Genomic DNA, 72089 nt, shown 5'->3' with positions numbered 1-72089 from the left:
AGAACTTTTGGAAGCAGCAAGCAAATGAAACATTCTGTCCTGAGTGTAAGATGTTATGTCAATACAGCAACTGTACATTTAATCTCGTACTGGAGAAGCTGGTAGAGAAGATTAAGAAGCTACCCCTGCTCAAGGGCCATCCACGGTGCCCAGAGCATGGAGAGAACCTGAAACTGTTCAGTAAGCCAGATGGGAGACTAATATGCTTTCAATGCAAAGATGCTCGGTTGTCTGTAGGGCAGTCTAAAGAATTCCTGCAGATCTCTGATGCTGTCCGTTTCTTCACGGTGGGTGAGCCCTGGGTCTTGAACAGTCTTGAGCAATTCCTTAGGAAGGCTGGGAAAAACAGTTTGTCGGACTTCTTCTTTCAATACCACCCCTTCATTCAAGTGATTATTAGAAAGCTCAGAGTGTTCAAAAAATACAACGTATCTTGCAAAGTTCTTTCTCTGTAGTTGTCAATTATAGGGAAGCAGTAAAGGAGCTTTGGCCTACTTCCTCAATCAACCAAACATTTACCTAAACCTTGCCTTGACAGCATTCTGCTAGACACTGTACAGAACATGGACATGTAAAATATTGCTTTTGTTATTAAAGTCTTGAAATTTAGTCAAGTTTAAAGTGAACAAAACAACAGAAGGAATATAAGACAGTCTACTGTTGAGAGCTAAATTTTTGTCACATTTGTAATTCACAAATGTTTAGAATTTCAGAGATTAGAGAAAACTGAAATAGTCAGGGGAGGCATGGTGAAAGAAAGCTTGAAGGGGGGACAATTATTTGAATTTGGGTGGACAGAAGGAAGAAACGAGTGTTCTGAGAACAATGTAAGTAAAAGTAGAGATAGCAAGAACAGTGTAAATATAGCAGAAAATGTAGAGAGTTCTGTTATCTTCCTCAAAGCCCCGCAGTTAGCTAAGAAAAAGATAAAACTTAGTTTTTCTGCAGTTTGTAATTTTCTTCACAATTTTTGGAAGAGACAGGAATTATAAAACAAGGGAAAAGGAAACTTTTGTAGCAGGAGCTTGCTTTCTTTCCCCCTGACACCCTGGGGCTTTGGGGTAGATGTTCTTCATGGCCCTTTATCTCCCAATTAGCATGGGTTAATTCTTTATGGTATCCCCAGGAGGAGCTTACCATCCATCAGGGTCAACTGGAAGCAACCCTGAAGGAGCTTCAGTCCCTGAAGAATATGCAGAAAGATGCTATTGCTGCTCACAAGGTGAGGAGCAGGGTAGAGGGATCATGAGACAGAACTGGAATTGTACCCTCCTTGTAACTTCAGCTATGTGGCTGGAAAGGTACCTTTACATATACAACAAAATGCTAAATGGCATCTGGGCTATAGAAGTAGAAAACAGACACTGTAGAGTGGAAAGAAATATGGCAGTGGAGTAGGTTCCCAATAGCTGATCAACAGAGGGAGCAGACTGACCTTTCCCCTAGATAAGCAGATCCTTTTCATGGTGCAGTCACTGGGTGATTGCTCTGGGGCTGTGATCTGTCTGATCTTTCCTATTATCTATGGTAAAATAAGGAATTTATTTAAAAAAAATCCACTAAAGATTGTTATGTTCAAAGAAATACCTTTCTTTCCTTTGGGCTTAAAACGAGGCCTCTCTGAACCAAGGTCTCTTAGACTGCTGGCTTTTCTCTCTGATCTAATCCTTTTTAGCTTTTCCCAAACTAAACAAAACTACTGCTTACCCTTTCAACTTCACAGGAGCTCTAGGACAACATTAATGGCTAGGGACTTGGCAAATCAGTCCCTAGGCTGGGGGAATAATTTGGGAGTTCTGTTTCTTCATTAATTCTCCTATAGAGGAGAGTCTTCTCTGGCATTTGGCATCTGGAAGAATAAATAAATATAATTAGGGAAAGAAGAAGGCTAGATGGAAATAAAGATGTCTCAAGAGAATCGTGTTCCTGTTGTAAGAGTTCTTAGTTCAGCTATTACAGTCAACACTCATTCATTCAACAAATATTTGAGTGGTGCAGCATTATGCTAGATATTGTATTCCAACTATGGTGGGAGACAGATGTTAATGAAATAATCCCACCAATAATAAAACATCACTGTGATAATTACTATAAATGATTATAAATATACAGTATATTAGAGTATATAAATGGAGAGCCTAATCTAGACTGAAGAAGTCACTTACTAAAAATTGAAATTAAAAATTTCTTATTAAAAATTGAGAATTGAAAGGATAAGTATTATCTTTAGCCAAGGGAACTGGGTGAGGGGAATATGAAGGAAATGGCCTGGAGAATGTTCTATGAAGAGGAAAGAGCATTATAGAAAAGTTCTTGAGACAGGAAGCTAGTTACTATGTTAAACAGAAAGAAGGCCAATTAAGATGGATCTTGGTAGGCAAGATGAGACCGAAAAGGCAGATAAGGCCCAATCATGTAGGCCCTTGTAGATAATGTTATGAATTTTGAATTTTATTCTATGCATAATTGAGAAGTCATTAAAGGGTTTAAACAGGACATAGTCTCATCTTATTTTGAAAGCATCAGTCTGGTGGCTGTGTGGAGTGTGGACTGGAGAAAGGCAATAAGAAGGATAACGGTTAGAAGAAGACTACTGAGGTGGTCCCAGAGAACGATGATGGCTTGGACTAAAATGGCAGTAGAGACCAAAAGAAATAAACGGCTTTAACATATGCTTTGGAAATAAAAACTACCTGCATGTGGTGACTGATTAGATGTGAGAGGCGAGTGGTGGTATCAAATAGACAATTGGATATACGAATCTGGAGTTGAGAAGTTGGTCTAGGCTGAAAAGAAGTCAGCGTATAGACTGCACTTCACAGTTGTGAGAGCAGAGGCTATTACCGAGAACACGAGTGTGGAATGAGAAAGGGACAGAGTCTAGGACAGAATATCAAGTAATTTAGTCTTCAAAGCTCGGTTAGAGACCCAACTGACAAATGAGACTGAGAAACAGTGGTGAAATAGGTAAAAGGAGAAATGGAGATGTCTGACCTAGAGGACAGTGAGAGTTAAGACTATTTTAAAGAGTACAATCACAGTGCTTGACCACAGACTATAAGCTGGATAAGAGGGGACACAAAGACAGAGAAGCTGATGAACAGAAATGCAGGGGTCAATGAACAGGAGGATTCCATGAAATCCAGTAACTGTTTCAACAGTGGAACCTGGGTAAGCGAACATGAAAAGTAATTCTGGGGATGGTACAATTGCTGAGGAAGATAAAACCCTCAATGTGATTAAAAGAATGAGTAGATATAGGTAAAAATCACTAGAAATGATGATGAGGAACTGAGAAGCCAGGATGTCAGATGGCTTGCCCATGAGGAAGCTGAAGTCACCTAGGGAAAGAGCTGCCAGTGTAACGGTTACCGATTTCAAGTGCTGCAGACATCACCCATCTCTGGCTTCTTTTGTATTGTCCTGGCAGCAGGAATGGTGCCTCCTCCGTTCTGATTTCTTGAAAAAGGGCAGTTCTTCCAGCCTCCTATGGACCCAGTCTAACAGCATCACTTGGTAGATACTGGTTTGTACTTCTGGATAAAAGGGTATTATTGTTCATTTAAAATTGATTAACCCCACAGTCTTATTTAAGATGGCATTGGTTACCACCTCAGTTTTGCAACAGGAACTTAGAGATGACGTTTGACTATTTCAACCCTAACTATTAAACTAGCTGGGAAAGACAGAGTAAGTTTCCCAAAGGCCTCCTTTTAGCACAGCTGAATGTTGACATGCAGTATTTGCATGCATTTTCCTGTTATGGTATTTCCCAAGTTGTGAGAGTGCTGGTGGTGTGGGCCCCCATCCCTAAATGCTAGTCTCAGTAATTACCATGGTGATGATCATGGAGGTTTCCAGGAAAACAAGCTACATCTGCAGCAACACATCTCCCTGGAGTTTCTAAAGCTGCATCAGTTCCTGCACAGCAAAGAAAAGGACCTTTTAAGTGAGCTCCGAGAAGAGGGGAAAGCCTTGAATGAGGAGATGGAGCTGAATCTGAGCCACATTCAGGACCAGTGTCTCCTGGCCAAGGAGATGTTGGTGAGCATCCAGGCCCGCATGGAGCAGCAGAGCCCCTTCGACTTTCTCAAAGTGAGACTCCACACCGACACGACCGTGGGCACAACAGAGAGGGGAGAGAGGGCTGGGAGGATGCACAAGCAGATTCTCCCTTCCAGGAGGGTAAAAAATCTGCTGTAGTCATTTTAAGATTCCCTGGGAGAAAAGCAGAAGGTTCCTTTTGCCTTATACTCAATCGAAAGTTTGCATACGCCTAGTAAAGAAGATAGTAAGATGCCATTAAAAGCAGTATGTTTTAATATTTCCCCCTTAAGAACTCTGAAGCTTTATTTCTCAAAAATAAGAATGTTGCCACCTAAACTGTATCTTCTACTGGCTCTCAGTAGTCGTGAATTGACCTGTTTGAAAAGCTGTTTGCCAATCTCTGCTACCTGACGCTCCAACCCTAAAGTGGCACTGGTTACTACCTTGGGATTCAGAAGCCTAATTGAGCCATTGTAAAGAAAGTGGACTTGGGGTGGGAATACCTATTGTGTCGTTCTCCTGAGACTAAGTGGCAGTATAGGTAAAAACAGCTTAACCTTAATTTTTTTTGTTTCCTGTAACAAGAAACTCTAGAAAATCACAGGAAAGTAAGCCAGTTTATTCTGGGATAGATGAAGGATGAAGATCAGAAAAGGCATTTGGAGGATGAGAGGAGTTGGTGGCAATGGGATGGGGGCCATCTGCCCAGGACTGCAGTTTTGACCATCAAATTCTGGTGGTGGCCAGTAACACCAAACAAATTTCTGGAGCTGATGAACATACATCTAACCTTTCCATTTCTCCTTTCCTCTTTTAGGACATCATACCTCTCTTGGATAGGTAAGTGTTTCCTTGTGGTATTAATAGCCTGCCTTCAGTCCCTGGAGGATGTCTAAGAATAAACAATTTGTGTCCCCTGCAGCTTGGAGCAAGGAATGAGAGTGCTGACGCCCAAGGAGCTTGTCTCCAGAAAGCTGAGCGCAGGCGTGTTTAAAGGGCCCATCCAGTACGTGGTGTGGAGGGGCATGCAGTCCACCCTCTCTCCAGGTATCAGTGGCTGGGAGCCTGGGGTAGGAGCCCCCGGAGCTCCCGGGGCTCCCAATTTAACGTTTCATTCTCAGGACCTCTTCTGTGGCCCTAACAGTACGTTTGAGTCTAGGTGGAGGGAGGGGTGAAGTTTAGCCAAAAGGCTAGTGGGTATGACTGAATTTCTTCTTTTACTGTTATCTAAGAATGCAGGATCTTATACTTGTGAATAGAGTCTGGTGTCAGAACTAACTTCTCAGCCTATGATTTTGCTTGACTGTTCTATCAAATATAACAACCAATATTTTAATATTTTTCTAAAACAGTTATGTAAGTCTCTGAGGCATCTCTGCCCTGAAGGTGGAAGTTACTATACATATTCATCATATGTATGAGTACAGTTCCTCTTGTGGTTAGTGTTCATAACATAGAGTATATCATCTTAGGAGACTGTTTACAGATCTTAAGTGCTTCAAAAGAAAACCAATTATTTCAATAGCTGTGACTAAGTTTTTGTCATCCTGCAGATACTAAAAAAACAAACAAACAGACAGAAAACAACGACTGGACAGGACAGGACAAAAGAACACAAACATTTCAAGAACATAAAACGACGTTCTAAATAAAAATAGTTACAGAAATAGAGCTCTAAATAAAGCTTTTTATAGACTCTTTAGTTTGTAATTACTGATTTAATGAAAATCATACATCTACCCCTGCTAATTTTTCCAGGTAGCTGACAATGAAAAAAATCAGCTTTACTGAGGTATAATTAACATAGAAGAAAATTCGCTAATTTTAATGTACAATTTGATGAGTCTGACAAATGTACACACTTATGTAAACATCTCCAAAATCAAGATACAGAAAATTTCTGTCATCCCCAAAAGTTCCTGCATAACCCTTTGTGGTCAATTTTTTTCTTCTATCCTCAGTTGCTGATAATCACTCATCTACTTTATTACACTGTCTTTTCTAAAGTCTCATACATATATTATGTAGTCTTTTCTTTTTGGCTTTTTTCATTTAGCAAAATGCTTTTTGAGATCACCTATGTTGTTGCATGTATCAATCACTGTATTTTATGGATACGTCACAATTTGCTTATTCATTCACCAACTGATGGACATTTGGATCGTTTCTAGTTTATGGCTAGTATGAAGAAACTTGACTGAATATTTGTTTATAAATCTTTTTGCTTTCTTTTGTAAAGATTTATTTTTATTTAATTGACTTTTTGGCTGCGCTGGGTCTTTGTTGCTGCACCTGGGCTTCCTCTAGCTTTGGTGAGCAGGGGCTTCTCTCGCTGCAGAGCCTGGGCTTCTCTCGCTGCAGAGTTTGGGCTTCTCTTCTTTGCAGATCCTGGGCTTCTCTTGCTGCAGAGCCTGGGCTTCTCTTCTTTACAGAGCCTGGGCTTCTCTTGCTGCAGAGCCTGGGCTTCTCTCGCTGCAGAGCCTGGGCTTCTCTTGCTGCAGAGCCTGGGCTTCTCTCTCTGCAGAGCTTGGGCTTCTCTTGCTGCAGAGCTTGGGCTTCTCTCGCTGCAGAGCACGGGCTCTAGGGCACATGGGCTTTGGCAGTTGCAGCACCTGGGCTCAGTGGTTGCGGAGCACAGGCTTAGTTGGTCCACAGCATGTGGAATGTTCCTGGACCAGGGACTGAACCCGTGTCCCCGGAATTGGCAGGTGGATTCTTAACCCCTGGACCACCAGGGAAGTTCACGCTTTAATTTTTTCAGTGTAAATATCTAATGATGCGATTGCTGGTTTGTGTGTTAAGTATATGCTTAACTATAAGAAACTATCACATTTTTTTCCCTTAAATGGTGGAATCATTTTAATTCCCACCTCCAATGGATGAGAGTCCCAGTTTCTCCAAATCCTTGCCAAAGTTTGATAAAGTCTATCTTCCCGATTGTTTTAAATCCATCAAAGAAAATATTTTGTTCAGGCTCCCAAAACAAATTTGAGAAGTTATGCTGGATTTAAATTGAAAAAAGCCAAGTTAAAACACGGAAATAAAGTTTTCATTTGGTGGACGCTGAAACCAATGTATATGTTGGATCTATCCCATGTGGCATTTTTCAAGTTTTTTTAAGGGTCTACCAGGCTAAACCCTTCGTTGCCTTTACTGCTTTTGCTTTGCTTTCCCACTTTCCTTTCTTGCACTTTGCCTTCAGCCTTTTTTTTTCTGTCTCTGGTTCATCCAGCATGGAGAAATATCCATGCTGGTCTAGAAGACTCCTTTTGTTTCTCTTAATATCAGTCTCCATTTTTATGTCATCTTTTTAATCTTTTAATACACGTTGAGTTTTACCATGACAATGTTTGGATACCACCACAGTTTTATTTTACCTTATTAAAAAAAATATTTTTCCTCATATAGAATTGTGGGTTGATAGACTCTACTACTTTAGAAAAGCCACTCCATTGTTTTCTCACCTGCATAGTTTCTGATGAGATGTTTATTATCATTTTTGTATCATTTCTCTGTATGTACTATCTTTTTTTTTCTCATGGGTTACTTGTAAGGTTTAGTTTTTTGTCACTTTTTTTCCACCAAGTTGATTATGCTGGGTCTTGGTGTGTTTTCTTGGATCCATGGGTTTATAATTTTCATCCAGTTTGGAAAAATGTTGGCTATTATTTTTTAGCAGTTTTGTACCTCTCCATCTTTTCTTCTCTACTTCTGGAACTCTTAACTTTACATATGTTATTGTTGTTCAGTCACCAAGTCGTGTCCGACTCTTCACAACCCATGGGCTGCAGCACACCAGGCTTCCCTGTCCCTCACCACCTCCTGGAGTTTGCCCAAGTCCACTGCCTCGGTGATGCCACCCAACCGTCTCATCTTCTGTCACCCTCTTCTTCTTCTGCCTTCAATCACATTCAGTTCAGTTCAGTTCAGTCGCTCAGTTGTGTCCCACTCTTTGCGACCCCATGAATCGCAGCACGCCAGGCCTCCCTGTCCATCACCAACTCCCAGAGTTCACTCAGACTCACGTCCATCGAGTCCGTGATGCCATCCAGCCATCTCATCCTCTGTTGTCCCCTTCTCCTCCTGCCCCCAATCCCTCCCAGCATCAGTCTTTTCCAATGAGTCAGCTCTTCGCATGAGGTGGCCAAAGTACTGGAGTTTCAGCTTTAGCATCATTCCTTCCAAAGAAATCTCAGGGCTGATCTCCTTCAGAATGGACTGGTTGGATCTCCTTGCAGTCCAAGGGACTCTCAAGAGTCTTCTCCAACACCACAGTTCAAAAGCATCAATTCTTGGGTGCTCAGCCTTCTTCACAGTCCATTAGACCATCTAAAATTGTCTCACTTCTCACTGATGCTCAGCATTTTGTAAGCCTTTTTTCTGTTTCATTTTGAACAGTTGTTATTCCTATTCAAGTTCTCTCATCTTTTCATCTGCACTGTCTAATCTTCTGTTAATCCTTTTTAGGATGTTTTTCATTTCAGTTACATTTCTTCAAAAAGTTGTATCTTTTTATATCATCAGCTTCTCTCTTTACCGTGTTCATTGTTCATCTACATTCTCAGGCTAATGAGAGGTATTTATAACGTCTGTTTTAACGTCTTTGTCTGCTAATACCACCACTGTTGTAATTTCTAACATGTTTTTACTGTGTGTGTTTTCTCCTGAGTGTGGGTGATATTTTCCTGCCACTCTGCATGGCTGATATATTTTTTTCTTCTTAATAAACTTTATTTTGTAGAATGCTTTTAGGTTTACAGAAGAATTGAAAATATAGTAGAGAGTTTTCATATACCTCATCCCCAGTTTATATCATCTTATATTTAGTGTGACACATTATTTACAATTAATGAACCATTACAAATGCATTACTAGTAGCTAAAATCAATAGTTTATTTGAATTTCCTTCAGTTCAGTTCAGTCCAGTCGCTCGGTTGTGTCCAACTCTTTGCGACCCCATGAATTGCAGCACACCAGGCCCCCCTGTCCAGCACCAACTTCCGGAGTGAATTTCCTTAGTTTTTACTTAATGTTATTTTCCCATTCCACGATCCCATCGAAGGTGCAACATCACACTGAGCTGTCATGTTTCTTTAAGCTCTTCTTGGCTGTGACAATTTCTCAGGCTTCCCTTGTTTTTTTGAAGATTTTGACATTTTTGAGGACTGCTGGTTCTGTATGTTGTAGGATGCCACATTAGTGCAATTTGTCTGATGTTTTTCTCACAATAATGCTAGGGCTGTGAGTTACTGCGAGGAAGACCATGGAATTAAAGTGTCATTTTCATCATATCAAGCATAGGTTCTGTCAGCATAGTCTATGACTGTTGATGCTGGCTTTAATCACCTGGCTGAGGTAGTGCCAGTTATTTCCCCTCTCTTCTCCATACTGTATACTGTGGAAGCAACTCACTATGTGCAGCTCACACTGAAGGAGTGGGTAGTTATGCAATCTGTCTCTTCTGGCTGTCAAACATGATCCGTTTTACATAGCTATTTGCTAATTTTGGTGTAATCCTTTAAGCTCTATTGATTTAACTTTGGCATTTAGCGAAGTTATTAGAAATAACTTTGCTCCTTTTGACACTTTAAGCTTTGTTGAGCCTTTAAGCTTTGTTAGTGTGTTTCAAGAGAAGCCTTTAATCTGGGGCTAACTCTGCCAATTTTCTAAGATATTACCCTTCTGAGTACTCTGTATGATGTTCTGCATATATTAAAACATTTTTCCATTCTGACTGGCAGGATTGAAAACTATTCCCAGTCTTGTGTGAGCTCTGCTTTCTGGAGATTCACTCTCTAGATTTAATGAGTTTCACTGTAGTCATGTGGCAATACTCAGTCACAACCTTGAGGGAATCCCTTTGGAGATGTCTTGATGTCTCTCTGCAGCTCCCTCCTCTCTTACTCTACCCTGAAAATTCTAGCTCTCTCAAGATCACAGTGTTTTTCTTCTTGTGCTCTTTGCCCCCAAACTTCACTTCTAGCATCATTTAAAGCACAAACTGACTTTTTCCTTACTTTTGGTATAATTTTACATTTAAGACAATCAAATGGGATTTATTTAATATATGGCTATTTTAATAATAATGTAACTATGGTCAAACCTTGGTAAAATATACTTTATACTTCTTATTTCTAGGCCTTTGCTTATTCTTAATCTGCAGATTCTTATTTTCTTCATTCCTGCCTTATAAATGAGGCTATTGCTTTAATTCAGGGGCTCATACTTTTTCTGTAAAGAGTTAGATAGTAAATATTTTAGGTTTTGGGGGTTGTTTGGTGTTGTCAAAACTATTTAACTATGCCACTGTAGTGAAAAAGCAACCAGGGACAATATGGCCATTCATGTATTTCAGTGCAGGGAATCGTTTTTATCTTAAAATATTTTAATATATTTTCTTTAGTTTTGTGTGTATTGATAAAATATCACCAAAGTTCACTCCTTCATTTGACACACTCAGAGAGGGCCTACTACATGCTGAGCATTAAGCTGGGCTCCAAGGATACAGAAATAAAAGACATAGTTTCTGCTCCCCAGGAGAGTCTCGAAGACCAAGTTAGAGTCTGCAGCAACCTTCTAGGTGAAAAATTATTAAGATGTAAGCCAGAGGCATGGTAATGGAACATAAGAATAGATTCCAGAGACAGAATTATGAGAGCTGAAACATATAGGACAGTAATTAGTGGTAAGGCATAGAGAAAGGTGATGTCAAGGATGGAAATACAGGGGATGCAGATTTTGGAGGGGGCTGATGAGTTCAGTTTTGGCCATGTTGTGTTGACTTATAGAAGAATTAAATGACTATATTCAAATGGATAATTATTCTAACTAGAGCTTAGGAGAGAGGCCAGAGCTGGAACAAATAATATTGAGTGGGGGTAGCTGAGCTCTTGATATAAATGAGATTGCCTAAGGAGAATGAGAACATACAGTCAAGAAGAGAATGTGTTATAGAGAATAACAACAGATGAAGGTCAATTAAGCCTCAGAAGGGACTGAGTAATTATCTGGCAAGAGAAATAAGAGAAAAAAACAGGAAATAAAGTCCCCATGGAATCTAAGGCAAAGAGAGTGTCAAGGAGAAGGGAATGGTCACTCATATCAAATGCAAAGATCAATTTAGAAAATAACTGGAAAAGAGATGCTTTTAACAATTGGTGGCTTTGAAACATGTATAATATCATATATGAAACGAGTTGCCAGCCCAGGTTCAATGCATGATACAATGCTTGAGGCCGGTGCACTGGGACGACCCAGAGGGATGGTACAGTGAGGGAGGAGGGAGGGGGGTTCAGGATGGGGAACACGTGTATACCTGTGGTGGATACATGTTGATGTATGGCAAAACCAATACAGTATTATAAAGTAATTAACCTCCAATTAAAATAAATAAATTAAAAAAAATTGGTGGCTTTGATAGGGGTGATTTCAAAAGAGTGGAATGAGTATAAATTATTATATATTGTATAGGGTTCAGGAACAATTTGGAATGAGGCAGTAATGAAGGGAATAGATCACTCATTTGAGAAGTTTCAATAAGAAGGGAAGATGTATATGTAGAGGAAAGACAAAAGAGGGCTTCTAAAGACGTACTGAAGGGAAGCAGCCTGTAGAAGAGCAGAAATCAACAGTATAAGAAAGGGAATAACTGGTGAGTGTTGGGAAGAGTGAGAGCTACAGAAGAGAGAGGTGCTGACTTTACATAGCTTTCTCCAAAACTGGAGAGGAGATAAAGACGGTAGAAGCAAATAATTTTGTGAGATAAGGTTTGCAGTATGAGTAGGAAGAATTGGGGGGTTCATCTCTTCATTCATCTATTCATTTATAAAATGTACTGCAGTTTCTCTGTGAAAGAGGAGATGAAGCCTTCTGCCTGGAAGTGAGGAGCAAAGTGGTGGAACAGTGATTTGAGGAGGAGTTGAAGGTTTGAAATTGCTGTTGTGAGGAAGTGTAGAAGGTTTGATTTGGGAAATATAAGAGTTTGGGGCAGTGCTGATGGCCAAGCATAGAGCAGAAATAACGAATTTGTAGCAGTATCTGTATGCATAATTTTGTGATTTTCATCCTGCAATGGTGAGGAATTAGCATGTGACTTTGAATAGCTGAATAGATCCAAGGTTGGAGAGTTGCATGGCAGATGCTGCAGAAACAGAAACATAAGAGCACAAAAGTGTTGAGGTTATTGGCAATGAAGCTATCAATGCTAAAGTGTTTAGGGAAGAACTTTAAGCCAGGAAGAGATCAGGGTAAGAAAGAGAAATAGGAGACTAGAGATGGTAATGGAGTCAAGTCATGGTTGTGGGGAGAGATGGGAGTGAGAAAGCTCAAAAAATAACAGAGTATGGCATACCTGAGTTGAAGATTTCAGAGAAAGAACAGTTCCTGATGACCACAAGTTCCAGAATATAGTCACCAATATGGGCAGCTTAAATGTAAAGGAGTCAAAAGTCATGAGCAGGAAAGCCAAAGCCATGCAAGAAGAGAAGGGCAGCTACATCCAAAGACAGCAGAGTCCCTTGGAATGAGGGCTAGACTTGATGTAGGAAAGTAAGGCCAACCCAAAAAGCAGGGGTATAACCAGGAAAAGTTTGTAGATGATAGCGTTAAATAGAGACAGAGGGAAATGTGAAAAGGAATGACAAGAGCCTGAAACGAAGAATGACTTTTTAACATGAGATTGAGGAATAGAGCACAGGTCTGGAAGTGGTGGTGGTGGCTACCTGATCTCCAGCATCTGAATTTAGAAAATGAATAGTCTCTTGAACTTCTGGAAGCTGTATTTCAGTTAGCTTCATTTTTTGGGAAGAATCAGTCTGGAGTACGTTAAATTAAGGAGGTGATAAGAGAATTCTGTAAACTGAAGATGTACGAGAGTTAAATGGGGAGGTAGATCCAAAGGGCAGAGTGGAAATGGTTGGGTGGGAACAGCTGGAGGATGGGTGAAGGCAGAGGAAGTAAAGAACAGAATAATGAGGGTAAAAGTACAGTAGACATTAAATCATTAGAGAAATCTACAATCTGTGTGTTTATGCGAAGGATAACAGGAATACAAGGCATGGTGAAATTAGTTGGTGTCAAAGATTCATATGGAACTCTAATTGCAGTTTATTTAATTGTTTAATAAACAGTTACTTGAATACCTAGGAACAGTTTCAAATTTTGAAGATAGATGAAGAAACAAAACAAAGTCCCTGCCTTTCCAGAGATTACACTCTAGTGGAAGAGACAATTAAGTAATTTCACATATTGATAACTATTGTGAAGATAACAAAGCATGATACACTCAACAAATAATTATTTATGAGAGAAAAGAAAGCAAGATAAGAGTATAAACCATGATAGATGGATGAACATGCTACTTTAGATAGAATGCCCAGAGAAAATCTCTTTGAGCAGGTTCTCCCTGTGTTTTATTGTAGACATTTCTAAACATACTGAAAAGTTTAAAGAATTTTACAGTAAATACCTCTATACCTAGCTAGATTCTATCAATAACATTCTATTGCACTTGCATGAATAAAGGTCTGAATGATATTAAGGAGTAAACAATGTGGGCAAAGAGCGTCCAGGGACAGGAATAGAAAGGGTCAAGTCCCTGCAGTAGGAATGAACTTAGTATGTTCAAAGAACAGCCAGAAGGCAACGGTGGCTGGACCAAACAGAATGGGGGGAGGGAGGTGGTAAGTGGTGGGAGATGAGGTCAGAGAAGTGGGTAAATCATGCAGGTCTTGTCTCTTCAGTAAGGACTCTGGATTTTACCTTGGATGACGGGAAGCATAAGAGTATTTTGAGCAGGAGAACTAGATGATCTCATTCTTCTTATTGGCAGAATAGGCTGCAGATAGGCAGAGTGGAAACAGAACAATTAAAAAGCTACTGTAGTAGTTCCAAGACACTGGTATTTGTGGAAGTTATGTCTATATATTCTGAGTAGGCTCAGAATATATTCTGAAGGTGGAGCTGACAGAATTTACTGTTGGATTGAATATGGCATAAGAAGAAAAGCTGGTATGCAAAGCTGACTCCTAGGAATCCTCAAAGCGAGGGCAGGCTGAGCTAGCTGGAGATGTCAGAGGCTTAGTGATGAGAGCAGACTGGGATTCTAAAAAGGTTAGCAGGAATTCTTTATGATACCTCCAAAGAAATTATAGTCCTCACATGCGAAAAAATAACAACCTTACATGAATGAGGATCGATCTGTGAGAGTGAGAAGATTTGGCCTACATGGAAAATCTTCAGGATTCTTCAAAGTCTCTTTGTTAGAAAGAAAAAGTCTCTGGGATGATGGAAAAGACTCAAGCTTTTCTGAGAAGAGAGAGATAGGCTGGATTGTTCTTGCTTCCAGGATAAATAAATCCATTAACAACTAACGTGTTACAAATACAAATGCATATTTGTATCCTTGTCCATGATTTGAACAGTTTTTGTGTCTCCTTTATAAAATTTTATGCCAAGGCTCAATTATCTCACATTTAGAATTTGTGTCACCTTCTTGCTAATATGCTTCCAACCTCTCTTCATTTAGAAATTCCTTTTTTATACTGCTGTCCATTGATCTGTCTAAACCACTTGTCAAATTACCTGTGATGAAGGACCAGTTTTAAAACCTGATGTTTGTAGAATATAAATGTTATTTGAAAAAATGGAGTTAAAAAAATTGCAAAGTGCAAGCCCAGTTTTTTAACTAAATTGATTGACATAAAATTATTCTGTCAGATTTCTATGACAGTTCCTAAGAGCTTACTCTTAATTTCTCTACTGTCCTGTCCCAGATTGGCAATTACACAGTTTGTGAATCACAGCTGGATCAGCAGTGGCATTAACCATTCCAGACCTCAAAAGTTCCAGTGTCTATTAAACCAAATGCAAACTTACCACCACTGTCCTCTAAATTCTGTATCAGTTCAGTCTCACCTGCTCCTAACAGGCAAGTCCTTATCTTCTCTATCATGCAAGCTACTGTTTTTAACCCATTCTGTTTTTGCCATTGTTTACCCAAAGCATCCTGATACACCTCATACATGTTACATCAAACTAAAATACTTACTGCTTTAGAAATCTTTTTTGGGCACACTTACCGAATCTTTATCCTTTCAGCATTTGTATTTTCTTTATATGTATTAGTACAGATTTATTTTATCTGTAGTTTTTATTGGAGTATAAATTGCTTCAGAGTAAAATCTGATTTTTTACCACAAATATAAAAAATATCTAGAATGTAGCCACATGGATATCAAAACAATATATATAGAGAGAGTATATAAGATTACCTGCCCATCTAAGCATATACGGCATGGGGAGATAAAGCACATAAATACTGTTTATGGGAACCTGCATTCATCCCTTTTCCCCCATGCCCTGCTTTCTCTTATTTTCTTACTAGGCCTATCTCCATTAACTCTGGACCCTAAAACTGCTCACCCAAATCTAGTGCTCTCCAAAAACCGAACGAGTGTGTGGCATGGTGACATTAAACAGGCAATGCCTGATGATCCAGAGAGGTTTGACTCAAGTGTGGCTGTGCTGGGCTCAAAAGGCTTCACATCTGGAAAGTGGTACTGGGAAGTGGAAGTAGCAAAGAAGACAAAATGGACAGTCGGAGTTGCCAGAGAATCCATCCTTCGGAAGGGCAGCTGTCCTCTAACTCCTGAGCAAGGGTTCTGGCTCTTAAGACTAAGGAACCAAACTGATCTAAAGGCTCTGGATTTTCCTTCTTGCAGTCTGAAACTGACTAACAACCTCAACAAGGTGGGCATATATCTAGATTATGAGGGAGGACAAGTGTCCTTCTACAATGCTAAAACTATGACCCACATTTACACCTTCAGTAGCACCTTCGTGGAGAAACTTTACCCCTACTTCTGCCCTTGCCTTAATGATGGTGGAGAGAATAAAGAACCATTGCATATCTTACATCCACAGTAATCTGTCATACTATTGTGTAAATTCAGAGAGTTATTAAAGAGGTACTGAAACAGTTTACCAGTCTCACTGGTTTCTCTTCCCAATGTATGGGGAACTCTGGAAAATGAAAAGAGGATTCACAAATTGAATTCCATTCTCAGCATTCCAAATGGATTTCATTGGAGCTCTTTGAGATGTTATTCTAGTTCTCTGGGGTCTACTATGACACAGGAGCCACTTTCATGAGCATGCGCATCCTCCTTTTTCACCAGAGCAAAATGCAACTTGAGTTTGTGATGATCAGGAACCCTTCTCAAACATGATCAGAAATTCTATCATGCAGTCCTTATTCTCCAACATAATGATTTTTAACAGATTATTTTTAGATGTGCACGCTTCTTCCTATTTAATTATGCTCTTATGTACATTTTATAAAACATTTATTTCCTGGAAACTGTTACTTTAATTAAAAGAAAACTGTTCCTGAGATTTAAAAAATAAGATGGACTGGGCTTGTTTATAATCTGGTCTTGAATTCTCTCAAGATACTTTTTTAGTCCAGCTAATCTCTGACTCTTTCTCAGTCTCTTTTTCTTGCTTTACCTACCTGTGGAGCATTTGTTTTTCTATATTCAAATATATTTAAGTATATCCATTTACTTTTGACTATGTCCTTGTAAACATTCCTGCCTATAATTTAAATAGCCGTGTATCATCTTGTACTCTCCAATATATTCATTCTCTAGCTTGTTGCTTCTTTCTAAGCATGACTAACCTCAGCAGTACCCTTGAGGAACCAACCCTGTCTCCTTTCCACGGAACTCCCATCTGGCTTCATTCTCTATTTGACAGTTTTTTTGGGGAGGATGGAGGGCAAGGGAGCAGTGCTTAGGATCTGCAGCATGGCCCTCTAAAATTACAACCAGCACAGCTCTTTTGGGAAGGTAAAAGCTCCCTATCCTATCTGTCATAGTGGAGGGATACCTACACTACAGGTAATATTTATGTAGTGTTGGAATACACAATATACATACATTCGTAACTGCTGATTTGGGCAAACAGCCATGACATGTTAAGGCTTCATTTAAGAAATTTTTTTTTTTAATGAATTCATTTAAACTGGAATGTAATAAAGACCTATTCTGTACCTGGAACCTTGCTGGATGTTTTGAAGGATATAAAAGTATGAAAAGAAAAAAAAAAAAGATTCACCTAGGAGGACTTAAAAGAAATTCAGGTGCTTGGACCCCATTTAAGACCAATTAAATAAGAATCTCTAGCAGTTGGGGCCCAGGCATTTGTAGTTTCTAAAAGCTTTCTAATGTGTCCAGGGCAGAGAACCACTGAACTAAAGGAACATGATTTCTCTTTTTTAAATCTTAAAAAAAAAATACTTTAAACATAGAGAAAAATCGCATACTTGTAGGATAAACGCCCATATACTCTCCACCTACATTACCAATCATTAACATTTTGCCATATTTTCTTAGTCTCTCTTCCTGACACCCACCCCATGTGATTTTGTGTGTGTCTATAATTATTACTAATGTCATTTTTGCTGAACTACTTTAGAATAAATTGCAGGCATTAAGATTCTTATTCCTAAATACATCAGCAAGTATCTTCTAAGAACCAAGACATTCTCTTACATAATCACAGTACTAAATTATCAAATTCAGAAAACTTAACATCAACACAATACTACTTACTAGCTAATATACAATCCATATGAATAAGTAAATATTTCTAATGGTGGGATTTTAGGTACTATGGTTAAAAAAACCCTCAAGTAATATGACAAAGAATCTGGGGGAAAGATGAGGGTCTAGTTAAGTCATATACAGGCAAAGTTGTAGATAACTGACATGTAAAGTTTGTCCTTTGGGACAGACAAGTGCTACAGAGTTCAGAGAAAGGGGAGGTCAATATTCACCAGTAGAGGAGGAGAAAATTCAAAGGAAAAGATGTGATTAAGTTGGACAAAATGAAAGATAAGTAGGAATGAATGTAAATTCTAATCTAGACTTTGGAAAATGTATTTCTTAAAAATCAATGTTTTGTGGTAATGGTTGCATAGCCACACAAATATACTATAAATAGTATTAGTCGCTCAGTCATGTCTGACTCTTTACAACCCCATGGACTGTAGCCTGCTGGGCTCCTCTGAATTCTCCAGGCAAGAATACTGAAGTGGGTAGCCATTTCCTTCTCCAGGGAATCTTCCTGACCCCAGGAGCAAACCCACAGGCAGATTCTAATGTGTCCAAGGCAGAGAACCACTGAACTAAAGGAACATGATTTCTCTTTTTTAAATCTAAAAAAACAAACAAACAAACTTTAAACATAGAGAAAAATTGCATACTTGTATGATAAATGCCCATATACTCTCCACCTACATTACAGCCAGATTCTTTACCTGCTGAGCCATCAGGGAAGCCCATACTATAAATAAGTGAACTGTAAACATAATGGGCAATTTTTATGAGAAGTAGATTATACCACAATAAAGTGTTTTTATAAAAGGGAAAGAAAATAGTGAATGTTTTATTCAGATCACCAGGGGAATTACAACAGGCCGCAGGTGTATACATATCTTCCACTATCTGTAGGAATCAACCTTTAATACTTTTTCAGATATGCTACTTCAGCTTTCCAGTATTTGTCTTAACATAGATGACACAAATTTTCCCAGTTTCCCCAGATAATTGGTTGTTCTATATTGAATAATTTGAACAACCCAGTTACTGAGAACTCAGATTACAATTGAAAGTAGGACATTTTTAAGGAGTATGAATTATAAAACACCAATATAAGACTGCCCTGTTAGAAACAGACTCTGAATGCATGTGTGCTAAATCATTTCAGTTGTGTCCAACTCTTTTGTGACCCCATGGACTATAACCTGCCAGGCTGCTCTGTCCATGGGATTCCCCAGGCAAGAACACTGGAGTGGTTGTCATTTCCTCCTCCAGGGCATCTTCCCGACCCAGGGATCACCCTGCGTGTCTTACGTCTCCTGCATGGGCAGGTGGGTTTTTCCACTAGTGCCACCTGGGAAGCCCAGACTCAGAATAGTTTTCACTAAGAAGCATGACTAGGGCTACCTTATATACTGTTTTCTCTCATGCCACAGGAGATGAGGCCGATAATAACCAAAAAATGAAGTAGATGATAAAGAGGCTCCAGTCAGTGTGTTGGGATTCACTGAGGTGAGAACCTCAAAAGGAAAATGCCTTGTAAAATCCATTCCAAAGAGTATATGTAATGCAATGGACAGTTTAGAGAATAATACAAAAAATCCCACTCATTAATTCACTATCTAGCTTTGGGAATACAACAGTATTGAAAACCTTTGAAGGCCCCTGTGTATCTCTCCCAGCCCTGAGTTAATCACTATTCTATGTTTTGTGTTTTTCCCTGTTTGTAAATAATTCATAGATACATTTTCCCAACAAATGTATTGTTTAGTTTTCCCATTATGCATGCATGTTTAGTTTTCCCGTGTATGTTATTTCTAGAAAGTATAGTTTCGTTATGCCTGTTCTTTGAACTTTAAATAAATGGAATCATGCTGCATGACTTCCATAGCTTTTTTAAATTCAAACTTTTGTTGTATTCCAGTGTATGAAAATTAAACAATTTAAATAAACCAAACTACTGTTAATAAGTAAGTAGTTGTTTTTAGTTGTTTTATTTTTTAAATGATCTCTGTTGCTATCCTTATTAGCAACAATGCTGGCATACAGATTATTGGATACCAGTAAATGAGAGCCAGAGTTTGTCTAGGTTTATACCTAATAAGCAGCGGCATATAGGGCATGCACAACTTCGAGTAAGTAACGCTCAACAGTTGGTCAAATTGTGCCAGTTTACACCATCACTAGCAGAGGGAATCACCATTAATCTAGGGCTTCCCTCGTGGCTCAGCTGGTAAAGAATCCGCCTATAATGTGGGAGACTTGGGTTCCATCACTTGGTTGGGAAGATCCCCTGGAAAAGGGAAAGCCTACCGACTCCAGTATTCTGGCCTGGAGAACCCTGGGTCGCAAAGAGTTGGACACGGCTGAGCGACTTTCACTTTCACTTGTCATTTTTATTAGTAGGAGGGTACATATGTAAGGTGGATACATAATGGTATCTCATGGTTTTAGCTTGCATTTCCCTAATTACCACTGTGGTTGAGCATCTTTCCGAAAGTTTACTATCCATTAAGTTTCCTCTTCTGTGAAATGCCTATACAAATGTTTGCCCAATTTTTGCATAAGACTGTCTCTCATTGATTCATAAGATTACTTATATGTTCTGGATACCAATCCTGTTGGTTGTCTGCACTGCAAATACTTTCTCCTACAGCTTAATACTTTAGTCTAATTTTTAAAAAATTCTTCTCACAGGTCAGAGATAGTCTCCTGTGTTTTATTCTACATATTATAAAGGTTTGCCTTTTATATTTAAGTGCTTAACTAGTCAATCAGCTAGAAAGTAACAAGTATACATGTGCATGCACCTGAAAACGTAATTTCAACATATAAAGCAAAAAGTAACAATATATTAATAAATCTGCAAATAACTTGGGAGATTGTAACATGCCTGTCTCAGTAATTGATAGAAGAATCAGACAATATGATTAACAAATTTGACTCAGTGAACATAGCTTAGATAGAACACTGTACCCAACATCTGAGAACATCCAACAGCTGCAGGACATTCTTTGTAAACACACACAGGACTCTGACCATATATTTCAGTCGGAAGGAAAGTTTCAACAAATTTAAAAGGATTATAATCACACCAGGTATATTCTTTGATCTTAAGTCATTTAAACTAGGTATCAATAACAAGAAAACTAAACAGTCACATGAACTTGGAAATTTTTAGTATTTTAAATAACCCATGGATCAGAAAAAATCCTATTGAAAATCTGAAAATATTTTTAATTGAATGATAATAAAAAACAACATCTGAAAAACTGGTAGTTTAAAAGAAATTGATAATCTTATATATGCATACTAGCAAAACAAAGTATGAAAAAAGTCATCTCTTTCAAGAAATTAGAAAAAGAATAGCAATTTAAAGCCAAGAAAAGTAGAAGGAAATTATAAGGGCAGGAATTAAGGATATACAAGTGAAACATATGAAAGTATCAAAAATGTCACAAGTTTGTTCTTTGAAAAGGCTAACAAAAACTACAAACTTCTAGTAAGACTAAGAAATGAAAAGAAGGCACAAGCAACTAGTATCACAAATGAAAATGAAACCACTGCTACAGAGCCTGACATTACACAGCATCACAGAAGTTTTTACTGCATGCTCAGCCAGTCATGTGTGACTCTCTGTGATCCTGTGAACTGTAATCCGCATGGCTTCTTTGTTCATTGGATTTCGCAGGCAATGCTCAACTTTATATCAATATTTAAATTTTAGAATAAATTGACTCCATGCAGGAACACTGTAGCTTATCAAAACTGATGTGGGGGAATGCCAAAGAATAACATAACTTGAACACCGGTGATACATTAGTATATTAAACAAGTTTTTAAAAAAAGGTTTCTGGGTTTTCGTTTTTTTGCCTTTTTTAGGCCTGCAATGCAGCTGTGGAATCCTAACCAGGGAAGTCCCCTTTAAAATGTGATGATATTTTTGTTTACGATTTCTTCTCTTTTAGAGACTCCAACTGAAACATTTATTTAAAAGAGATAAAATGAGTTTTGTTTCAAAATAATGACACAGCACAAAACCTTGGTTAATGCTAAAGGCTTAAAACTCACAAGCAGGACACCTTCCTCCTCTGCCGAGTCAGGGAAAGCTTAGACGACTCTCCACAATTCCACAAGCAGGTGCGCACAGCTGGTAGAGACCAGAACCTTCTCCGTCGTGTCTCAGGCTTTTCGGAGGTATTACTCTGACAACCAATCATGGAGCTCGGCTTCGGACCCGGGACCAATCAGTGACCTCACCTTCCGCCCCGCCCCCCGCCTCCCCCAAGTCCTCGCGTGTGAGGAGCCTGAGGCAGCGCCATGTTTCAAGGGAAGCGGGGTTGGTTCTGTGGCAGCGTCAGCCACGACCTGAGGCAGTTCTGGGGTAGGAGATTGGGCAGCAGGGGTGGGTGAGGTGGTGCGGAGAGCACCGCCCCTCCCTCTGGTACCTTGGCCCCAGGGCACTTGCTAGGCTCACCCTGTGCTCTTGCCTCCACAGTGGCTGAAGGGGGGACCGTCAGTGACCCGAGGGCCGCCGACTTCTTGTTCAGCTGCGATGCCTCACACCCAGACACGCTGAGGTACCTGAAGGTCACCTGGGGGTACCTTTTGGGTCATGAGGAACCAGGAGTTGTCGCTGGCAGTTGCCGTCGGCTAATGGATATTGATAATACGAAGAGACTGGAAACGAGCAAATTTTCAGTCTGGATGTGCAGCGATGGGGAGGGGCCGGCGCGGGAGTAGCTCACAGGCCCTTTTTTCTGCCGCTAAGGCCTGGCCTCCTACCCACTCCTCAAGTCTTCCCGACTTCAAGTTGTGTTTTTCCAGCAGACTTTCCCACATCCGTGTGATGCCTTGTAGAGCACTCCTATTCAGTATATGTAAACCAAATCTGATTGCCTGTTATCTTAAACGTTGTGTTCTGAAAATGTTGGTAATTTCTTCAGTAATAACTCCTACTCCCATTAGTCTATTAATTAATCCAATTAATCTAAGGTCAAACACTGTGTACCGCGCTCCTGTAAATGTTCTTTGTTCTTGCTTCCACTATTCTAGTATACACCGTGAACTGCCTGTTGCCCTGATATCACAGAAACTTTCTGGGAGGTTCCTCTGACTCCAGTCTGTCCACCTGTGAGCCCCCTTCACATTGCAGTGGGATTATGTTTACAGATCAGAGGCCTGATCACGGTTCTGTCTCCCTCCCTTTCTCACCCCTTCACTCCCCACCCTCCAGTCTCCTGTTCACCTACAGTAATTCTGTTTCCATTCATTTATTCTTTCTTTTGAAATGTTGAATACATTCTTGTTTATCTCATAACCTAAATTACTTCCTTTCTCCTAGAATATATCAGAGTCTTGATTACATAGAAGATAATGCTACAGTTTTTCATGCCTACTATCTCTCTGCTGTAGCCAATGCTGAAATAAAAAACTCGGTGGCTTTAGGTCATTTCATTCTTCCTCCTGCAAGCCTGCAAAAAGGTTAGCAAAGACCTTTAATCGCTGTTAAACTCCGAAATCTGGCTGTGTCATCCAACTTTACTGATATTTGTTCTTCATCAGAGCTTTTTGTTTTATATCATTTAATATAAACAGAAAAGCATGTACTTTGGGTCCGGTTGTCTTGGGTGTGTATTCTCGATTGGTTTATCATTCAGTCTTAACATTCACCGAGCTCCTACTGTGCCACGTTTCAACCAAGGCGCTGGGGATTCAGTGGTGAATAAGACCGATGCAGATACTGTCCTCGCATTGTTCACTGTCGAGAATCCAGCACTTAACTAATTTTTGTGGCCTCCAGCAATTTCTCCCCGGTTGTTTTGAGGATAATATATTAATCTGACCTGTGAGTATATAATAAACGCTCGTTGCTAGTTTTGGCTCTCACCGTTATTTTTTCTGTCCCCCTCCACTGATATTTCAAGAGTAATCGTGATAATAAATCCATGTATTTGTATTGTTTTATATTATTTAAAAAACTTGCACATTATTTTAGCAACTGTATGAAGTATAGAGCAAATGAATAAATTGCTTCTGAGATAGGTTCTTTCAGTTTTCCCTGCTAGGAACACACATTCTTAGCCTGTTCTGTCCAAATCCTACCTATATTTTATGAACTAGCATTAAATATCCCATTTTTTAGATCTTATTATTACCCAGTTCTTGATATGTATGTGTCCATCCCTAGAAAGACAGACTGAAAATAGTACAAATTCCCAGTGAGCAGAGTATTTATAAAAAAAACAACTTGAAAAATATTTCTGTAGAAGAGCTTTGGGAACTTCGAGGATTGGCTTTCTTCCATAGTTGATGTCCTGGAAAAACCTAGTTATAACTTAAAAAATAAATTATTTTAAGTGGTTATGCAAATAAATTAATGACTGGATGGGAGAATTGGTTTACTTAAAATCAGTGAATACCTACCTTCAGGAAGCTTATATTATGGAATGACTATCTGATCTAAGTTACCACTCCTATTAAATCTTTGAGTTTAACAACTTACATTAAAATGTATTCGACTTAAAAAAATCCATTTTAAATGAAAACATGCTCCTTTTAAAAAATTAAAAGTATGCATTATTATTCACCTAGACCGGGATTGTCTAGTAAAACCAAGAAAGGCAAATGTAAGCAACATACTAATTTTAGGTTTCCTAATACCCACAAGTTAATAAAAAAGATGAAATTCATATTAAGAATATGTTTTATTTAACATAACTAGAATATTATTTCAATATATAATCAGTATAAAATTATAGATAAATTTTTGTGTTCTTTTTTTTTTATTCCAGTGTTTATTTTAAACTTAGAGCACATCTCAAGTTGGACTAACTACACAGTTCAAATATGTACCCACATTTATCTAGGTAGCTTAGGTCTAGAGGAATCTAGACAGCTTAGGTCTAGAGGAATGTTAACTTCTTTATCCTTGAGTGGGCTACTGTGGAAACCTGAGATCATTGATTTAAGATGATGTCAGTCCTTTGACATGCTGAACATTGTAGATTTCCTGCACTATCATGCCCAATAGACATGTTGCTCATCCTACCTTCTTTTAACAAACTAAACTATTGAATTATTTAAGCACTCCACAAATTCAGGAATTTTATGCCTTCTATTTTGACTGGACAGTTATGTTCATTAATGCTTGGCCTAAACACACTGACACCTTATGAAAATATCATAGCAGAAAAAGTTTAGAACAATGATTTACATAATGCATTGGAATCATCTAGAGTTTGTTAGAAATGCAAGTTCCCAGCTTCTCAACAATCTGGTTCAATAGGAGTCCTCATTTTAAACAAGTATCTCAGGTACTTTTGATACAAGTGGAATAATGCTGACATAGAAATTTGAAACCTAAACAAAATTCAGTGAATTCTACAAAGTTACTTTTTGAAAAATAATATTGGATTTATTTTTCTTACTACAGAAATAAGGAGAAAAATTGGTAGTTTTATTTGGGAACAAGACCAACATTTTCTGATAGAAAAGGTAAGAGTAAATTAAGGTATACAGTTTATACAGAATGTACAGTTTCAAAAAAATTTGAAAGCAGTGTAATCTTTAAAATATGTACTAGTGATGTGTTAGTTCCAGTGACCCAGTGTAAGAAATTTAGAGGGCAAGTTTTTATTGAACATTATCTCATTTGGCATTGTTTTTACACTAGTAACATTAGTGAAATTGAGATTTTTGTATGAATAAAATAAAAAGCTTGAAAATTTGCCTCAGTAATATTAAGGGAATAATAGGTATACAGTATTTACCAGTTCTTTGCTGCCAGTGTAGATGCTATTTGATTAATTTATTGTACTATTTGTTAAATGTTATGAATAATACCTCAATAAATGTATGCAATACTGTAAGTTTTTAAACTTTTGTCATCCTGCCTCACATTTGCTATGTTTTTTATTTACTTCAGAATCTTTATGTAAAGGCAAAATTGAGATAAGAATTTATCCAAAAAGAATAATGATGGTGATGGATTATAATACTTAAATTTTTTTTTTAAATCCACGATTCCACAATGATACTCCAAAAGCATAAAGAAAGAACAAAAAGAACAGAGGAACAAAAGGAGGAAAAAAGGAAGAAAGGAAAGAGGGAAGGAGGGAAGTAAAAGAGGGGTAGGGAAAATTTCCTTTCAGAATAAAAGGTAATAAATGTAGAAAGGATGATAGGGTAGAAAATTTGCACTTTACCACTCCCAATAAAATATTTGATTTAGGCAAGGGTCATAAATGGATGCTAAAATCATTATCTAAAATGATCACCTCACAGATTACTTATTAATTACAAAGGCAAGCATTGCTTGTACCTTTACAATGGAGGGATCTGGCAGACACCGTCTTAACCAACTGATCAAATTTAGCATCACCAATTTGAAACAACCTCTTGTTACGTTCAGCTCAATGTGATATAATAAAAAGAACACTGTATAGGGAATTCCCTGGCAGTCCAGTAGGGCACCGCACTCTTAGTGCTGAGGGCCCAAGTTCAATCCTTGGTCGGAGAAATAAGATCCCAGGAGCTGTCAAAACAACATCCAGAAAACACAGTATTATCTTGTGTTCGTGTTCAAAGTTCTGAATCTAATTATGAGAAAATACTCTAATCCTTGACTTGTTAGAATGTTCCAGGGACATAAATGGTGGTAGAATGGTTACTATTTGATAATAATTATTGAGTATACCAAAAGACCCTTGAAGATCATTAATTATTCTGTTTTAGAAATGAGAAGACTGAGGTAAGAAGGAAAGATCTCTGACTTAGTTCACATAGCCAGATATTAGCAAAGTGGAACCAAATTTTCTCAGCTCCAGCCCAATCCAGTGTTTTTTCTAATGTATTAGTAGCATATGCCTGTATTGACTGTTGACTCTAGAAATTGTATGATTATATGATAAAGGATTTTGTTCTTTCAAATATTGATTGATATTGAATATTAACTAATTATAATAACATAATCATGGAATTTGTAAGTAGAAGTTACCTCTTTTAATGGCAATAGCAAGGGTAAATCTGGAAAGTAATTTGGGAAACATTATTATTGTTTAGAGTGGGCTTGCAACCTATATATAGAAATTTCCTAATGGAATATTATATAAATATATTGTTATAGATACTAGAATCTGAGGTCTGTCAACTTTAACATAATCTTTTGGAAAAGCTTTATATATGTTTAGTTCTTTTGTAACTCTATAGCTAAATGTTTCTTTAATTTTGAAGGGGAAACAATTTGTTCAACTTACTTCATATTTTTGATTTGCAACTTGTAGGATGCCTAGGAGTTTTCATGTCAAGGATTTTAAGAAAGGTTAAATCAATAACACTTTTTTTGGCTTCTTCTTTTTTTTTTTTTTTTTTTAAAAAGAGTTATATGACCACATTAGGGAAAATTTCAAAAATCAGTAAGAGAATAAAATCAGTCAGTTTTACTATCTAATACAAGCATAGCATATATTTTAAAAATCCAGGTCTCCTTTCTTTATCTCTAAAAATAGATAATTCTGTGGGTGTATATACAAAATTTTGTGAGTTTTTCCTATGAAACAAAATGGAATGGATCTGAGTCTGTAGATACTTTTGTGACTGTTGATATATATATTGCCAATTTACTTTTTTAAAAAATGATATTGATTGTATGATTGGTATGGCTGATTTTTTTTAATGTGATTTCTTTTGCTGTCCACAGCATGATGAAGTAACATCAAATGAACTAAAGGCCTTTAGGGAAAGCAGTGTACTAGCAACAGATCACAAGAAAGACTTATCCAGAAGGTACTGAATTTGTATACTTCACTGATTTGTATACTTCATTCAATATAGACACCTTTGAACACTATGTCTTAATCTCATTTAATCTTCAGTCTTCTTATGACATTGGCATCATTATCATCATTGCCATTTTACAGAAAACGAGATCAAGTGTAGGTCAGGTCAGTTCAGTTCAGTCGCTCAGTCGTGTCCAATTCTTTGCGACCCCATGGACTGCAGCACGCCAGGCTTCCCTGTCCATCACCAACTCCCAGAGTTTACTCAAACTCATGTCCATAGAATCAGTGATGCCATCCAACCATCTCATCCTCTGCTGTCCCCTTCTCCTCCTGCCTTAAATCTTTCCCAGCATCAGGGCTCTTTTCTAGTGAGTCAGCTCTTTGCATCAGGTGGCCAAAGTATTGGAGTTTCAGCGTCAGCATCAGTCCTTCCAATGAATATTCAGGACTGATTTCCTTTAGGATTGACTGGTTGGGTCTCCTTGTAGTCTAAGGGACTTTCAAGAGTCTTCTCCAACACCACAGTTCAAAAGCATCAATTCTTCGGCACTCAGCTTTCTTTATAGTCCAGCTCTCACATCCATACGTGGCTACTGGAAAACCATAGCTTTGACTAGACAAACTTTTGTCAGCAAAGTAATGTCTCTGCTTTTTAATATGCTGTCTTGGTTGGTCATAACTTTTCTTCCAAGGAGCAAGAATTTTTTAATTTCATGGCTGCAGTCGCCATCTGCAGTGATTTTGGAGCCCCTGAAAATAAACTCTGTCACTGTTTCCATCGTTTCCCCATCTATTTGCCATGAAGGATGGGACTGGATGCCATGATCTTAGTTTTCTGAATGTTGAGTTTTAAGCCAACATTTTCACTCTCCTCTTTCACTTTCATCAAGAGACTTTAGTTCTTCACTTTTCTGCCATAGGGTGGTGTCAACTGTGTATCTGAGGTTATTGATATTTCTCCCAGCAATCTTGATTCCAGCTTGTGCTTCCTCCAGCCCAGCATTTCTCATGATGTGCTCTATAAGTTAACTAAACAGAGTGACAATATTCTGCCTTAACGTACTTTTCCAATTTGGAACCAGTCTGTTGTTCCATGTCTGGTTCTAGCTGTTACTTCTTGACCTGCAGATACATTTTTCAGGTGGTGGCAGGTCAGGTGGTCTGGTATTCCTGTCTCTTGAAGAATTTTTCACAGTTTTTTTGTGATCCACACAGTCAAAGGCTTTGGTGTAGTCAATAAAGCAGATGTTTTTCTGGAACTCTCTTGCTTTTTCCATGATCCAGCGGATATTGGCAATTTGATCTCTGGTTCCTCTGCCTTTTCTAAATCCAGCTTGAACATCTGGAAGTTCATGGTTCATGTACTGTTGAAGCCTGACTTGGACAATTTTGAGCATTACTTTGCTAGCATGTGAGATGAGTGCAGTTGTGCGATAGTTTGAACATTCTTTGGCATTGCCTTTCTTTGGGATTGGAATGAAAACTGAACTTTTCCAGTCCTGTAGCCACTGCTCAGTTTTCCAGATTTGCTGGCATATTGAGCCCTCATAGCTCAGTTTTAAAAGAATCCACCTGCAGTGCAGGACACCCCGGTTCAATTCCTGGGTCTGGAAGATCCTCTGGAGAAGGGATAGGCTACCCCTTCCAGTGTTCTTGGGCTTCCCTTGTGGCTCAGCTGGTTACGAACCCGCCTGCAGTGCGGGAGACCTGGGTTCAATCCCTGGTTAGGAAGATCCCCTGGAGAAGGGAAAGGCTACCCACGCCAGTATTCTGGCCTGGAGAATTCAGGGACAGTCCATGGAGTCTCAAAGGGTCGGACATGACTGAGCGACTTTCACTCACTCACTCACTGAGTGCAGCACTTTCACAGCATCATCTTTTAGGATTTGAAATAGTGCAACTGGAATTCCATCACCTCCACTGGCTTTGCTTGTAGTGATGTTTCCTAAGGCTCACTTGACTTCACATTCCAGGATATCTGGCTCTAGGTGAGTGATCACACCATCATTGTTATCTGGGTCATTAAGATCTTTTTTATGTACTTCTTCTGTGTATTGGTGCCACCTCCTCTTAATGTCTTCTGCTTCTGTTAGGGCCATACCATTTCTGTCCTTTATTGTGCCCTTCTTTGCATGAAATATTCCCTTTGTATCTCTAATTTTCTTGAAGAAATCTCTAGTCTTTTCCATTCTATTGTTTTCCTCTAATTTATCATTTATCACTAAGGAAGGCTTTCTTATCTCTCCTTGCTATTCTTTGAAACTCTGCGTTCAAATGGGTATATCTTTCCTTTTGCTTCCTCAGACAACCATTTTGCCTTTTTGCATTTCTTTTTCTTGGGGATGATCTTGATTGGTGCCTCATGTACAATGTTCATCGTTCTTCAGGCACTCTGTCTATCAGATCTAATCCCTTGAATCTGTTTGTCACTTCCACTGTATAATATTTAGGTCATACCTGAATGGTCTAGTGGTTTTCCCTGCTTTCTTTCATTTAGGTCTGAATTTTGCAATTTTGAATTCATGATCTGAGCAACATTCAGCTCCTGGTTTTGTTTTTGCTGACTATATAGAGCTTCTCCATTTTCACGTGCAAAGAATATAATCAATCTGATTTTGGTGTTGACCATCTGGTGATTTCCATGTGTGGAGTCTTCTCTTGTGTTGTTGGAAGAGGGTGTTTGCTATGACAAGTACGTTGTCTTGGCACAACTCTTTTAGCCTTAGCCCTGCTTCATTTGGTACTCCAAGACCAAACTTGCCTGTTACTCCAGGTATCTCTTGATTTTCTACTTTTGCTTTCCTGAAATGAAAAGGACATCTTTTTTGGGTATTCATTCTGAAGGTCTTGTAGGTCTTCATAGAACCGTTCCACTTCAGCTTCTTCAGCATTAGTGGTTGGGGCATAGACTTGGATTACTGTGATGTTGAATGGTTTGCCTTGGAAATGAACAGAGATCATTCTGTTGTTTTTGAGATTGCATCCAAGTGCTGCATTTTGGACTCTCTTATTGACTATGATGGCTACTCCATTTCTTCTAAGGGATTCCTGCCCGCAGTAGTAGATATACTGGTCATCTGAGTTGAATTCACCGATTCCAGTCCATTTTAGTTTGCTGATTCCTATAATGTCAATATTCACTCTTACCATCTCCTGTTTGACTACTTCCAATTTACCTTGATTCATGGACCTGACATTCCAGGTTCCTATGCAATATTGTTCTTTACAGCATCGGACTTTACTTCCATCACTAGTCACGTTCACAACTGGGTGTTGTTTTTGCTTTGGCTCTGTCTCTTCATTCTTTCTGGAGTTATTTCTCCACTGTTCTCCAATAGCATATTGGGCACCTACTGACCTGGGGAGTTCATCTTTCAGTGTCCTATCTTTTAGCCTTTTCATACTGTTCCTGGGGTTCATGAGGCAAGAGTACTGAAGTGGTTTGCCATTCCCTTCTCCAGTGGACCACATTTTGCCAGAACTCTCCACCATGACCCATCCGTATAGGGTGGCCCTACACAGCATGGCTTATAGTTTCAATGAGTTAGACAGGGCTTTGGTCCATATGATCAGTTTGATTAGTTTTCTGTGATTGTGGTTTTCATTCTGTCTGCCCTCTGATGGATAAGGATAAGGGGCTTATGGGAGCTTCCTAATGGGAGAGACTGACTGAGGGGGAAACCGGGTCCTGTTCTGATGGGCACGGCTGTGTTCCCTCCTTGGGTATGGCTAAGCCCTCTTGGAGGAGGTCACCATTAACCCCACCACAGAGTGGCCAGAACTTACACAGGACTGGGAAACAGACTCTTGGAGGGCACAAACAAAACTTTGAGCAACCAGGACCCAGGAGAAAGGAGCAATGACCCCACAAGAGACTGACCCAGACTTGCCTGTGAGTGTCGTGGCATCTCTGGTGGAGGCGTGGGTCAGTGGTGGCATGCAGTAGGGTCGGGGGCACTGAGTGTGGTAGTGCACGCACGACCCTTCTGAAGGAGGTCACCGTTATCCTCATCACCTCCACCACAGACTGGCCTCAGGTCAGATAACAGGGAGGGAACACAAGTGTAGGTAGATGAGGTTATTTCCCCAAAGTCACACAAACTTTTTTCAAATGGGGAGAAGCGGGATTTTAACTGGGTCAGTCTAATTGCAGAACCTGTGCATTTAACCATATTATGCTAGACTATCCTTACAGAAAAGAAACAGGATTTTTTTGATTACTGTGATATTATTTTTAATATATATAATAATAATAATAAGGAAATAAACTAAATATTAGTAATGTTATTAGGATTGGAGGATTAGAAAGAGGATTTCCCTCTTTCTTTTCCAAATTGTTTATAATGTGGCTACTTTGGCTTAAGAAATTAAAGTTATATTTTAAAAGATAAACAAACATGGACTTGGCATTGTGTTAGGGCTAATCCGTGAGACGAACCCTTGTTTCAGGCTTATTCACTATCTAGGCCCAATAGTATATTTTCCACTTCAGTGGCTTCCAGATGTTCACAGGAAGCATTAACTATTGAAAGTATGGGATTTAGCTGCTGAAATAAAATGATCTTTCTTCAATATAAAAATTAATGAGTTTAATTTATGTAGTGTAGTTTTTTTACCTTCTAGTTTTTTTTTCCCATAATTTTTTCTTGTTCCTTTTGTACCTCCTATATTGTTTTCCTTAATTTGATATACATTGTTATCTGATTTAGCACAAAGTTGTGTATTTAATTTTAGTGAACTATTGCTTCATGGTCCTGTGACTTATAGGTAATCCACCACTTAAGTTTGAATATCCATATTCTAGGTCTTTGTATTAAAAAGCAAAGACATTACTTTGCCAACAAAGGTCCGTCTAGTCAAGGCTATGGTTTTTCCAGTAGTCATGTATGGATGTGAGAGTTGGACTATAAAGAAAGCTGAGTGCTGAAGAACTGATGCTTTTGAACTGTGATGTTGGAGAAGACTCTTGAGAGTCCTTGGACTGCAAGGAGATCCAACCAGTCCATCCTAAAGGAAATCAGTCCTGAATGTTCATTGGAAGGACTGATGCTGATGCTGAAGCTCCAGTACTTTGGCCACCTGATGCAAAGAGCTGACTCATTTGAAAAGACCCTGATGCTGGGAAAGATTGAGGGCAGGAGAAGAAGGGGATGACAGAGGATGAAATGGTTGGATGGCATTACCAACTTGATGGACATGGGTTTGGGTAGACTCTGGGAGTTGGTGATGGAGAGAGAGGCCTGGCGTGCTGCAGTTCATGGGGTTGCAAAATGTTGGACATGACTGAGCGACTGAACTGAACTGAACTGAATCTCTATTCATAGAACTCCTTTGAACTTGTTATGCTTTTTGAGATAAGAAACTGGTAAGGTTAGGAAGAAAAATGAAATTGAAAAGGTGAGACCATGAAGATATTAAGGAATTAGTAAAGGAGGGAATAGTTATCCCAAGTGTCCTTGTAAGAGAAAAATGGGAAAAGGACATTTTTTCTTATTTTATTTTTTTCAGTTTTATTTATTTATTTTCTTTACAATATTGTATTGGTTTTGCCATACATTGACATGAGTCTGCCATGGGTGTACATGTGTTCCCCATCCTGAACCCCCCTCCCACCTCCCTCCCCATCCCATCCCTCTGGTTCATCCCCTGCACCAGCCCTGAACACCCTGTATCATGCGTCGAAACTGGACTGGTGATTCGTTTCACATATGATAATTTACATGTTTCAATGCCATTCTCCCATATCATCCTGCCCTCGCCCTCTCCCACAGAGTCCAAAAGACTGTTCTATACATCTGTGTCTCTTTTGCAGTCTCGCATACAGGTTGTTGATACCATCTTTCTAAATTCCATATATATGCATTAGTATACTGTATTGGTGTTTTTCTTTCTGGCTTACTTCACTCTGTATAATAGGCTCCAGTTTTACCCACCTCAGTAGAACTGATTCAAATGTATTCTTCTTAATGGCTGAGTAATTTTCCATCGTGTATATGTACCACAGCTTTCTTATCCATTCGTCTGCTGATGGACATCTAGGTTGCTTCCATGTCCTGGCTATTATAAAGTGCTGTGATGAACATTGAGGTACATGTGTCTCTTTCAATTCTGGTTTCCTTGGTGTGTATGCCCAGCGGTGGGATTGCTGGGTCATATGGCAATTCTATTTCCAGTTTTTTAAGGGATCTCCACTCTGTTCTCCATAGTGGCTGTACTAGTTTGCATTCCCACCAACAGTGTAAGAGGGTTCCCTTTTCTCCATACCCTCTCCGGCATTTATTGTTTGTAGACTTTTGGATAGTAGCCATTCTGACTGGTGTGAATTGGTACCTCATTGTGGTTTTGATTTGCATTTCTCTGATAATGAGTGATGTTGAGCATCTTTTCATGTGTTTGTTAGCCATCTGTATGTCTTCTTTGGAAAAATGTCTGTTTAGTTCTTTGGCCCACTTTTTGATTGGGTCATTTATTTTTCTGGAATTGAGCTGCAGGAGTTGCTTGTGTATTTTTGAGATTAATTCTTTGTCTGTTGCTTCGTTTGCTATTATTTTCTCCTATTCTGAAGGCTGTTTTTTCACCTTGCTTATAGTTTCCTTTGTTGTGCAGAAGCTTTTAAATTTAATTAGGTCCTGTTTGTTTATTTTTGCTTTTATTTCCAGTATTCTGGGAGGTGGGTCATAGAGGATCCTGCTGTGGTTTATGTTGGAGAGTGTTTTGCCTATGTTCTCCTCTAGGAGTTTAATAGTTTCTGGTCTTAAGTTTAGATCTTTAATCCATTTTGAGTTTATTTTTGTGTATGGTGTTAGAAAGTGTTCTAGTTTCATTCTTTTACAAGTGGTGAACAGTTTTCCCAGCAACACTTGTTAAAGAGATTGTCTTTTCTCCATTGTATATTCTTGCCTCCTTTGCTGAAGATAAGGTATCCATAGGTGCATGGATTTATCTCTGGGATTTCTATTTTGTTCCATTGATCTATATTTCTGTCTTTGTGCCAGTACCATACTGTCTTGATGACTGTGGCTTTGTAGTAGAGCCTGAAGTCAGGCAGGTTGATTCCTCCAGTTGCATTCTTCTTTCTCAAGACTGCTTTGGCTATTTGCGTTTTTTTTTTTTTTTGTATTTCCATACAAATTGTGAAATTATTTGTTCTAGTTCTCTGAAAAATACTGTTGGTAGCTTGATAGGGATTGTATTGAATCTATAGATTGCTTTGGGTAGCATACTCATTTTCACTGTATTGATTGTTCTGATCCATGAACATGGTATATTTCTCCCTCTATTTGTGTCATCTTTGATTTTTTTCACCAGTGTTTTATAGTTTTCTATATATAGGTCTTTTGTTTCTTCAGGTAGATATATTCCTAAGTATTTTATTCTTTTCAGTGCAATGGTGAATGGAATTGTTTCCTTAGTTTCTCTTTCTGTTTTCTAATTGTTAGTGTATAGGAATGCAAGGGATTTCTGTGTGTTGATTTTATATCCTGCAACTTTACTATATTCACTGATTAGCTCTAGTAATTTTCTGGTGGAGTCTTTAGGGTTTTTTATGTAGAGGATCATGTCATCTGCAGATAGTGAGAGTTTTACCTCTTCTTTTCCAATCTGGAATCCTTTTATTTCTTTTTCTGCTCTGATTGCTGTGGCCAAAACTTCTAAAACTATGTTGAATAGTAGTGGTAAGAGTGGGCATCCTTGACTTGTTCCTGACTTCAGGGGAAATGCTTTCAGTTTTTCACCATTGAGAATAATGTTTGCTGTGGGTTTATCATATATAGCTTTTATTATGTTGAGGTATGTTCCTTCTATTCCTGCTTTCTAGAGGGTCTTTTATCGTAAGTAGATGTTGAATTTTATCAAAGGCTTTCTCTGCATCTATTGAGATAATCATATGGTTTTTATCTTTCAATTTGTTAATGTGGTGTATTATGTTGATTGGTTTGTGGATATTGAAGAATCTTTGCATCCCTGGGATAAAGGCCACTTGGTCATGATGTATGATCTTTTTAATATGTTGTTGGATTCTGTTTGCTAGAATTTTATTAAGGATTTTTGCGTCTATGTTCATCAGTGATATTGGCCTGTTTTCCTTTTTTGTGGCGTCTTTGTCAGGTTTTGGTATTAGGGTGATGGTGGCCTCATAGAATGAGATTGGAAGTTTACCTTCCTCTGCAATTTTCTGGAAGAGTTTGAGTAGGATAGGTGTTAGCTCGTCTCTAAATTTTTGGTAGACTTCAGCTGTGAAGCCGTCTGGTCCTGGGCTTTTGTTTGTTGGAAATTTCTGATTACAGTTTCAATTTCTGTGCTTGTGATGAGTCTATTAAGATTTTCTATTTCTTCCTGGTTCAGTTTTGGAAAGTTGTACTTTTCTAAGAATTTGTCCATTTCTTCCAAGTTGTCCCTTTTATTGGCGTATAGTTGCTGATAATAGTCTCTGATGATCCTCTGTATTTCTGTGTTGTCTGTTGTGATCTCTCCATTTTTATTTCTAATTTTGTTGATTTGATTTTTCTCCCTTTGTTTCTTGATGAGTCTGGCTAATGGTTTGTCAATTTTATTTATCCTCTCAAAGAACCAGCTTTTGCCTTTGTTGACTTTTGCTATGGTCTCTTTTGTTTCTTTTGCATTTATTTCTGCCTTAATGTTTAAGATTTCTTTCCTTCTACTAACCCTGGAGTTCTTCATTTCTTCCTCTTCAAGTTGCTTTAGGTGTAGAGTTAGGTTATTTGACTTTTTTCTTGTTTCTTGAGGTAAGCCTGTATTGCTATGAACCTTCCCCTTAGCACTGCTTTTACAGTGTCCCATAGGTTTTGGGTTGTTGTGTTTTCATTTCTATGCATATTTTGATTTCTTCTTTGATTTCTTCTGTGATTTGTTGGTTATTCAGCAGCGTGTTGTTCAGCCTCCATACGTTGGAATTTTTAATAGTTTTTCTCTTGTAGTTGACATATAATCTTACTGCATTGTGGTCATAAAAGGTGATTGGAATGATTTCATTTTTCTTGAATTTAACAAGGCTAGATTTATGGGCCAGGATGTGATCTGTGCTGGAGAAGGTTCTGTGTACGCTTGAGAAAAAGGTGAAATTGTTTTGGGGTGAAATGTCCTATAGATATCAATTAGGTCTAACTGGTCTATTGTATCATTCAATGTTTGTGTTTCCTTGTTAATTTTCTGTTTAGTTGATCTGTCCATAGGTGTGAGTGGGGTATTAAAGTCTCCCACTATTATTGTGTTATTGTTAATTTCCCCTTTCATACTTGTTAGCATTTGTCTTACATATTGCGGTGCTCCTATGTTGGGTGCATATATATCTATAATTGTTATATCTTCTTCTTGGATTGATCCTTTGATCATTATGTAGTATCCATCTTTGTCTGTTTTTACAGCCTTTGTTTTAAAGTCTATTTTATCTGATATGAGTATTGCTACTCCTGTTTTCTTTTGGTCTCTATTTGCGTGGAATATCTTTTTCCAGCCCTTCACTTTCAGTCTGTATGTATCCCTTGGGTGGTGCTTGGTTTCAGTGTAGGTATTGAGGCATTTGATGAGCTCCTATTGACTAATGTTCCCTGGATTCAGGAGTTCTCTGGTGTTGTCAAGATTTGGACTTAAGCTTCCTGGCTCTTGTTTTCAGTATTATTCTTACAGTAGCCTCAAGACTTCTCCATCTATACAGCACTGATGATAAAACATCTAGGTTAATTATGGAAAGTTTCTCCACAGTGAGGGACACCTGGAGAGGTACACAGAGTTACACAGAGAAGAGAAGAGGGAGGAGGGAGATAGAGGTGACCAGGAGGAGAAGAGGGGGGATCAAAAGAGGAGAGAGTGAGCTAGCCAGTAGTCACTTCCCTGTGTGCTCTCCACAGTCTGGACTGCTCAGAGATATTCACGGAGTTACAGAGAGAAGAGAAGAGGGAGGAAGGAGACAGAGATGGCCAGGAGGATAAAAGGGGGAATCAACAGGAGAGAGACAGATCCAGCCAGTAATCAGTTCCCTAAGTTTTCTCCACAGCCCAGAACACACAAAGAGATTCACTGAGTTGGGTAAATAAGAAAAGGGGGAGGGGGGAGATAGAAGCGACCTGGTGGAGAAAAAGGAGAGTCAAAAGGGGGAGAGAGCAATCAGGTCAGTGATCTTGCTCTCACGTAAAAATGGGTACTGAAGATCTGATTCTTAAAGGTTGAAAGTTGATAACAAATACCAAAAAGCAAAGATTAAAAATCTAGAGTAGAGGTTAGATTCTCAAAAATACAATATTAAACAAAAACAAAACAAAACAAAACAACAACAAAAAACCAAAGTCACAAAAATTATGAAATATATATATGAAGTTTGCTTTAAAAATAGGGTCTTTTTTTTTTTGCAAGGTAATAGTAGGTTATAAGGAGAAGGAAATGGCAACCCACTCCAGTGTCCTTGCCTGGAGAATCCCAGGGACAGGGGAGCCTGGTGGGCTGCCGTCTATGGGCTCGCACAGCATCAGAAATGACTGAAGCGACTTAGCAGCAGCAGCAGCAGCAGCAACAGTAGGTTATAAAAATGAAAATTAAAAGAGTAATAGGGGACTTAAAAGTAAAAAAATATTTTTTTTAATTTAAAAAATGATAATAGTAAAAATATATCTAGGACTTTCTTTGGAGCCGTTCCAGACTGTGTGGGATCAGTTCATTTTCCGTTAGTTCCATGGTCCAGCTTGTACTTCTCAAGGTCTATAGGCCCCTTCCTATGTAGTCGGTGCTAACTACAGCGTTTTAATCTATTGCATCTGTCACTTCCAAAGTGGTTCCTTCTGTTTATTTTAGCTTCTTCTGTTTGCTGGTCTCTGCAGTGTCTAATTTCTGCCCTGACACAAGGCGGGGCGGTGATGGTCACTCTTTTAAGGCTCACTTGTTCAGTCGTGCTGTGGGGAGGGAGGAACACTGCAAACGAATATCACTGGTGTGTGCTCACACTGCTTCAGTCACACTGGATTTGACCCCGCTCATGGCGTGTGTGCTTTCCCAGTCTACACTGCTCAGGCTCTAGGTTGCTTTGCTGGGAACTGTCTGATGCTGGCCCTGGGTTACATGGCACTCCCCAGGTCTGAGCTGCTAAGGTTGAGGTTCTCAGGCACTCCACAAAGGCGCAGATTTGGTTGGGCCTGTGTTATGTGCCCGTCCCAGTTCCGAGCAGCTCAGGTGACCACGTGCTTGGCGAGCACAGTTGCCGCCAGTTGAAGGCTGCGACTTATCACCTTCCCTGTCCCAGCTGCTTGGTTTTCTGGGTGTACAATGGGCGTGCTTCTCAGGTGTGCTGTGTGTCTCTTCTGGGGAGCTGATCTCTGGCTGTGACCCTCCTGGCAGATGTTGGCCATCCAGAATTCCAAGAAGTCTTGGTTAGCAACAAAGTCTGCTTGCAGTTTGGTATAGGATGCCTCTCTGGGGCCATGATTGCCCCCTTCTGGCTCTGGCTGCCCTCACCTCTCTATATCCGGCAGGGGATGGGCTGGTCCGCAGCCCACTAGCTCTGCTCAGTCCTTTGTTCTGTGAGTGGGCCTGGCGGTGTCTTAGGTTAAGGCTTTTCACAGGGATAGCTATCTCACAGTCTGGGTTACTATCTCAAGCTAGTTCCTTCAGATTGCCCTCGGGGCACTCAGGCCCAGTCCTTACCCAAAGCAATGCAGCCCACGCCTCCCTGTCCAGCCCCCGCTTGCTAGTGGGGGAAGCCAGCGTCTGGGCTGCTGCTCTGCTGGGAGTTGCTGTTAGGCACCGTAATCTGTAGGTTTTAATTAATTATTTATTTTTCCTCCCTGTTATTTTGTTTTGTTTTGTTTTTATTTTGTGGTTTTAATTCTTCCTTAAAAGTCTGTGATCCATTTTTTTCATTTTAGTAAAATACACATAAAACTTACCATTTTAGCCATTGTAAAGTATACAGTTTAGTGATATTATGTTCGTGTTGTGTGCCCATCACCACCATTCATCCCCATAGCTCTATTCATCTTACAAAACTTACAATCTGAAGGCAGAGTATCAAAGAGGTATTTGTACAGCCATGTTCACAGCAGCATTATTGCCAACAGCTAAAACATGGAAGCAACCCAAGCGACTGGCACCAAATGAATAAACAAAATGTGGTATATACATAAACTCCCGGTTATTTTGACCTCTGAGATTCCAAGGCTCGCCACAGACCCACCGGAGACAGTGTTTCCTGGTGTTTGGAAACTTCTTTCTTTTTTAAGACCCCCTTCCTGGGATGGATCTCCATCCCTACCTCTTTTGTCTCTCTTTTTATCTTTTATATTTTGTCCTACCTCCTTTCGAAGACAATGGGCTGCCTTTCTGGGTGCCTGATGTCCTCTGCCAGCGTTCAGAAGTTGTTTTGTGGAATTCACGCTGCATTCAAATGTTCTTTTGATGAATTTGTGGGGGAGAAAGTGGTCTCCCCATCCTATTCCTCCACCATCTTAGGACCGCCTCTGGGAAATAGAAATTAAAAAGTAACTCCCAGTGATTCACTTGACTAGAGAAGATAACAGGTGTGTTTTCTTTTTTTTTTTTTCCTTCAAGAAATGGTTGTCCTGCAAAATGCAGAAGGATAAGGAAAAGACTGATAATATGACTACCAAAACTATTTTAAACTTGTGCCTGGAAATAGAAATATAAACCAAGTTAAAAGAAAAATATATACTTGAAAAAACATTTGACAAAAGCTATTTTCCTTAATATACAAAAGAAAGTGAAAGTGAAGTCACTCAGTCATGTCCGACTCTTTGCGACCCGTGGACTGTAGCCCACCAAGCTCCTCCATCCATGAGATTTTCCAGGCAAGAATACTGGAGTGGGTTGCCATTTCCTTCTCCAGGGGATCTTCCCGACCCAGGGATCAAACCCACGTCTCCCACATTGCAGGCAGACGCTTTAACCTCTGCACCACCAGAGAAGCCCTAATATACAAAGAGAGCTTACAAATCTGGGGGAAATATGTCTAATATTTTCCACTAACAACAAAAGAACAACAAAAATAAAGGTAGATGTCTTTCTTTGTGGAACCACCAGAGGGTGTAATATTGAACACTAAATGGTGAACTAGTTATTGAACACATGCCAAATGAAAAAGACATTTATGAGCTACGCCATTCACAGTATTTCGATTCTCACAACTCTATAAGATAGATAAATAGTATTAGCTTTGTTTTACAATTGAGGAAACAGGTTCAGAGAGTTAAATAATTCACCCTGTGTTATTTAAGTAGTGAAGGTAATTTGAAACCAATTCTAGAGTCCAAACTCTTAATCATTGTGCTGTTTTTCTTTCCCAGCATGTTTCCAAATCTGAAAATGGCATGAATTTTTGCTTATTTTTCTTGTTCTTATTTTATAGTAAATGTAATGCATCGAGTTTGTCAAAATGGAAAATGCTGACAAAAAAAAAGAATAAAGAAAATTTAAATTGTAACCAAACCCACCACTCAGATAACCACCATCAACATTAGCACATTTCTTGCTAGTTTTACACAGACACACACATGAAGTGGGCTTCCCAGGTGGCACTAGTGGTAAAGAATCCACCTGCCAGTGCAGGAGATGTGAGAGGCGTGGGTTCCATCCCGGGGTCGGGAAGGTCCCCGGAGGAGGGCATAGCAGCCCACTCCAGTGTTCTTGCCTGGAGAATCTCACGGACAGAGGAGGCTGGTGGTTGAGAAACCAGACACATGGACACAGAAGTCCATAGGATTGCAAAGAGTTGGACATGACTGAAGTGACTTCCATCTACACATTAAGTAGAGTTGAGGTCAGACAGCAGAGAGTCTGTCTCTTGATTTTCTATTTATTACTGTATGGGCAGTTCCCCATTTTGAAAAACCTTATTTGATATTATGTCTGTAATGTATGCAGGTCAGGAAGCAACAGTTAGAACTGGGCATGGAACAACAGACTGGTTTCAAATAGGAAAAGGAGTACATCAAGGCTGTATATTGTCACCCTGCTTATTTAACTTATATGCAGAGTACATCATGAGAAACGTTGGACTGGAAGAAACACAAGCTGGCATCAAGACTGCCGGGAGAAATATCAGATATGCAGAGGACACCACCCTTATGGCAGAAAGTGAAGAGGAACTAGAAAGCCTCTTGATGAAAGTGAAAGTGGAGAGTGAAACAGTTGGCTTAAAGCTCAACATTCAGAAAAGGAAGATCATGGCATCTGGTCCCATCACTTCATGGGAAATAGATGGGGAAACAGTGGAAACAGTGTCAGACTTTATTTTTTTGGGCTCCAAAATCACTGCAGATGGTGATTGCAGCCATGAAATTAAAAGACACTTACTCCTTGGAAGAAAAGTGATGACCAACCTAGACAGCATATTCAAAAGCAGAGATATTACTTTGCCGACTAAGGTCCGTCTAGTCAAGGCTATGGTTTTTCCAGTGGTTGTGTGTGGATGTGAGAGTTGGATTGTAAAGAAGGCTGAGTGCCGAAGAATTGATGCTTTTGAACTGTGGTGTTGGAGAAGACTCTTGAGAGTCCCCTGGACTGCAAGGAGATCCAACCAGTCCATTCTGAAGGAGATAACCCTGGGATTTCTTTGGAAGGAATGATGCTAAAGCTGAAGCTCCAGTACTTTGGCCACCTCATGCGAAGAGTTGACTCACTGGAAAAGACTGTGATGCTGGGAGGGATTGGGGGCAGGAGAAGGGGACAATCGCGGATGAGATGGCTGGATGGCATCACGGACTCAATGGATATGAGTCTGAGTGAACTCCGGGAGTTGGTGATGGACAGGGAGGCCTGGCATGCTGCGATTCATGGGGTCGCAAAGAGTCGGACATGACTGAGTGACTGAACTGAACTGAATGGCTGTATTGGCATTTAGTCTTATTGTCCGTTTAACCACCTCCCTTTAAATTAAAAAGAATTTATAATTTGCTACTCTTGTAGCACCTTCATAAATATCTTTTTAAAAATAAATATTTCTCCACTTTTTAGGTAATGTTCTTTTCGTTTTTTGGCTGCACCATGTTGCTTCCAGGATCTTTGTTTCTCGACCAGCTACTTGGCAGTGAAAGTGCAGAGTCTTAACCACTGCACAGCCGTGAAATTCCCTAGATGATTTTCTTAATGTAAATTCTCAGATGTGGATTTTATGATATTAATGAAACATGAATGTTTTTAAAGGCCATGATGCCTGTTGCTTCCCATAAAAGTACAAATTTAAAAATCCCAATGTTGTGGGGAGGGGCGTGGGAGGGGGGTTCATGTTTGGGAATGCATGTACACCCATGGTGGATTCATGTCAATGTATGGCAAAACCAATACAGAATTGTAAAGTAAAATAAAAAATAAATTAAAAAAAAATCCCAGCAGTGTTTGTCTCACTGTATCCTCATCAGTATATTAATAAGTCTTATGCTAACTTAATAGATGAAAAATAGGATCTTGGTTTAATTCGTATTTTTTATTAGATTACTAGTAGGTTTGAATCTTTTTTAATTTATTAGCATTTTACATGTGCTTTTCTATGACTTATTTTTACCCTTTCCTCATTTTCTACTGGGAGTCTTACTGTTTTTCTTATCAACTTGTCTGATATCTTTACATAATAGCTATATTATACTTTTTGTCACATTGTCACTTATCCAGTTTGTCACATTGTTTCCTCAGATGTTTATCTGGCTTATATTTTTTGGAGACATAAGTTTTGAATTTTTACATTGTTAAACTAATCATTTTTCTTTTTCTTTTACTGCTTTTATGTCCAGAAAAGTCCTTTCCCATTTAGATATCAAATAGGTTTTTTATTCTGCAGATATTCATTTTTATATGGTATATGTTAACAGTTGAAGATCAACATTTATTTCTGTCTTACAAATAAGTTTCCACCAGTTTTTTTTAAAAGTCATAAACATCTCTGTTTATTGAACACAAACTTGGTGAGCAATGGTTCCAGCAGTTTTTACCCATACCTCAAATAACTGTCACAGAAAATGTAAAATTCACTGTTCTTTCCCCATTTTTTTGACTTCTACCAGTGTTTTAGAGAATAAATCTATCTCCAGCTGATGTGTGATTTCCTTTGTCATATGTTCTTTTTAATATGTCTGGAGATCTGTTTTTAGGCTATGTTTTATTCCATAAATCTGTGGATTTGTTTTGATATTCTTCTAAGTTATATAACTTAAATACAATATTCTTTTAAGCTATTTAACTTCATGTATATTAATACCCAACAAGGCATGTAAATACCAAACTCATTGCTCCCCTTTTAAAAATTTTTTCCTTAGTTCTTCACGCCTACTTATTATTTTCTATTGTCAAATTTTATTTTAAATAGATAATATATTCATATGGTTCCAAATTCAAGATACACAAAAGGGGAAACGATGAAATATACTCTTACCTCTAATGTGGGGTAGCTCCTCTCGGCCACTGCCCTTGCCAACCTAGACAGCATATTGAAAAGCAGAGACATTACTTTGCCAGCAAAGGTCCCTCTAGTCAAGGCTATGATTTTTCCAGTGGTCATGTATGGATGTGAGAGTTGGACTGTAAAGAAAACTGAGTGCAGAAGAATTGATGCTTTTTGACTGTGGAGAAGTTCACAGTTGATGCTTTTGTTGGAGAAGACTCTTGAGAGTCCCTTGGACTGCAAGGAGATCCAACCAGTCCTAAAGGAGATCCTCCATCCTAAAGGAGATCAGTCCTGGGTCTTCATTGGAAGGAATGATGTTGAAGCTGAAACTCCAATACTTTGGCCACCTGATGTGAAGAGCTGACTCATTTGAAAAGACCCTGATGCTGGGAAAGATTGAGGGCAGGAGGAGAAGGGGACAACAGAGGATGAGATGGTTGGATGGCATCACTGACTCGATGGACGTGGGTTTGGGTGGCCTCCAGGAGTTGGTGATGGACAGGGAGGCCTGGTGTGCTGCGGTTCATGGGGTCGCAAAGAGTTAGACACGACTGAGCGACTGAACTGAACTGAACTGATGAAATATACTGGCTTCTAAATAGCCCGTTTCCCTCCCAGAGGCAACCAGTATTATCAGGTTCTTGTATATGTATATACTGGCAAATTCAAGTAAATATTCTTCCTTTTCTTCATAGATAGTAATATTCTATAAACGTTGTTCAGCACCTTTCCTCTTTTTTCTTAATAATTTACTTTTAAAATCATTCCATGTTAATACATAAAGAACGTTTTCATTTTTGTGCTATGTGGTATTTTATTATGGATTTACCATAATTTATTTAACTGTTTTCCTGTTTTCCTGGACTTGAGGTAATTTCTCATTTGCTGTTAAAATCAGTGCTTCAGTGATTGATCAAGTAATGTCATTTTGTATGTGTGCAAGTGTCTGTAGAGTAATTCTTAGAAGGGGATTGTTGAGTCAGGAGTGTATTCAGTTTGTATCCTTGATAGGCCTTGTCAAATTGCCCTCCAAGAGGTTAAACCAAGTTACATTCCAATTGATTTTGTATTTACGTGGTTAGGGTAACCAGACATCCATATTTGCTCGGAACGGTCTTGGTTTTAGCACTGAAAAGCTCATGTCTGAGAAATCCCTCAATCCAGGGTAAACTGGGACAGTCATCATTCTTTTATACTTTCTCTGACACAGTGTGATAACATATTTCTACCTTCACATTAGCTTTTTGCTAATATATATTACCCCTTCCCTCTTCTTCACCTCAGCAGATCCTGGCTTTTCTTTATCTTCCTCTACAGTGCCTGGTAGACACGTGCTACTTTGGAAATATAGACCTTGTTAAGACTTATCCTGTAGTGTGGCATTCCAGATGTGCTATGAGTAAAATAAGGTGAAGACTGTTTGCCAAAGAAATACGTAATTTATATAAAAAAATAAAGTTCATAAATAAAAAATGGGTTTTGCATGCAGAATTTTGTACTATATGTATTCATTCTTTTTTAAAAACATTATTTATTTTTGTCTGCACTGGGCCTTTGGTGCTGTGCACGGGCTTTCTCTAGCTGCAGCGAGTGGCCTTCTCATTGCAGTGGCTTCTCTTGTTGTGGGGCATGGGCTTGGCATGAGGGCTCAGTAGTTTCAGCACAAGGGGCTTAGTTGCCCCATGGCATGTGAAATCTTCCCAGACCAGGGGTCGAATCCATGTCTCCTGCCTTGGCAGGTGCGTTCCTAGCCACTGGACGAAGTCCTGTGTTCATTCTTACTAATATTTTCTTTAACGGCTCCTTGCGTTTTGTTTCATTTTTTAAGAAAGCCTTCTATGAGATTATTATTATTTTGCTATGGTTTTTCTTAATGATATTTTTAAATTTTTAAATTGAAATCTTAGACACATTTTGAATATATCTTGGTGTAAGATGTGAGGTATGGATCTCACCTCCTTTTTTTTCTTCAGATAATTAACTACTTTTGTCTGTTGGTTGAATAATTTATCTCCCCCCTGCCACTGTATTGAAATGCCACCTTTATCCTAGGCTAAATCCCTTTAAGTATTTGGGTCTATTTCTGGACTTTATTACTAATATATTCTATTACATTCTGCTTGTCATATACTAGTACCACTGTTTTAATTATTTATAATATGATTTAATATCTAGAGCTAGTTCCTCCTCCTTACTCTTTTCCAAATTTTCTTAGTTAACTATTCTTACTGGTTTATTTTTCCATCTGAATTTTGATGGAATTTGAACCAGCCTGTTCATATTAAAAATTCCTGTTTTTATTTTTAGTAACATTACAAAAATTATAGGTTAATTTAGGGAGACTTTGACGCTGAATCTTCCTATCTGAGAAAATGGTATATTTTTCCTCACTTGTTCAAGTTTTCTTTTGTGGACCTTAAAAATTTTTTTCCAGGGGACTTCCCTCGTGGTCTAGTGGCTAAAAATCCGTGCTCCCAATGCAGGGGTCCCCAGTTAGATCCCTGGTCAGGGAAGTAGATCCTATATGCTGCAACTAAAGGTACTGCATGCTGCAACTAAGATCTGGTGTAGCCAAATAACTAGATATATATTAAAATATTTTTTCATATTTTCTTCATATAAATCTTATATTTATTTTAAGACTATTCCTAGGTATTTTTTCATTTTATTATAAATTTAATCTTATCTCCTGTTAGATCTTCTAACGTGATTGTTCCTGTGAATTTTAGAATTATTTCTTCTTGAGCACTAAAATCCCTTTGAGAATAATTGATAATTTTCAGTATTCCTATACAAGACAATGCCTTTTTTGTTTTTATTTTTTGATATCTCAGTAAGGTTCCCTAATTTTTCTACAGATAGAATCAGAAACTGCTTGTTATGTTATTCCTAGATTTTTATGAACTTTGTTGCTATAGTGGATTGGATCATTTTTTCCATTTTATTTTCACTAGTCATCACTGATACATAGAAAATTTATTTGAGTATTTGTCTTACATTTACCCACTTGGAATCTTTTAAGATTCTAAAAATATTTCAGTTTTTCCTCTTGGCTTTTCAGGGTACACATTTATATCATTTGTTAATAATGAAAGTTTTTTTTTTTTCCTTTTCGATATATAGCTCTTCTATTTTACTAGCTATCTCTTGCATTTCTTGCTTTTCCCTCCCCCATCTCTTTCTGCTTGGCCCGAAATTTTAAAGCCATAGTAAATAATAACAATGATAATGGGTATCCTTGTTTAGTCCCTGACTTTTCTGGGAACATTGTTTTGCTTTATTTGTAGGACTCTTTCTAAATGAGCTATGGTTTCTCTATTTTCATTTATTTTCTTTTAATTTATTGGCCATGCCTCATGGCATGCAGGATCTTAGTTCCCCAAGCAGAAATCAAACCCATGATCCCTGAAGTGGAAGCACAGAGTCCTAACCATTGAACTGCCAGGGAAGTCTCCAAGCTATAGTTTCTTTTAGATGGACTTTTAAACAAATTGAAAATAAAGTCTTTGTTATCACTCAATATAATTTAAGATTTTTTTAGGAAAATAAATTTAAGGATGACCTCAATGTTTTATTATTGAAGTTTTTATTCTCATACAGTTATATTATCTATGGATTATATATAGTCTAAATATAGTTAATATTGCTATTTGGCAGTTAGAAAATAAGATAGTTTAGTTGAAAACTGCTTAGCACTGTAAAAATTAGAATATAATTAATTGTACTATATAACCACACTCAGAATAATTTAACTTTTTCTCTTTTTAACTCAGAAGTCACTTAGTGTACCTCATGTTCTTTCCCAGACATCATTTTTCGCTTAAAATGTGCAAGTACTAATTAATAGAGCTCCAGTTATTTGAACACAATAGCAGTAAATGTTACGATTATTTAAAATGGAGCCTTTTCTTTTAGAGTATTTAAAATTACATGTGTATTTATGTATTTTATCTAATTATAAAGTATTATTGAATTATTATGCTTTCAAGAATATTGGGGAAAAGACCAGGTCTCTATTACTCAATAAATACTTGTTTTTTGGAGTAGTCAAGAAAACCAAAAATATCTGGTCAGTTCAGTTCAGTCACTCAGTCATGTCTGACTCTTTGCAATCCCATGGACTGCAGCATGCCAGGCCTCCCTATCCATCACCAGCTCCCAGAGTTTACTCAAACTCTTGTCCATTGAGTCGGTGATGCCATCCAACCATCTCATCCTCTGTTGTCCCCTTCTCCTCCCTCCTTCAATCTTTCCCAGCATCAGGGTTTTTTCCAAATGAGTCAGTTGTTCGCTTCAGGTGGCCAAAGTATTGGAGTTTCAGCTTCAGCATCAGTCCTTCCAATGAACATTCAGGATTTATTTCCTTTAGGATGGACTGGTTGGATCTCCTTGCTATCCAAGGAACTGAAAAGAATGTTCTCCAGCACCACAGTTCAAAGGTATCAATTCTTTGGTGCTCAGCTTTCTTTACAGTCCAACTCTCACATCCATACATGACTACTGGATAAACCATAGCTTTGACTAGCTGGACCTTTGTTGGCAAAGTAATGTCTCTGCTTTTGAATATGCTGTCTAGGTTGGTCATAACTTCCAAGGAGCAAGCATCTTTTAATTTTATGGCTGCAGTCACCATCTGCAGTGATTTTTGAGCCCCCCAAAATAAAGTCTGTCACTGTTTCCACTGTTTCCCCGTCTGTTTGGAAGCACAGAAGAAGTTCATAGTTAATGTTTTCACCTAATAAGACTGAAGTCTTATCACAGAGCTATACATTGCTATACATATTGCCTGGAATAATTTCTAATTTGTATAACAAGTCCAAAAAACAAATATAAATATGACTTTTTATATGTTTCATTTTATAGCACAGAAAAGCATTTTATAAGGACTCCAGTTGTAGAAAAGCAGATGTACTTTCCTCTTCAGCACTATCCAGTGAACAACATGGTAACAGGTAATTTAAAATAAAATTTAGGGTCAACTCAAGTAGGGAAGAAACAAGGGAATATGTAGTACAAAGTATAACTCCCCTGCCATACACGCTAATAGGAGACCTCATTCACACATTAAAAAAATTAATCTGCAGAACTGACCCCAGATAGGCCCTGTATTTCCTGTGTTAAAATGCTGGTCTGTTAGTAAGGTGGAAACACATCCGTGTTTACATAAGAAAGTTCCAGTTTATGCCTGTTGTCCTGGCGTCAACTTTTGCTCTTAAGTGTCCCAATTTGGAAGATTAATTGTATAAAATGTTAGCATTAGTTGCTCAGTCATGCCCAACTCTTTGCAGCCCCCTGGACTGTAGGCCCCCAGTTTTGTTTGTGCATGGAATTCTCCAGTCAAGAATACTGGAGTGGGTAGCCATTCCTTTCTCCAGGGGATCTTCCCGACTCATGGATCAGGTCTCCTGCATAGTAGGCAGATTCTTACCATCTGAGCCACCGGAGAAGCTGGATAAATTGCTTGAACAACCCTAATTATATAGTTTCCTTTGAGAATCTGATGAAACATGTCTCTTCCCCTAAGCATACATACATACAAACATAACACGTAAACTTTACATATAATTTAAAGAGGCTCAACATGTGCCCAGAAGCCCTTTCATGGGTCACCCAGATGTTGAAAGACTCCATATTTAGATTTTCTAGTGCCTAGCATAAATAGAATACAGTTAATTCAGGCTGACATTGAGAGGGTGCAAACAAAGGAACTAGTTGAAAAGTGCCCGTTGAAATTTGAATAGTGCTAAGGGAGGCAAAGTAGGAAATATTACTTGAATAATTTGATGTGGGTAGTATTTAGTAGGGTCATTGTTAATTTTAAAAATAGAGGATTAAAAAAATTGTTTTTAAAACACTACAATTAAAATGTGTGGACTTTTGGATGTTTCATTATGAAATCATTTGTATATTTATTGTTTTATCTTTTTTAGCAGTGTCATAATTACCTCTCGCAACTAGTTTACAAATTCCTAAATGTCTTCTATCATATTACTGTTCCTCTAACTAAGTTTATCTATCCACTTGTTTTATTAGTTTTTTCCTTCTATTCATTTGAGTCATATAAATGGCCTTCAGAAAAGCAATTAAGAACTTTGAATGTGTAGTTTGGGGCTGAGTGTTGGAGATATCAAAGAAAACTTCTATTCCAACTATGATAGTAGAAAAGTCAGTTCTGGAACTCTTAGGAGCAATTGTTGACTGCAAAGGACAGTGAACTAAGAAGATGTACAGTTGCCCTTTGGATAGCAAGTGTTTGAACTTCCAGGGTCCACTTATATGAGGGTTTTTAAAATAATAAATGCTACAGTTCTACGTAATCTGCAGCTGGTTGAGTTTGCAGATGTAGGACCACAGATAAAGAGGAACATTGAATCTCCAGGGCTATACATTGTAAGTGGAGTTTTGACTGCTGAAAGAGTTGGCACCCTTAACCCCCACATTATTTGGAGGGTCAACTGTATTTAAGTACTACGATTGGGAGTAGCTGGTTGCTGCCTAGATTTTCCCTAGATCTAAATATTCAGATAAGATGTAGATACCTTAAACATGGATGGTTATGGTATAGTATTGGTATTGATTTTGCTTCAGGCAGCTCCATCACCACATACTAAATGTCTTTTGCTCATTTGGATTTACTGACTGTTTGATAACATAAAGACCAATAATAAATATTAAAATCAGCCATACAGTAAAGACAAATGCTTAGATTTGGACAAGTAACAATGCTGTTGTATATCTCATCGCCATCTTACTATTTAAAAAGACATGGCAGTGTCATATAAAACAAACTAAAAAAGAACTATAGGGATATCTCTGGTGGACCAGTGGTTAAGACTCAGTGCTTCCAATACAAGGGGCCTGGGTTTGATCCCTGGCTTCCCAGGTGGCGCTAGTGGTAAAGAACCCACCTGCCAGTGCAGGAGATGTAAGAGACTTGGGATTGATCCCTCAGCCAGGAAGATCTCCTGGAGGAGGAAATGGCAGCCCACACTAGCATTCTCGCCTAGAGAATCCCACGGACAGAGGAGCCTGGAGGGTTACAGTCCACAGGGTCACAGAGAGTCAGATGCAATTTAGCACACAGGCAGAGAGCTAGATCCCATGCGCCACCACTAAGATCCAGTGGAGCCAAATAAAATTACTAAAAACTGTAAAAAAAATCATTAGTCATCTTTATAATTTTAACCTGTGGTAAGCTGGTATTGATTTTATTGGTAGAACTAAAATCTTCTAATTTTTTAATTTGTGAAGTTTAATAATTATTTTTTTCTTTCTAATACTGCATTAAATTTAAAAATAGTACTTTCTTGAAAGAAAGTTTTATTTAAAAAATAGTTGTCTTTAATTTTGACATAAAGTGACAGTCTTTTCTTTTTTATCATGCCCATTTGCCTGTACAGGAAGAAATAACTTCCTGTTGAGAAAATCAGCATGTGTTAATTGAAAATATAGGGCAGTGGTAATCTAATTGAAAATGTAGGGCAGCAGTATTCTAATTTAGGCAGCATTATCAACATTTGTGACTATAACTTTACTGTCTCTTCCTCAAAATGGGTTGAGTTGAACTCAGTGAATGTTAAATATCTTAAATCTAATTAGATGTCTGGTTTTAGAAAATACAAGTTGGAGCTATACCCTAGAACAGGGTTTCTCAGTCCTGGAACTGTCATATATGGCATTTTCAGTTCAGTTTAGTCACTCAGTCGTGTCCGACTCTTTGCAACCACATGGACTGCAGCACGCCAGGCTTCCCTGTCCATCACCAACTTCTGGGGCCTACTCAAACTTGTGTCCATTGAGTCAGTGATGCCATCCAACCATCTCATCCTCTGTCATCCCCTTCTCCCCCTGCCTTCAATCTTTCCCAGCATCAGGGTCTTTTCAAATCAGTCAGTTCTTTGCATCAGGTGGCCAAAATATTGGAGTTTCAGCTTTAGCATCAGTCTTTCCAGTGAATATTCATGATTGATTTCCTTTAGGATGGACTGGTTGGATCTTCTTGCTGTCCAAGGGACTCTCAAGAGTCTTTTCCAACACCACAGTTCAAAAGCTTCAGTTCTTTGGTGCTCAGCTTTCTTTATAGTCCAGCTCTCACATCCATACATAACTACTGGAAAAACCATAGTTTGAAATTGACGGACCTTTGTTGGCATTTTAGGCTAGATGATTTTTTGTTGTGGAGAGCAACCCTGACCAGTGCCCATTAGATGCCAGTAGCCCCCCATCCAGAAACATGCCCCTCTCCACCACATGACCCCCATGTTGTGACAACCAGATGTATATCCAGGTGTTACAAGTGTCCCATAAAATATCAAAGTTTTTTTGGTCTGTTTTTTGTTTATTTTTTTGCTTTTGACTGGAATTAAGTTCTCTCAGTCTGCTGTCACTGGTTATAACCATAATAAAAAATTCTGATTAACAGCTCCATATGTGGCTTCCCAGTGGCTCAGCGGTAAAGAATCTGCCTGCAGTGCAGGAGATGTAAGAGACACCAGTGTGACCTCAGGGTCAGGAATCCCCCGAAGGAGCGCATGGCAACCCACTCCAGTATTCATGGTGGAGAAAGCCTATGGACAGAGGAGCCTGGAGGACTATGGTCCACGGGGTTGTAGAATCAGGCATGACTGAAGCAACTGAGCACATATAGTTAATAAAAAGGAAAAGAATAAGTCAGAGTGATAAATTTCTTGCAGGCAAAAAATCTCAAGCCTAGACTCCCTTGTATTAAAGTGTGAAGTCTTAACTCCTGAACCACCAGGGAAGTCCCCAAACCAAAAAGTTCTGATAATTAAAAGTTTGGGAACTTATAAGAGATACTTTATTAGTTATATTTTCAGTTCTGTTCAGTTCAGTCTCTCAGTCATGTCCAACTCTTTGTGACCCCCATGGACTGCAGCGTGCCAGGCCTCCCTGTCCATCACCAACTCCCGGAGTTTACTCAAACTCATGTCCATTGAGTTGATGATGCCATCGAACCATCTCATCCTCTGTTGTCCCTTTCTCCTCTCACCTTTAACCTTTCCCAGCATCAGGGTCTTTTCAGATGAGTCAACTCTTCTCATCAGGTGGCCAAAGTATTGGAGTTTCAGCTTCAACATTAGTCCTTCCAATGAACATTCAGGACTTATCTCCTTTAGGATGGACTGGTTGGATCTCATTGCAGTCCAAAGGACTCTCAAGAGTCTTCTCCAACACCACAGTTCAAAAGCATCAATTCTTTGGCGCTCAGCCTTCTTCACAGTCCAAATCTCACATCCATACGTGACTACTGGAAAAACCATAGCATTGACTAAACAGACCTTTATTGGAAAAGTAATGTCTCTGCTTTTGAATATGCTGTCTATGTTGGTCATAACTTTTCTTCCAAGAAGTAAACATCTTTTTGTTTCATGGCTGAAGTCACTGTCTGCAGTGATTTTGGAGCCCCCCAAAATAAAGTCTGCCACTGTTTCCACTGTTTCTCCATCTATTTGCCATGAAGTGATGGGACCAGATGCCATGATCTTTATTTTCTGAATGTTGAGTTTCAAGCCAACTTTTTCACTCTCCCCTTTCACTTTTATCAAGAGGATCTTTAGTTCTTCTTTGCTTCCTGCCATAAGGGTGGAGTCGTCTGTATATCTGAGGTTATTGATATTTGTTGCAGCAGTCTTAATTCCAGCGTGTGCTTCATCCAGCCCAGTGTTTTTAATGATATACTCTGCATTTAAGTTAAATAAGCATGGTGCCAGTATACAGCCTTGATGTACTCCTTTTTCTATTTAGAACCAGTCTGTTGTTCCATGGCCAGTTCTAACTGTTGCTTCCTGACCTGCATACAGATTTCTCAAGAGGCAGGTCAGGTGGTCTGGTATTCCCATCTCTTCCAGAATTTTCCAGTTTGTTATGATCCACACAGTCAAAGGGTTTGACATAGTCAATAAAGCAGAAATAGATGTTTTTCTGGAACTGTCTTGCTTTTTCAATGATCCAGCGGATGTTGGCAATTTGATCTCCGGTTCCTCTGCCTTTTCTAAAACCAGCTTGAACATCTGGATGTTTACGGGTCACGTACTGTTGGAGCCTGGCTTGGAGAGTTTTGAGCATTACTTTACATAGCGTGTGAGATGAGTGCAATTGTGCGGTAGTTTGAGCATTCTTTGGCATTGCCTTTCTTTGGGATTGGAATGAAAACTGACCTTTTCCAGTCCTGTGACCACTGCTGAGTTTTCCAAATTTGCTGGCATATTGAGTGCAGCACTTTCACAGCATCATCTTCCAAGATGTGAAATAGCTCAACTGGAATTCCATCACCTCCACTAGCTTTGTTCGTAGTGATGCTTTCTAAGGCCCACTTGACTTCACATTCCAGGATGTCTGGCTCTAGGTGAGTGATCACACCATTGTGATTATCTTGGTCATGAAGCTCTTTTTTGTACAGTTTTTCTGTGTATTCTTGGCTCCTCTTCTTAATATCTTCTGCTTCTGTTAGGTCCATACCATTTCTGTCCTTTATTGAGCCCATCTTTGCATGAAATGTTCCCTTGGTATCTCTAATTTTCTTGAAGAGATCTCTAGTCTTTCCCATTCTGTTGTTTTCCTCTATTTCTTTGAATTGATTGCAGAGGAAGGCTTTCTTATCTCTTCTTGCTATTCTTTGGAACTCTGCATTCAGATGCTTATATCTTTCCTTTTCTCCTTTGCTTTTTGATTCTCTTCTTTTCACAGCTATTTGTAAGGCCTCCCCAGACAGCCATTTTGCTTTTTTGCATTTCTTTTCCATGGGGATGGTCTTGATCCCTGTCTCCTGTACAATGTCACGAACCTCCGTCCATAGTTCATCAGGCACTCTGTCTATCAGATCTAGGCCCTTAAATCTATTTCTCACTTCCACTGTATAATCATAAGGGATTTGATTTAGGTCATAGCTGAATGGTCTAGCAGTTTTCCCTACTTTCTTCAATTTAAGTCTGAATTTGGCAATAAAGAGTTCAAGATCTGAACCACAGTCAGCTCCCAGTCTTGTTTTTGCTGGCTGTATAGTGCTTCTCCATCTGTGGCTGCAAAGAATATAATCAACCTGATTTTGGTGTTGACTGTCTGGTGGTGTCCATGTGTAGAGTCTTCTCTTGTGTTGTTGGAAGAGGGTGTTTGCTATGACCAGTGCATTCTCTTGGGAGAACTCTATTAGCCTCTGCTGTGCTTCATTCTGTACTTCAAGGCCAAATTTGCCTGTTACTCCAGGTGTTTCTTGACTTCCTACTTTTGCATTCCAGTGCCCTGTAATGAAAGAACATCTTTTTTAGGTGTTCATTCTGCAAGGTCTTGTAGGTCTTCATAGAACCGTTCAACTTCAGCTTCTTCAGCATTACTGGTCGGGGCATATACTTGGATTACTGTGATATTCCAAGGTTTGCCTTGGAGACGAACAGAGATCATTCTGTCATTTTTGAGATTGTATCCAAGTACTGCTTTTTGGACTCTTATTTACTCTGATGGCTACTCCATTTCTTCTAAGGGATTCTTGCCCACAATAGTAGACATAATGGTCATCTGAGTTAAATTCATCCATTCCAGTCCATTTTATATTGCTGATTCCTAAAATGTCGACATTCACTCTTGCCATCTCCTGTTTGATCACTTCCAATTGGCCTTGATTCATGGACCTAACATCCCAGGTTCCTATGCAATATTGCTCTTTACAGCATTGGACTTTGCTTCCATCACCAGTCACATCTATAACTGGGTATTGTTTTTGCTTTTACTCCATCTCTTCATTCTTTCTGGAGTTATTTCTCCACTGATTTCCAGTAGCATGTTGGGCACCTACTGACCTGGGGAGTCCATCTTTCAATGTCCTGTCATTTTGCCTTTTCATACTGTTCATGGGGTTCTCAAGGCAAGAATGCTGAAGTGGTTTGCCATTCCCTTCTCCAGTTATATATTGCTATGTAACAAATTGCTTTGAAACTTAGCAGCTTAAGACAGTGAACACTTATTATTTTATAGTTTCTGAGGACCAGGAATCCAGGAGCATCTTAGTTGGATGGTGGTAGTTTAGTTGCTAAGTTGTGTCCAACTCTTGTGACCCCATGGGCTGTAGCCTGCCATGCTCCTCTGTCCATGGGATTTCCCAGGCAAGCATACTGGAGTGGGTTGCTGTTTCCTTCTCTAGGGGATCTTCTCGACCCAGGAATAGAACCCAGGTGTCTTGAATTGCAGGCAGATTTTTTACTGAGTGAGCTACGAGGGAAGCCTTAGTTGGATACTTATGTCTAATAATCTCTAGTAAGGTTGCAGTCAGTTTGTCAGCTAGTTTGCAGTCATTTTAGGGACAGAAAAATCCATTTCAAAGCTTATGCATATGGTTGTTGGCAGGCTTTGGGTTGTTGTTGGGTTTTGGCAAAAGGCTTAGATCTCACAAGTGGACTTCCATAAGGGCTGTTCACAACGTGGTAGCTTGCTTTCCTCAGAATGAGAAATGCAATGTGAGAAAGAGTGTGTTGAAGACAGAAGCCAGTGTCTTTTCTATATCCTATTCTCAGAAGGGACATATCATTACTTCTGCCAAGTGCTGTCAGTCATACAGAACAATCCAATTACAAAGTGGGAGGAGCCTACACAAATTTATGAATACCAGGAGATAGGGATCATTCAGGGCTATTTGAGGGGCTGGCTACCACAGACTCATATAGAATTGTCCACCAAGAATGTCTTTCTCAGGAACTCTCTTTTCTTCTCAATTATTTTGGGTTACATTTTACAAAACATGAGCTAGTTCCTACCCCAAACGGTTGCTTTGGGAATGAATACCTGACTTGTGCTGGACCAATCAGTTCTTTGGATTTCTAGACATGGAGCACAGCAAGTCATGTCGTTCTTACTCAAGTGACCATAGCTCTAGGATATAAAACTTGAGAGCTATTGGTGGCCATATTTTCTACCCTGTAAAGAAAGTCAGCTTGTGTTGAGAAGAAAATTAATCTAAATTAATATGTATAGGAAAAAACTGGAGATGAGTGAGATGGCCGTGAGAGCTAGTTATTTCTGAGGCTTAGCAATATGTATGCCTTCCTCATAGTTTGGTTGATACAGCAGTGTCTTTCCAGTACACTCGCCTTCAGCTAGTTTATTTTTTCTTAATCTTTTAAAATGGATTTTTATTGGAGTATAGTCATTTTACAATGTTGTTTTCGTTTCTGCTGTACAGCAAAGTGAATCAACTGTGTGTATATGTGTATCTCCACTTCTTCGGATTTCCTTCCAGTTAGGTCACCACAGAACGCTGAGTAGAGTTTTCTGTGCTATGTGTGCAGTAGGTTCTCATTAGTTTCTGTCTAAGCTGGTTTAAATTGGGTGTCTGTCAATTTCAGCCTGAAGTCCTAACTACTTCAAAACTGCTACAATAATCCAGTTTTAAATCGTAAATGTCCTATCCTTCTTTAAATTGCAGGAATAATTTTCATAATATAGTAAATATTTAAAAAATTTCTATCCTCCCTCATATCTTTAGAAACTTCACATAGTATGTATGTGCAGTTAATTAAATGTTAATATTTTAATGCACTACTTTATTTTACACAGCAATCTAGCCATTAGGCTAGGACCATGAACAATATGGAGTATAGTAATAGTGCTTTAAGAGATATTCTAAAGTAAATGGTTATGTTTAAAATATCTTTAAAGATTCTAATGAGTTTTATTGGCCTCATAGTTAATTTATTAACTGAATTTTTTATCTGTTATTATAAACAAACTGTATAGATATACTATTGATGGTGGTGGTCTAAATTCAGTCATCTCTGAGCTTTAGCAGAATTTTTTTTTCATATGGTATTTACTTTTAAATTAGGTTTCAATAGTAGTATAAACCACAAACATTTATATTACACATAAAACATTATCACTCAGATAAGCAACTGCTATCAAGGTAATATTACTCAAAATCATTGAGTCTGTAAGCTCTTTCCATTCAGGTTTTCTTTTTGATTCTTAAATCTATTTCAGATTATTAATGACATTGGAATTAGTCATACCTACAACCTTTGTTGACTAAGTTGTGATATCAGTTTTCCTCTTAATTTTTTATTAAAGACTGTTATCTCAGTGTTAGCAATGCAGGACGGTGTTGCTTGCCCTACTAGGGAAGATGAACTAGCTGTTTGTGTTAGTAGCTAGCTGGATAGGGAGTTCTAAATGATTACATTCTAAGCCAGACACACGTCCCAGTTATTTTGGTCTAGGTACTTTTAAGTTCCAGCCCTAACCGGTACATTACATTCTCTGTAGTCAAAGTGGCTAATGAAGTATCTGGTGTTTTAAAAAGAGTATAAGGCTAGCGTTAGTGGCGAAGAGGGGAGGAAGGTGTTCCCCGATAGTTAACGTGTTTTATGGAGAATATTCTCACTGGTATTTCTTCTTTTTACTTCTTTTCTGAAAACATTCTTTGGAAATCTTAGCTCTGATAAATCAAAGACCTTGAAAAGGAGATAGTATGATAGAATTTCCAATATATATATATATTCTATTCTGTAGGTTATATATCAATTGATGCCATGAAGAAATTTCTTGGGGAGCTACATGACTTCATTCCTGGAAGTTCAGGTTATTTGGCATACCATGTTCAAAATGAAATTAACATGTCTGCAATAAAAAACAAATTAAAGAATAAGTATTAAGTTAAATATTGTCCTTCTATCTGGGCATTTATTTTCTGTAAACTATTACCAAAGATGTGCATTTTTTTAAATTCTTCTCTTTGGGACAGGAGGTTGGGGGAATGGGGAATTCTTTCTTCCTCAAAATGTACCTTTAGGAATTTCAGAATCATTTTGGCTCTCTGTTTTGACATTTGGGAAGGCCTTTTCCACCAGCTTGTAAGGTTATGTCCTCAAATTCTGAGTACACAGTTGTTATGGAGTAATTGTTGATGAAACATACTTCATGAATTCTCAATCTCTCTCCCTCTGTCAGATATTCTTTTGACTTTAATGTTCTATTAACTATATATATATATATATATATGTATATATATTTTAAGTTTAATGCTGTAAATGATAAGTTTAATGATTCTGGTCATCTTATTTTGATTAAAATCTCAGAATGTGATAGTTAAATTACTGTTTCTGGCTAGAAAAAATATGTTAAGAAGTAAATAATTCACAGTTCATTATATGGACAATTTTTGATAATCAATGTATCAGAAGTGATTTAATGTAAACAAATGTTAAGTTTTCTGAAATGAACCCACAAGATACCATACAATCACAGTGCTAGAAAGGACGTTAGAGAATATTGGGTCCAACTTGTTTGTTTTTAATGAGGAAATGAAGGCCCTGACAAAGTGTTTTGCTTAGAGTGACTAACTGGAGGCTAACCTGGGACTGGAGCATGGTCCTCTTTTAGCTACTGTTTGAACCGCAAGAGCATACTGTGACTGGCAAAGCAGTAGACTAAAAGGAGCCTGGGGTCCTGAGGACATTGTGGCGATATCTGCCACCCCAGCCCTGGGTTGCCTACCTCTAGACTTTCATGTGACCAAGAAAATGTCTTCTTTGTTTAAGGCACTTTATTTTTGTGTCTCTTTCTGCCAGACTAACCATAAATGAGGCCTAAGAACAGGCTACTGACCTTGTTTTATGGGAGATAATTGTATGGAAGATAACCAGTTCTTTACATCTGTGAAGTGTTAATCTTGAATTTATAAAGGTGACCTTAATAACATAGCATGTCTTTTACATTTATAGCAGTTTTAGTAAAAAAAAAAATAGTTCTTTCAAATGGAATGTTTAGTTACACTATTACTCAGCAATGTGGAAAACCTGAAAATAAACTCAGTGTTTAATAATTAATAGAATGTACCTTAAAATCATATTTCATTGATTTAATGGAATAGCCATTTTTTCTCTTTAACATCTTTATTAAGATACAATCACATACCACACAATTCACCCATTTAATGGGTACAACTTAATGGTTTTTAGTATAGTGACCGAGTTGTGCAACCATTACCACAGTCTAATTCAGCCCCTTTTCATCACCCTAGAGAGAAACCCCTTGCCTATTGGGCCGGCAGCCATGCTGCTCTCCGACACCCACACCCCCGACTGGAGGCAGCTACCAGGCCTACTCTGTGTCTGTAGATTGGTCCTTTCTGGACATTATTTGTACGTGGAGTCATGGAACACATGCTCTTCTGTGACAGACGCCTTTACTTAGCGTGATGTGGAGTTTATTCACGTTCCACTTTGAGGTATCAGTACTTTATTTTTATCACAAAGTAGTATTCTATTGTGTGGACATTTAAGTAGAAAAATATAGCTATTTTTCTTTGCCAGGCAAAGGGAGACACATTGGGCTTCTGCCTCAAAAACCTGTGTCTTCAGGACGTTGTGTAGTCTTAGATACATACTTTAGATGAGAACAAGGGCTAAAAATCAGTGATCTAATAAGCGTCCATATCAGGAAACTAGAAAAAAATCACCAGCAACTCCTGAGGAAAATAGAAGGAAGAGATGATATAGATAAGAGGGGGAATTAATGAAATAAACAAATCTATAATGGAAAGGGACAACAAATCAAGAAAATGTTTTCTTTGAAAAGACTAATTAAATTCATAACATTTCTAGCAAGACTAGTTAAGAAAAAGAGAAAGAAGCACGTAAAACCAGTATCAGAAATGAAGCCAAATTTTAAAAATTTTGAGAGAAATTTGACCAAATTTATGCCAGTAAATTCAAATATTTAAATGAGCTTCCTAAAGTCCTAGGAAATCTGTTTTACTAAATCTGACATGCAAAAAATAGGAAATATGATTAGTCCTATAACTGTAAAAATTACGAATTCACAAGATAAAAACCTTCCTATAGCCCCATGAGTCACTAGTGTTGTGGTGCTGGCAAGCTATGAGCCTGCTTCCCCATCTCAGAAATGAAGACAATAACGTGCTGTCAGGGCTTCCTTGGTGGCTCAGTGGTAAAAGAACCTACCTGTCAGTGCAGAAGACATAGATTCCATCTCTGATCCAGGAAGACCCCACATGCCTTGGAGCAGCAAAGCTTGCGTGCCACGACTGTGAAGCCTGTGCCCTACAGCCTGGGCACCGCAGCTACTGAGCCCACATACTGGAGCCTAGAGCCTGTGCTCCGCAGCCAGAGAAACCAGCACAATGAGAGACTGCAGAGCAGCTCCTGCTTGCTGCAGCTAGAGGAAAGCCCTCGCAGCAAGGAAGACCCAGCACAGCCAGAAATTACATCATTAGACTTTAAAAGGTAGCGTAATGTCATAGGGAGTACTTTGAGGATTAAATTCTGATAGGAGTGCTTTGCATATGGCCTGGTAGTTGGCTCTCTGTTTGCTGGCCATTGAGTCTCCTTCATGGTCTGGGTGTGTACCACTGAATGCAAAACCGTGTTCTGTGGGCACCCTGCTGTGCCTGTTCTGAAAGGTAAAAGGCCCTGGTTTCTCTTTTTCTGAAGTAAAAGTGCTCAGGGGCAATAGATGCATCTTAAATTTCAAAATAAATTTGATGGTAAATCAGTCTTGTCCTTAAACCAGATTCTCTCTGCTCTCCTTTTGTACACCTGCCTTAGAGCCACTCTTCGACTATTTTCTGATGCTCTGTGTGCAGAGTTGCCTACACACCTCCAGGCATGAATGTTAACTCTAGTGGCTTGGAAAAGGCTATCACAAGTTGTAATTTATACGTCAACTCAGTGAATCACTGTTTCTATTCTTCTGTTTCCCAGGCTGCTATTGTCTGATTCCTGTTCTGACTGCTTCTGTGATCTCAGGGCATATAGTACTTTCTGGGCAGAATATTACCTATGTCTCCTGTGCTACATAAAGTTATTTTTGGCTTATCTGATCTCTTCTCATACTTTGTCATTCTGGGGCTTTGCTCAGATCTGGTTGTTGAACATTGTTTAGATTTGCTCTTCCTTGGTTGGAGGGCTCTTCATTCCTCTAGTCCCTGCCTCTGTCACTTTGAGCTTGTGACACAGACTTACCCACCTCCCAGAATTCCCAGGTTTGTCTTTCCTCCAGTCGAGTTGTTCTTTGCAGCATTACCTTCTTAAATAAGAGCTTAAGAAGGAATGGTGGGATGAATTGGGAGACTGAGATTGACATATATACTCTGTGCATGCTCAGTTGCTAAGTTGTGTGCGATCCTTTGCGACTACACGGACTATAGCCTGCCAGGCTCCTCTGTCCATGGGATTTTCCAGGCAATAATCCTGGCCATTTCCTCCTCCAGGGGATCTTCCCATCCCAAGGATTGAACCCTCCTCTCGCGTTTCCTGCATTGGCAGGCAGATTCTTTACCACTGCCCCACCTGGGAAGCCCATGTATACACTACTATGCATAAAATAGATGGTTAATGAGAACCTACTGTGTAGCACTCAGTGCTCTGCGGTCACAAAGAGAGGGTGTACGTATCTGCATAGCTGACTCACTTTGCTTTACAGCAGAAACTAGCAACACTGGAATGCAACTGAACTCTCAGGTTTTATTTTTTTTAAAGAAAGAAATGCAAAAATAAGGAGCTGTGGGGCCCTCGCCCTCTCTGGTGGGTTTTTTTTTTTTTTCTCTGCCACACTGTAATTTCTTCCACGCTGCTCTTTGGAGTCCATTTAATTTCTTTGTCCTAATTGGTCTCTTCACTGTACCTGAAAGAAAGCAAGCTATTTCTTTCCTTCCCTCTATTCCAATGGTTCAAATCCTGTCTTAGCTTGAAGTATCATCTCAAAGGATAAGTCTGAATAAAGCCACTTTCGCAAGTGCCCTCTCCCTACAGGACTCAAAGCGCTTTGTTTACTCAATCTAAAACTATAAATACTTGTGTATGATTAATGTGTAATTCTTGGTGTCCTCTACTAAATACTTAGGGTCTGGAGGACAGGGATATTTCTTGCTTCTCTTTGCAGCTCCCAGAGCACCCAGCACGGTGCCTGGAATATGGAGGTTGTTTAGCAACTATTTGTTATATTGAATTCATGAACAAGAGACCCCAGAGGATAAAGCAAGTGCTTCCCTTGCTTTCCAGCCTGAGACCAACAGTGCTCTGAGTGGCTTCACTGTTTAATCAGGATATAGGTTGTATGAACCTGCATATCCCAGATGAAACAAAGTCTTCCATAAAGCATGTTCATCAGTCTTGTAAGAATTGTCTCATTCATTCATCAACAAGCATCTATTGAAATTAAGTGGTCACCCTAGTGAAGAGAGAAGACGGGGAATAGGACAGATGCCATTAGGGTTATGGTTATGGTCAGGGTCAGGGTCAGGGTCAGGTTAGGGGTTAGGGTCAGGGTCAGGGTCAGGGTTAGGGTTAGGGTTAGGAATCTTGTTCAGGAATTTGAAGCAGAAACGTCTGCCTGTAAGGCCAAGTGAAATGGGTGCTCTAAACGAGGTTCTCTGAGAACACTAGTCCTTGATTTCAGGAGGGAGAAAGAAGAGGGACACTGGAATAGATGATGATGGCACAGAAGAAGAGCAGCTTTGTTTTTATCAGTGGACTCATAGCATTGGCAAGTAGCCACAGCCAGATGTAGCTCTTGAAATGTGGCTGGTCTAAATTGAGATGTACATAAGTATAAAATACGTAGTAGATTGTAGAAAATGTAGTACAAAAAATTAATTTATATTGATTACATGTTGAAAATAATATTTTGAATATTTTGGATTAATATAGTTTATTAAAATTAATTTCACTTGTTTCTTTCTACTTTTAATGTGAGTTCTTGATTTATAATTAGATACAAGGTTTTAAACCCACGTGGTTTTGGTTTTCCCCATGATTAGAAACTATACATCTCAAAGATACATTCCTGTCACTATGTGAAGGCTGAGAAAAACGAAAGACAGGGTAAATCTCAGTCAGTCAGTTCAGTCACTCAGTCATGTCCGACTTTTCGCAACCCCATGGAGTGCAGCACGCCAAGTCTCCCTGTCTATCACCAGCTCCCAGAGCTTACTCAAACTCATGTCCATAGAGTTGGCGATGCCATTCAACCATCTCATCCTTTGTCATCCCCTTGTCCTCCTGCCTTCAATCTTTCCCAGCATCAGAGTCTTTTCCAATGAGTCAGTTCTTCGCATCAGGTGGCCAAAGTATTGGAGCTTCACCTTCAACATCAGTCCTTCCAATGAACATTCAGGACTGATCTCCTTTAGGATGGACTGTTTGGATCTCCTTGCAGTCCACGGGACTCTCAAGAGTCTTCTCCAGCATCACAGTTCAAAAGCATCAATTCTTCAGCACTCAGCTTTCTTTATAGTCCAACTCTCACATCCATACATTAATACTGGAAAAACCATAGCTTTGACTAGACAGACTTTTGTTAGCAAAGTAATGTCTCTGCTTTTGAATATACTGTCTAGTTTTGTCATAGCTTCTCTTCCAAGGAGCAAGTATTTTTTAATTTCATGGCTGCAGCCACCACCTGCAGTGATTTTGGTGCCTCCCCAAAATAAAGTCTGCCACTGTTTCCACTGTTTCCCTGTATATTTGCCATGAAGTGATGGGACTGAATGCCATGATCTTAGTTTTCTGAATGTTGAGTTTTAAGCCAACTTTTCCACTCTCCTCTTTCGCTTTAGTTTTTTGCTTTCTGCCATAACGGTGGTGTCATTTGCACATCTGAGGTTATTGATATTTCTCCCAGCAGTCTTGATTCCAGCTTGTGTTTTATTCAGCATGGCATTTCTCATGATGTACTCTGCATATAAGTTAAATAAACAGGGTGACAATATACAGGCTTGACATACTCTTTCCTATTTGGAACCAGTCTGTTTTTCCATGTCCAGTTCTAACTGTTGCTTCTTGACCTACATACAGATTTCTCAGGAGGCAGGTCAGGTGGTCTGGTATGAAGGGTCAATAGGGTAGCAGAGCTGTGCCTGCAAACAGGTCTCTCTGCTCGGGCTGAACGTCCTTGCAAACGCGGCGTTCTGCCTAAGAGTGTGGACGCAGCCTTGCGTTTAATGGTCCCTTGCAAACGAGGGAGCGTTGCCTTCTTGTGATAAGAAGGAGTAGGGGGCTTTGAACAGACTCTGCAGTAGACTGGGATTTCACTCCCCTTTGCTGTACGAAAACATGTATGCACCTGCGCTGTGCTGAAAAGGCTTATTCATGCAGTCTGGAATTCTGCCTAGGGGGCTTTTATAATAAACCACAATTAGTTTTGTGCAGTTCTGTTCCTCCGGCTGGAGTGTGTGTATCTTCTGTCTCTTGTGTGTGTGTTTTGTTTTGTATCATTTCACTCGTAATCTCCAACATCTGGCGCCCAGCATGGGGCTCGAGTGAAACCGAAAGGGTGAGTAACCCCGGGGGGATTTTAAATCCATAGCAGGGGAACTTTCGGGAAAATCATGGGGAATTCCTCACCCTAGCAGGGGAACTTTCAGAAAATCATGGGAAATTCCTCATCATCATTACGGGCACAATACATGGAGTTAGTCAAAGGACTTCTCCACTCCATAGGCGTTAAAGCCTCGACTCGTCGATTGAGTGAGCTCTTTCGCTTGGTGGAGCAATATTGTCATTGGTTTCAATATCAAACTAAGTTACAGTTAAACTTGAAGGATTGGAAAATAATTCAAAAGGAATTGAGAAAGCAACATCAGGAGGGTAATGTGAGCCCTTTGAAGTTATGCACTTTATGTAGTGCTATAACACAGGCTTTGACCTTGCTCTCTACTGATAATGAAACTAAATCTAATGCTTCAAGGAGGGGAGAAATAATTTATGAGGATGTGTCAGACGTTGGTGGGGCTTCTGCATAGCCTGAAGGCAAGGATACAAATGAGCCTCCTCCTGTAAATGGTGAAACATCTGATAGTTCAGAATCAGATTCGGAGGCTTCTTCGGTTTTGTCAGAGGAGGGCAAAGAGATCTAAAAAAATGACCCATCTATTCCAGGAGTGGTGGAAATCCCGTAAGGAGGAGAAAAAATCTACACCCTCTGTTCCTGCTTGTGCTTCTCTTTTCCCCACTGTGGTTACTCGGCCCGACGTGGGCAGGGAACATTGTCGGTTCTCCTTTCCTTTGTCTGTGCTTCGTGATGACGACTTGCCTGCTCCCCCTGGTGGGTTTATCGATCCTCCACAATTGTTTCCCATCCAGAGACAGCAGAATGACAATGTGCTAAATGTTCAATACGCTCCTTTGGAATATAAACTTTTTAAAGATCTTAAAGCTGCAGTAGCGCAGTACGGTCCTCAATCTCCCTTTCTTTTGGCTATGCTGGAATCACTGGGAAAAGGCAAATTAATCATTCTGTTAGATGGGGAATCTATTGCCCAAGCTGTCTTGGGGGGTTCTCAATGGTTGCAACTTTGTAGCTGGTGGGAAGAAGAAACTAGAAAGCAGGCTTGGATTAGTGAGGGACAGAATCCCCCTGGTCCTCTCGAGGACAAGCTAATGGGAGAGCGCCCCTATCGGGCTTTAAGGGAACAGGCTCAGTACTCTGATCAGGACTTAAAACAAGTCCACCAGGTCTTTTTACGAGCATGACGCCATGTGGTGCCTACTGGCCACGCCCAGCCCTCCTTTGTTAAAACAATGCAAGGCCCCAATGAGCCATATACTGATTTTCTAACAAGATTGAGGGTAGCTGTGGAATGGGCTGTAGGAAGGGATGAGATTTCAGAGATATTATTAGAAACTTTAGCATTTGAAAATGCAAATCCTGAATGCAAGCATATACTGGGACCTTTAAAGGGACAGGGTGCATCTGTGGCTGAATATATCAGAGCCTGCTCGGGAGTATGAGGAGCTGAGCATCAGGCTAATGTCTTTTCTACAGCCTCAGCCAAAGCTATGAGACCACCAAAGGGAGGTAACTGCTTCCATTGTGGAAAACCTGGTCATATGAAAAGAGAGTGTCAGAAATTAAAAGCTGATCAAGGTGCAATTCCTAAAGACAGATCTCTTGCTGGGAAAAATGACTCCTCCTGGACTTTGCTGTCGGTGCGAGAAGGGGTTCATTGGACTAATGAATGCAGATCTAAAACAGACAAAATGGGCAACCCGATACCGGGAAACTATCCTGCGGGCCTAAGTCCTTGGGGCCCAGGAACAATACCGGGGACTTCTCCTCCTTGCCCTCCTGCCATCCCACCTGCCCCAACCCTGTTCCCTCCCAGCAACCGTTACAAGTCGATGCCCCATTAAAAGGACCTCAGATAATGATTTCGGACTTACGGTCTGCTACTTCAGGGAGTGCTGCTGCTGATTTGCCACTAGCTGATAATGTTCTTTTGTCACCAGGGGGAGGTATTTATAAATTAAAAACAAATGTATTTGGACTACTGCCTAAAGGCACTTTTGGCTTGATATTAGGCCGTAGCAGTGCGGCTTTGAGAGGTTTAACCATAATTCCTGGGGTAATATACTCTGACTATGTTGGGGACATTTTAATTATGGTCTCTACTTCTACCACACTTTCATTGTTAGCTGGGGAACGTATTGCTCAAATACTTCTCCTACCTTATCACACCTTTTTGGCTCTTCCTAATGAACGAACAAGAGGATTTGGAAGTACTGGGTAACATATATTTTGGGAAATGCTTATTAAAGATTCTCGCCCTGTTCTCTCCTTGATTATACAAGGAAACAACTTTGAGGGACTAGTAGACACAGGGGCGGATGTTTCAGTGATTTCTTCTCAACAATGGCCCCAAGATTGGGAAAAAGAAAAAGCCCTTTAATGCTGACGGGATTGGGCTCCATTGTAGATGTCTGGAAGAGTACCCATCCCTTGCAATGTCAATTCCATAATGGAAAATCAGTGTTTGTTACCTTTTATATTGTAAATATACCTATTAATATATGGGGAAGAGATCCTCTCTCTCCTTTGGGGGCTTCTGTAACCATTCCATTGGAAAACTACTAGCCACTGCTCAAATTCCTCGAGCACTCCCATTAAAATGGTTAACTAATACTCCAAAATGAGTTGAGCAGTGACCATTACCACAAATGAAGCTCGAGGCGTTAGAACAATTATACAAGAAAAACTCCAACTTGGTCATATAGAGCCCTCTACCTCACCCTGGAATTCTCCTGTTTTTGTTATAAAAAAGAAATCTGGAAAATGGAGGATGTTAACTGATTTACGAGAATTTAATAAATGTATTGAAGCTATGGGAGCATTGCAATTGGGACTCCCCTCTCCAGCTCTTATTCTTCAGAATTGGTCCTTAATGGTGCTAGATCTTAAGGACTGTTTTTTTTTTTAACCATTCCCCTACAATTGCAAGATAGAGATAAATTTGCTTTTACAGTTCCTGTTCTTAATCTTGCTCAGCCTGTTAAGTGCTATCAGTGGACAGTCTTACCACAAGGAATGATAAATAGTCCTACCTTATGCCAAGAATTCGTAGCTCGCTCTTTACAATCCCTCCATTGAGAATACCCCAATTATATCCCCTATCATTATATGGATGATCTCCTATCAGCAGCTCCTAGTATTGCTGAACGTGATGAATTCTTTTTAAAAGTACAGGAGGCTTTGAGACTATACAATTTGCAAATAGCCCCGGAAAAAAATTCAAAAGGACTTTCCTATTTCATATTTAGAGACAATATTGGAACAACATAAAATTAGGCCCCCAAAGTTGCAAATTAGAAGAGACCATCTCAAAACCTTAAATGATTTTCAAAAGTTATTGGGAGATATTAATTGGCTACACCCAGTACTTGGGATTCCTACTTATCAATTACGACGTTTGTTTTCTACCTTAAAAGGAAATACAGCTCTGGATAGCCCCCGGACCTTAACCGCATTGGCTTTACAGAAACTTCAATTTATTGAGCAACGACTAAATGATGGCTTTTTGACTTACTTACATGCATCTCAACCTATTTATTTTATAATATTTCTTACCCCTTATTCTCCATCTGGTGTAATTGCTCAAGAAAAAACATTAATAAAATGGGTTTTCTTACCTAACAGTTTTTCCAAAAAATTGACTATATATATGGATAAATTAGCCTTCCTTATACAAAAGGGTCGCCATCGTATTTTACAATTGTCAGGATGTGAACCACACCAGATTGTTACTCAGTTAACAACTGCTCAAATATCTCGATGTTTACAATTTAATGAAAACTGGCAAATTTCTCTTGCCTCATATCCTGGTTCGTTTTCTAATCATTATTCATCATCTAAATTGATTGATTTTCTCCGGACTAACACTATGATATCTCATTCCCCAATTTCAGATGTTACAGATGCAAATAAAAATACTGCTGGATATTGGACCCCGGAAAGTTCCAAGGTTCTCCCCCACTCACTTTCTTCTGTACAGCCCACTGAATTGTGGGCTATTTAGTTTTGCAAGATTTTCCCCAACTTCCTATTAACATTGTTTCAGATTCTTCATATGCTGTTCTCTCTTGCCGACAGCTTCCCCATGTCTCCCTCCCACTGACCTGTAAAAGAGCTATTGATAAATTGTTTTACCAAGTACAACAATTGCTCTTGCAGCATTCAGAGTTAATTTTCTTTACTCACATTCGTGCACATTCTGCCCTTCCTGGAACCTTATCATTTGGAAATGCTACAATTGATGTCTTACTTTATCCAATAGAAGCAGCAAAACAAGAACATCTCTTACAACATACCAACCTCAAATGGTTACAAAAATCTCATGCTATTACTCGAAAACAAGCTCAAAATATTGTTCGTTCTTGTTCCATATGTGCACCCTTTGCTTTGCCATTTACCCCATCAGGTGTCAACATGAGAGGACAACAAGCAAATCAGGTATGGCAAATGGGTGTAATTTACATTTCTTCCTTCGGACAACAAAAATGTGTGCATCATACTATAGACACTTGCACACATTTTCCGTGGGCCACTGCATTGCATTCTGAAAAGGCTGATGCTGTTATTACTCATTTGTTATCTTGTTTTGCAGTTACGGGATTACCAATTGAATTGAAAACAGATAATGCACCTGCCTACCAATCCATGAAAGTAGCTCACTTTTTATCCCAATACCATATAACTCATACTTTTGGTATTCCTTATAATAGTCAAGGGCAAGCTATCATTGAAAGAGCTAATCGTACATTGCGTGAATATCTTGAAAAAATAAAAAAGGGGGAACAAGAGGGATTTATGAAACCTAAAGACATTCTGAATAAAACCTTACTTACCCTAAATTTTTTGAATGTTTGGAGCAAGGGAAATCTATCAGCAGCAGAGTTGCATTTTCAAGGGAAAGAAGAGGATAAGAAGATCTTGAATACGCCTATTTGGTATAAAGATAAAGAGAAGGGTTGGATCCCAGCATCATTAATATATTTGGGATGAGGGTATGGTTTCATTTCTGTTGATAATTACAGGTTTTGGACCCCAGCAAGATTGATCAAAATCAACAATGGCTGATCCCCTTGTTCAAAAATTTGAAGAGCTTACTATGCAGAGAAGCCTTACTTCCCGTACAAGGGAAACAACACCTCCTACATGGGGTCAAATGAGAATGACCCAAGAAGCAGAGAAGACGTTAATGAAGGCGGGGCAACCTCTGAATCCTACCAATCTTTTGCTTGCCATGATGGCGGTGGTGACATGTCGGGTAATCGGTGTATCGGCAAGTAATCATACATATTGGGCATACATACCTAATACCTCATTAGTAAGAGCAGTTTCCTGGGGGGAACCGGAAGAGCATGTGTGCACTAATGAGACTGCCTTCTTTTCCCCACCAGTTTGCGGGGGAATAGAACAACTATCTCATCATAAACAACAATATAATATTAGTAATTTGAACATTGCAGTGGAAGGTATTACCTTGTGTATAGGAGGACACCCCTTTTGTCTGTCCACCAAGGAACATTCTCATCATTCTTATAATACATGGGGGGTAAAGTATAATAATTACCATTTTGCTACTTTTACTGTGCTTGTTTCCACCAGGGGATTTCACACCTCGACAGAACTGATAGACATTCATAATGGAAAACACATGTCGCTATGTCCTGTTAACTTTTTTGTTCCTTCTCTAGAATTTTTGGAGTGGGAACGTTGCTGAGGTCATCGACCCTTTAAAGTCCTGAATTATTCTGGGGCCATCACTGTAGATTGGAGTCCAGATCATGGGCAATTCTTAGAAAAATGGTCAAATAAATCTTTTAGGTGGCATCGTGCAAATAGCACTTTGATGGGCAATGGTAATGAAACAGTTAAATGGCAGCAATTTGCACTTGTCCCTCCTCAGTTCCAATTGCAAGGATATCCGCACATTCAAGGAGATATTTGGAAAGTATGGGCAGTTTCTGGTAATCTCACTATCTGGTCAGGAAACTATACTTTGGACAGTGGTGAGTCTTGGGGTCCATTCCATGTTAATTTCCATGTTAATAAATCTTATTCCACAATGGCATGTGTAAATTATCCTTTCGCATTGTTATATGGGAATCGGACCTGGAATGATACTGTGGGGTCTGTGTCATGTGACTATTGTAATCTAACTCAATGTGTAAATCAGTCTTGCTGGGAAGAATTTGAAAGACGAGCCTAGAACTCCAATTTCTCATTAGTAATTGTTAAGGCTCGGACAGAAGTATGGTTACCTATAAATCTGACTCGGTCATGGTCAGATTGTTTTGCTGCTTCTCATCTAGTAACCGCTGTACGGACTTTGCTACACCGATCTCGACGTATGCTTGGTGTGGTCATTGCTTCGATTCTAGCAGTCGCATCAGTAACTGCAACAGCAGCGGTGGCAGGTCTTGCGTTACACCAAGGAATTCAAACAGCTGGTTTTATTTGGGACTGGCATAAAGACCCTCATTTGCTATGGCAACAACAGCGAGGTTTGGATGCACAACTTGCTACCGACGTGCTCAATCTTCAACACACCGTTTCCTAGCTTGTAGATCAAGTGGCTGTTCTATCTACACGAAGTGTGTTGAAACGTGATTGGAATTCCTCTCAGTTTTGTATAACACCTGTACCATTTAACATGAGTGAAGGATGGGATAAAGTAAAACCACCCTTGACTGGGCATCAAAATCTCACTACGGAGATTATGGACCTGGAATGACAAATTTTGTCTACTTTTAGCAGGATTTTACCTGACATTACGGGGTCTGATTTGCTGAAAATTCTTCAGAAGGGAACAAATAATTTAAATCCATTAGGGCATGTGTCCTCACTAATTGGGACTACCTTTGGGAACCCTGTGTTTATATCACTTTTCTGTTGTGTTGTTTTTCTAGTCTTCCGGCGGTGGTGGAAAGGGTAACAACTAAAGAACAAAGCAGAGAA

General features: G+C 39.1%; 2 protein-coding genes across 2 annotated transcripts in view; both read left to right on the top strand.

Annotated features, from left to right (window-relative positions):
- Positions 1-16011, top strand: part of TRIM69 (tripartite motif containing 69) — a 17062-nt gene extending 1051 nt beyond the window's left edge. Inside the window, exons 2-7 of the mRNA XM_040227546.1 lie at positions 1-287; positions 1127-1222; positions 3862-4095; positions 4865-4887; positions 4970-5094; positions 15431-16011. The exon at positions 1-287 is cut by the window's left edge and continues 190 nt beyond it. Of these exons, the coding sequence (XP_040083480.1) occupies positions 1-287; positions 1127-1222; positions 3862-4095; positions 4865-4887; positions 4970-5094; positions 15431-15972 (1307 nt within the window). The 3' untranslated portion in view covers positions 15973-16011. The remainder of the gene's footprint in view (positions 288-1126; positions 1223-3861; positions 4096-4864; positions 4888-4969; positions 5095-15430) is intronic.
- Positions 16012-21968: 5957 nt separating this feature from the next.
- Positions 21969-58486, top strand: TERB2 (telomere repeat binding bouquet formation protein 2). Its single transcript, XM_040227445.1, has 7 exons — positions 21969-22032; positions 22147-22228; positions 22993-23132; positions 25084-25145; positions 27349-27434; positions 48693-48781; positions 58344-58486. Exons 1-7 carry the CDS (start codon positions 21969-21971, stop codon positions 58484-58486), a joined length of 666 nt encoding a protein of 221 aa, XP_040083379.1.
- The last annotated feature ends 13603 nt before the right edge of the window (positions 58487-72089 follow it).

This window comes from Oryx dammah, unplaced genomic scaffold (assembly GCF_014754425.2).
Source record: "Oryx dammah isolate SB20612 unplaced genomic scaffold, SCBI_Odam_1.1 HiC_scaffold_26, whole genome shotgun sequence".
Taxonomy (NCBI): Eukaryota; Metazoa; Chordata; class Mammalia; order Artiodactyla; family Bovidae; genus Oryx; species Oryx dammah.
Note: the sequence above shows the minus strand (reverse complement) of the source record. Positions and strands in the feature narration are given on the sequence as shown.

Bases quoted from the DNA above. Each gene is read 5' to 3' on its own strand.
- TERB2 (XM_040227445.1), top strand. From the start codon at position 21,969: ATGTTTCAAGGGAAGCGGGGTTGGTTCTGTGGCAGCGTCAGCCACGAC. The intron at 23,133-25,083 runs GTTAGCAAAGAC...TTCTTACTACAG, and splicing joins TCCTGCAAGCCTGCAAAAAG to AAATAAGGAGAAAAATTGGT. The intron at 25,146-27,348 runs GTAAGAGTAAAT...TGCTGTCCACAG, and splicing joins AACATTTTCTGATAGAAAAG to CATGATGAAGTAACATCAAA.